Below are 72,089 nucleotides of genomic sequence, written 5' to 3'. Positions count from 1 at the left end.
TGGTCAAATACAATTTTTGAAATGATGAGAAAATGCCACTCAGCTCATTCTAGACACACCACAAGCATAGTATTGGTTGGCTTCCAACCGAACTTCTCATTTCAAGGTGATGTCTGTTCTAGGAAGGCATGGACTGCATGGGACTAGAAATTAGCCTGGGCATTTACAACTCACTGGATCATTTTCTTTCCCTTTTTTTCCCATCGTAAGAAAAATCATGATAATTCTGTGATAAAACCCCAATTTAGACTGGCTCACTGGCCAATGGATCCGTCTGGCATTTGCCAGAATTGACCTATGGCCAGTCCGTTTCTGATTCTAGAGGTTCCATTTCTAGACTGACTCACCATTCGTTGTCCCGGGGAGCAGCAGTTGACCACCTTGCAGCAGTAGGCAGCCAGCGTGACAGAGATGGCGATGAGAGCAGTATGTATCAGGACCAACTCGGCAAAGTAATGTGTAGTAGAATCCTGTTGAAAAGAATTGGAGCGTTGTGCACTTTGTGTCATGTTTTTTCCTATTGTATGACATATTTGCCTCTTTACACATTTGATAAGAAATATTTGTTTGTAACATTTGTTAGGACATTCTCAGTCTCAGCCCACTTTAACATCTAATATGATCATCCCAGTTTGAACATCCTCTTTCTCCATATACATTGAAATATTTCCAACACATACTGACATATTGTCTGTACATACTCACAGTGATTGAATAGCAAGAATCATTGTGTTCAGTGCTGTTGATTTCAACATAATTCCAGCAGCTATAACCAAGTCTGTGTCCAGCCATGTCTGACACAGAGACGATCAAGTTGATCACTGATGCTACACAGGCCACTACCTGCATCCCCAGACAGGCTTTCAGCTGAGACAGGAGGAGAGGAGAGCAACTGAGAGCAGAATAAATGCCACTGATACAGTATATCTCACTTGTTTTGTCAAAGACCATCTACGCCAACAAATTACATAACTTACAGTGGGAAGATGGAGATTCTGTGCAGCTATGGCCAAACTACCAGCTATGATCACCTGAAGAGAGTACAACAGTAAATGTCACATCAAACTCATAGTCTCAACACTCAATTCTTTCATTTGCTTGTCTTTTAATATCAATCAAGTGAGTGCAGGGGGCACATGTATGGTGGCCACTCACAAACACTGATCCAATGACATGTGCTAAATCTTCAACCAACATGCTCATGCTGTTGGTGAACATGACAATGACAGAACTTATATAGAATACACTGAGAGCAATCTGAGCCACCTGAAGAGAGGAACAGAGAGAGGTAAAGTAAAATGAGCTACAGATTAAATAACATTTCATAGATCATAATACATTATAGTGATATTTAAATGGATTGCCAAACTACACAGACAACACTTCATTTATTTGCTCAGGATGATTTACCCCCAATGCTTTGGGTTGAGACTCCAGGTACTTCTGTTTTTTGTGAGGAGTTCTCTGAAAAGTCACTGTGACAAGGGGACCCTCTGCACCGGGCACGGCCTCTTCATCTGAAAAGAACATTTGAGTAAACAGTCTTGCAATAGACTGTTGAACCTACTGTACTGTCTTTGGGAAGAGCGTATTGCACAGATTGCTGTTGACATGCAAAAGTTCCTAACTGTTAGATTTCCTCAATGCAGGACAATAATATTACTGGCAAATTGTTGTGTCCAAAATGACACCCTAAGATGTGTCAGAGGAAGGCCCAAAAAAGATTGCGTTTGTTTTTAAAGCAAACATGCAGATCAGAGTCCAGATTGTCTTGTTTTTACTAACCATGCAATGCAATGATATTTGTTTTACCTGCCATAACTGTTGGATGTTATTAAGATCTCTGGAACCTTCGATACTCTTTAAAATAGTATATTTTTTACTTCCTTGACGAAATTCATAACAAAACCACCAACGCCCCTAAACTCTTTGTGTGCCCCGTTATTTTTTATCCAATCCCGCCCCCTTGTTGTCAGAGGAATTTGACCCCTCTCTAGGCCCACACACTCCTCCCCCTTAACTGTTAGAGTTCCTCAGTGCAGGACAGAATATCCTAGCTGATGGTTTTGACTGGAAAATTGTTGAAGACTATGTTCGTGTTCAAAATGACACCCTAAGTAGTGCACTTTATGGGGAAAAGGTTGCCATTTAGGGGCCATATAGATCCCCTGTGGGACAAATTCGGCCCGTGTGCCACCAGGGGTAGGATGCCATTTCAGACTGTTAGCTATAGTGAGCTACAATTGGTAAATTGCACTGCGATATCGCAGAGTATTTGCATAATGTTCTCATGTCATGTTCGCATTCGACTGTAATGCTTTTCATAAGTTGAATCATGGTCATATGATCTAACTGTTCTTTATTTGATGGAAAGATATGCATATGTTCATTCAAAAGACTGGACTACAGTTTGTAGTTTGATTTAAAGCTTGCTTCTTTTATTTCAAAATGTGTGACTTCCACCCACATAGGTCAGCAGTGAAGACCTTTTCAGTATGCCACTGGGTTGTTGTGGAGGGGCACGCTCCTTAATGAGTGCTTTATAAATGCAAATAAATTAAACATTAACACAAATCATGCCATCAGCTACCACAGCAAGTGAAATCACTGCAACACTTAACAAATAGCTGCAGTCAGTTTCAGAATGGGTGGCAAGAAATAAGTTAGTCCTTAATGATTAGAAAACTAAAAGCATTGAATTTGTGGCAAATCATTCACTAAACTCTAAACCTCAACTTAACCTACAAATACCCCAATGGTTATAATTATTGTAATCGGATACATTTTGTACTCTTATAAGGCTATAGACATCCCCCTAATATTGCCACATTGATACGAAATTGATCAGATAAACTAGTCTTCATTATTATGCCTCTGTCAGAAACAGGTTTACTGTTTGTTTTACTGTTAACTGAGAGCTGTGGCAATTTTAGCATGTAAATCTTGGTAGGCCAAAAAATAACAAAAAGTGGGATACATGCCAGCAAAGCCACTACACAACACAACAATAAACAAGACATGAAGTGCACTATAACGGTGACAAACGGTGCCCACAAACTGTTAGGGCCTACATAAAGCTGTCTCAACATCTTATCACTTCTACACCTGGCTATCAGCGGAGCCTGGTCTCGCAGCAAAACAGTTCATTCAGCCTCATTTAGTGCCTTTCAAAAAAAAAGTGCTAATATGGCTGACTTGCTTAAACGAACGTGGTTTCTAATGACAATGGCGATGTACAAACTATGGCATGAGGGGATTAAGACATTCATGAGCGAGCTAGGTTGGACGTAGTCAATATAACTATTTGTTTAGCACATTTGAAATGTACAGCAACATAATTCAGAACATGGGCCGTTCTTACAGTGTTCTCCCTGTACACCAAGTCAGAACTGTAGGATAAATAAAGGGGGCATATAAGCTGACAATGAAAGCTCTTACAATATTCAATGATTACATTTCTCCAAAACAGGTTATAGGCTACATGTGTACTACCAAGTCAGAACAGTAGGCACAATTAAGAGAGGGAAATATACCAAATTATTAGGGTGAGGCATATGGCCTACTAACATGTTACTACACAACATACACTTACAGTGCCTTGCGAAAGTATTCGGCCCTCTTGAACTTTGCGACCTTTTGCCACATTTCAGGCTTCAAACATAAAGATATAAAACTGTATTTTTTTGTGAAGAATCAACAACAAGTGGGACACAATCATGAAGTGGAATGACATTTATTGGATATTTCAAACTTTTTTAAACAAATCAAAAACTGAAAAATTGGGCGTGCAAAATTATTCAGCCCCCTTAAGTTAATACTTTGTAGCGCCACCTTTTGCTGCAATTACAGCTGTAAGTCGCTTGGGGTATGTCTCTATCAGTTTAGCACATCGAGAGACTGAATTTTTTCCCCATTCCTCCTTGCAAAACAGCTCGAGCTCAGTGAGGTTGGATGGAGAGCATTTGTGAACAGCAGTTTTCAGTTCTTTCCACAGATTCTCGATTGGATTCAGGTCTGGACTTTGACTTGGCCATTCTAACACCTGGATATGTTTTTTTTTGAACCATTCCATTGTAGATTTTGCTTGATGTTTTGGATCATTGTCTTGTTGGAAGACAAATCTCCGTCCCAGTCTGAGGTCTTTTGCAGACTCCATCAGGTTCTTCCAGAATGGTCCTGTATTTGGCTCCATCCATCTTCCCATCAATTTTAACCATCTTCCCTGTCCTTGCTGAAGAAAAGCAGGCCCAAACCATGATGCTGCCACCACCATGTTTGACAGTGGGTATGGTGTGTTCAGGGTGATGAGCTGTGTTGCTTTTACGCCAAACATAACGTTTTGCATTGTTGCCATAAAGTTCAATTTTGGTTTCATCTGACCAGAGCACCTTCTTCCACATGTTTGGTCTGTCTCCCAGGTGGCTTGTGGCAAACTTTAAACAACACTTTTTATGGATATCTTTAAGAAATGGCTTTCTTCTTGCCACTCTTCCATAAAGGCCAGATTTGTGCAATATACGACTGATTGTTGTCCTATGGACAGTCTCCCACCTCAGCTGTAGAACTCTGCAGTTCATCCAGAGTGATCATGGGCCTCTTGGCTGCATCTCTGATCAGTCTTCTCCTTGTATGAGCTGAAAGTTTAGAGGGACGGCCAGGTCTTGGTAGATTTGCAGTGGTCTGATACTCCTTCCATTTCAATATTATCGCTTGCACAGTGCTCCTTGGGATGTTTAAAGCTTGGGAAATCTTTTTGTATCCAAATCCGGCTTTAAACTTCTTCACAACAGTATCTCGGACCTGCCTGGTGTGTTCCTTGTTCTTCATGATGCTCTCTGCGCTTTTAACGGACCTCTGAGACTATCACAGTGCAGGTGCATTTATACGGAGACTTGATTACACACAGGTGGATTGTATTTATCATCATTAGTCATTTAGGTCAACATTGGATCATTCAGAGATCCTCACTGAACTTCTGGAGAGAGTTTGCTGCACTGAAAGTAAAGGGGCTGAATAATTTTGCACGCCCAATTTTTCAGTTTTTGATTTGTTAAAAAAGTTTGAAATATCCAATAAATGTCGTTCCACTTCATGATTGTGTCCCACTTGTTGTTGATTCTTCACAAAAAAATACAGTTTTATATCTTTATGTTTGAAGCCTGAAATGTAGCAAAAGGTCGCAAAGCTCAAGGGGGCCGAATACTTTCGCAAGGCACTGTAACTCTACACCTTGATAGCAAACCAAAAAATACTATATGGAGACTTAATACAAGCAGACTGAATGATCCAGCATTCAAGAAATCAATAAAGACAGAATTGAACATCTATCTGGAGAATAATGATAATGGGGAAGTATCTCCTGCTATATTGTGGGATGCAGCTAAGGCAGTTATTAGAGGGAAGATCATAGCCACATCATCTCTCAAGAAAAAGATTAAAGCACAAAAACTGCTGAAATTACAGGAAACCCTAAGAAACTTAGAACGATCTCATAGTCAATACAAAGACCCTCTTATATTACGAGAGGTAAAACAGGAAATTGACCAGATTTATAGAGAAGAAGTAGAGAAAAAGCTTAGGTTCCTGAAACAATGATATTATGAAGCAGACTCAAAGGCAACCAAATTACTAGCATGGAGACTCAGGAAACAACAAGCACAGAATACCATTTTCAAAATAAAAGACCCAAAAACAAAAAAGATCACATGCAAATTCTTAACACAGATTATAAACTATATGCATCAATAATAGCCAAAAGAATGGAGAACATAATCCCAGAATTGATTGACGGAGATCAAACTGGTTTCATACAAAATAGGCAGACACAGGACAATATAAGGAGAACACTACATGTCATGGACCACATTACTCAGAATAAGATAATTGCAATATTAATCAGCCTAGATGCAGAAAAAGCATTTGATTCAGTGGGATGGGATTACCTATTCCAAATTATGGAAAGATTTGGTTTCAACAAAGAAGTGATACAGTGCATAAAAACACTGTATTCATGTCCGACCGCTAGAATAAAGATAAATGGACATTTGACACGAACGATAAAATTAGAGCGATGGGCAAGACAAGGCTGTAATCTTTCACCCACGCTCTTCTCCTTGTACCTCGAACCATTAGTACAGGCAATAAGACAGGACCCAACCTTAGAGGGAATAACAATAAGAGGCAGTGAACATAAGCTATGCATGTATGCTGATGACGTTCTGTTATTCCTTAAAGACCCAGGCTCAAGTGTACCTAGATTGATGGATGTTTTACAAACATTTGGAACATATTCAGGGTATGTGCTTAACGTACACAAGACCCAAGCCCTAGTATATAATCATACCCCACAGGAAGAGCTGAAGAGTAGGTATAACTTCACCTGGACCTCTTCATTCATTAAATATCTGGGAGTAAATTTACCAAAAGATACACCCAAACTTTATTGCATGAATTACGATCACATTAACAAGAAAATATATGATGATCTAGACAAGTGGAATACACTTCCCTTAGATCTTAGTAGTAGAATTGAAACAATCAAAATGAACATCCTGCCGAGGTTACTGTATTTGTTCCAATCACTGCCCATAGAAATCCCGCCTAAACAGTTTAGGGAATGGGGTAAACGGATATCAAGGATTATCTGGAACAGTAAGAGACCAAGAATAAGATATACAACATTACAGTTACCAAAAAACCAAACCTAAAAGATGATTATATGTCAGCCCAATTGAGACCTCAGAGTGTATTGGTGCAATTCAGAATATGAATCCAAATGGAAAGACATCGAGACTACTTTGACAGAGATTCCCATACAGTCAGTTTTGGGAAATAAGGACATGGTAAAATAAATATACAATAGACAAAATCAGTGGATTAATATCTCTCTGATGACATGGTTTAGGGTAGTTAAGCAAAATAATTTAGACAGAGAGATCAAACTGCTGAGTTGGCCCGCATACAGCCCCAGCTTCATCCCTGCAACTCAGGACAGCAGGTTTAAACAATGGACGCAGAAAGGCATCACATCATTCAGTACAATTATAAGGAATGGGAACCTAGATAACTTCCAGGACCTAAGTAAAAAACATGGCTTGGAGAAACAAGATTTTTACAGATACCTACAAGTTCGACACTATATCTTAAGGGAGATAAAAGTGACTGACCCTCGAGCACCTCCAAAATTGAAGTATTCACTAACACATACAACTTGGGGAGTAACAAAAAAACTATTTCAAATCTCTACTTGGGTATTCAATCCTCAAAGAAACATTCTACAAACTATATTAAAAAGAAATGGGAGGAGGAACTTAACATTGAAATAACTGATGAAACATGGTTGAACATATTAGAGAATAGAGGTTGACCGATTAATCGGATTGGCCGATTAATTAGGGACGATTTCAGGTTTTCATAACAATCGGAAATTGGTATTTTTGGGCGCCGATTTGCCGATTTCTTTTTTTTATATATTCCTTTATTTAACTAGGCAAGTCAGTTAAGAACACATTATTTTCAATGATGGCCTAGGAACAGTGGGTTAACTGCCTCGTTCAGATTTACAGATTTTCACCTTGTCAGCTCGGGGGATCTAATCTTGCAACCTTACAGTTAACTAGTCCAACGCAATAATGACCTGCCTCTCTCTCATTGCACTCCACAAGGAGACTGCCTGTTACGCGAATACAGTAAGCCAAGGTAAGTTGCTAGCTAGCATTAAACTTATCTTATAAAAAACAATCAATCATAATCACTAGTTAACTACACATGGTTGATGATATTACTAGATATTATCTAGCGTGTCCTACGTTGCATACTTGCATACAAGTATCTAAGTATCTGACTGAGCGGTGGTAGGCAGAAACAGGCGCATAAACATTCATTCAAACAGCACTTTCTTGCGTTTTGCAAGCAGCTCTTTGTTGTGCGTTAAGCATTGCGCTGTTTATGACACAGAGCACCGTAGCACCATTAGATGTCAAAACTTGAACTGCAAAGATATTTTCTGTGCGTGCCCTAGAACGTGAGCTACAGGCAAAACCAAGATGAGACGGCATCCAGGAAATGAGCAGGATTTTTGAGGCTCTGTTTTCCATTGTCTCCTTATATGGCTGTGAATGCGAGAGGAGTAAGTCTGCCCTTTCTGTCGTTTCCCCAAGGTGTCTGCAGCATTGTGACGTATTTGTAGGCATATCATTGGAAGATTGACCATAAGAGACCACATTTACCAGGTGTCCGCCCGGTGTCCTGCGCCGAAATTGGTGCGCAAAAGTCAGCTGCAAGTATTTTTCCACAGAATTCAGAGAAGAATGCAGGCTTCCACGAACGATATATCAATGAAGAGATATGTGAAAAAACACCTTGAGGATTGATTCCAAACAACGTTTGCCATGTTTCGGTCGATATTATGGAGTTAATTCGGAAAAAGTTTGACGTTGTAGGTGACTGAATTTTCGGTTCGTTTCGGTAGCCAAATGTGATGTACAAAACGGAGCGATTTCTCCTACACACAGACGCTTTCAGGAAAAACTGCGCATTTGCTATGTAACAGAGTCTCCTCATTGAAAACATCCGAAGCTCTTCAAAGGTAAATGATTTTATTTATTTGGTTATCTGGTTTTTGTGAAAATGTTGCGTGCTAAATGCTACTCAAAATGCTAAGCTAGCTTAGCATACTCTTACACAAATTAGTCAATTGCTATGGTTCAAAAGCATATTGTCAGGACCCGGTTACGAACCTGGGTCTCCGGAGTGAGAAACAGTCACTTAACCAACTGAGCCACGAATAGTCAGCAGAACCCAGAAGATGAGGCAGACACAGCAGTACTTAAGACGGTGTATTTAATAAAGTAAATGGAGAAGTCCTTCAATACAAAAATGGCGCAACCAAAAGGTGGTAGGAATAGCACAAAAAAGCCTCAAGAGATACTCAAAAACAAAAACAGAATTCCACAAGAGCATCCACCGGAATCGACAAGAATACACAGAACACTAGGGCTGGGTGCTAACATACAAACACAGAGCACAGAACTGAGGGAAACTAAGGGTTTAAATACAATCAGGGGAAACGATGCACAGGTGCAAATAATAATGGGGAACAAGGGAAAAAACATAAGGTCAAAAAGCACAATGGGGGCATCTAGTGACCAAAACCCGGAACAACCCTGGCCAAATCCTGACACATATTTTGAAAATCTGAGATGACAGTGTTGTTAAGAAAAGGCTAAGCTTGAGAGTAGGCGCATTATTTTCATTTTATTTGCGATTTTCAGAAATCGTTAACGTTGCGTTATGCTAATGAGCCTGAGGCTTTAGTCACGATCCCGGATCCGGGATGGGGAGTTTCAAGATTAACCAATGATATTAGGCCACTCCTGGCCATGATTACAGACACCTGTGTCCTTTGACACTATATAAACAAGTCATCCCGCAGTGTTTGTGATTACACCCTGATGAAGACAGCTTGGCTGTCGAAACGTTGGTATTAAATTTTTGCATCTGAGCTCCAAGAGTGTGCGACTCTCTTTTATTTTCAAGTTTCTACTCCGCTCGCCAGCACCTCGTCTTAATAGGTGTGCTTTTCTTTTTCTTCTAGATACGTTTCTTCATAACACCTAAACTGAAATCAAAACAGACTGGCTCACTACACCCTTGTTGGAGAGAATACGGCCTATTGAGGGCGGACCACTCATCTTTTGGACTTGCCCTGCAATTGAAACTTACTGGGGAGAAATAAGATCTAACATTGGAGAAATTATGGGATTTGACATAGAACAAACATTAATTTCTGTGTACATGGGTGAAATACCTGATAATTTACACAATAGAGAAAAGTACCTCTTGAAGGTCCTACTGGCAGCCAGTAAAAAGGCTATCACTAGGAAATGGCTTCAAAAAGACCCTCCCGCAGTGACACAATGGATAGACATTGTAGAAGAAATACACCACATGGAGCGTATGGCCTTTGCTTTAAGAACTCAACAGGAGAGAGGTCAAGAATACTAGGAAAAATGGGTTTCGTACGTGGAAAAGGTCTAATTCAAAGATGTCAATGTAACTAATATGATGATATGATGATGAAGGTATGAAGTGCACTGTAACTGCCAGATCTTTTTTTGTTCTTTTATTTGACTTTATTTGTACTTTCTTTGTGTTCCTACAATAAAAACAAAGTATAACAACAACAAAAAAGAAGTGTGGGGTGACCGAGGAAGATATCTGCATGGGGTTCCTCGTCCGTAGTAAAGACCTCTCCTCTTCCACTAACTGCAACCAATTCGAGTTCCTGCACATTACCATGCAGTGCTTCTTTGCTGCTCTCTACATTGTCCTGAACAATAACTCGGACCGCTTCACCATCCCCAAGCTCTTTCAGCCCCAGGACAGGCAGCAAGCCTGGCTTTCACAGAGCGTGTCTGGGGCACTGCTTGACCCAACAAGAATGGGCCTTGAAGGAGGCCAATACGGCAGCAGAGACCCCAAAGCTCCAAATAACAGCTACTTTTGTGTCTGGGCTCTTGTCTCAGCACCACCATAGCCTGCTGCTCCTCTCCTGCCCTGGGCCCACTCTGGACAGGAAGTCCAAGCAGGTGGTGACTATCCAAAGTCATGCAGAAGCACTTTAAATCCATCACTCGGCCCGTGGAGGGGGAGAAGAAGAGCATGCACGCCATGCCGAGCTTCGTGTGGCTCATTAAGTGCATCCATGAGATGCTGGATAGCAGGATCGTCAGAGACACTATGGCTAAGCTAGAGGTGGAACACCTGAAGCTGACCTATTGTTATATAGGCCCTGTGGAGTGTACTGCACTGGCCTACTTGCTCCAGCACCTTAGAAACCCTGTGGGGCTTCAGCTAGACTACAACTATGTAGGAGACGTTGGGGTGGAGCAGCTGCTGCCTTGCCTGCATGTCTGCCACTCTGTATAGTAAGTGTATTTATCATGGAAATCACTATGGGATTATTTTAGCATTACCTTGTGCCAGTAACATAATACACAGGACACTAAACTAAGGCCTAATAATACGATTATTTTTTATTTCACTCCCTCAGCCTGAGACACAATAACATATCAGATGAGGGAATCTGCAAATTGATTGAAAAAGGCATCCAGTGTGAGAGCTTTCAGAAGATTGCATGAGTATGGCCAAATCTATTTTCCACTGTCAGGAGACCTATAGCTAGGCTATGGTGGCTGTAAATGTTCTAAGTCAAATATGCATATGTAAAACCTGATGAATAACCTTTATTGATCTTGATTAATATCTCTGAAAGGCTATTCAACAACAAGCTAACTGATGCCTGCACAGAGTGCTTCGCTCCTGAATTTTCTCTCTCTAAAGTGAGGATATTTTTAAACTCTCAACATATAAGATATTGTACAATGTTACCTCACATAGCAATAGCTAATACAGATATATTATTACAGCATCGTGATAGGCATAAAAACAACTTTGTCATTCTCAGAGAGATAGGGTAGTCTGCTTCCTACCCCAAGAACTGTAGTGACCGATTGAACCTCAGGTCTCTCCGCCAGTAATATGTCCAGACATCCCTGTTATCATTAAAGTACTTCAACATAGGAATAAATCTTACTATCAGATGTATGTTTCATGGATGCCTGGTAGACAATGGTGTTGGCAGTGCAGGAGCATGTGCTCTTGCCCCACTCATCAAGAACAGTACGCTAGAGGAGCTGTGGTGAGTATATTGATAGCACATCCTGAATACTGAAAAAGACTTTGCAGCTACTCACATTCCGCTTTGCCTCAACTGACATTTTGATAGTTGTGGTTGTGCAGTAGATTTGTGGGTGTTACAAAACACATCTTTCACCCTGCTCTCTCATGCCCTCCACAGGTTAACCAAAAACTGCATCACAAGAACAGGTGTGGAGTGTCTAATACTGGCTCTTGAAAGCAACACTCGTGTGAAGGCAGTGTGCTATATTAACATTATGCTTTGATCATTTAGACAGCTACATACTGGCTGAGAAATGTAATTTACAAAGTCTCATGTCCTATACATACAGTATAGTATGCTGTGGTCTCCTATGCCTCCCCCATACCTCCCCATACATGTGAAGATTGGATCTCAAATCATTTAAGAAGGTCTCTAATCCAAAGACTGTAAATTAGAGTTAAGTGAATAATTGTTTTCTTTCTAGGTTGAGAGGTAATGAGCTCAGCCCAGAAGAGGTGGAGGAGATGACACAGCGGGAACCCAGGCTTACATTCTGATGATGCCCAGTCCAGGTCAACTATACTGGAGTATTATTGTTTACAGCCATGAGTATGTCTGGTTGTAATTTATGTAACCTCTTCAGTAGCATTTCCCTTAACATGGTAGTTGTGTTATTTATAGGCTATTATATGTTCTTACGTACATTATGGATCATGTTGGATGTGATGTTCTCTATGATGTAAACAGTGTGGGCAAGCTTGTTTTATCCATTCACAATAAGTAGCAACTTCTGACCTGCTCTGCTACTACAGGCAGTTTGTTTTATCCATTCACAATAAGTAGCAACTTCTGACCTGCTCTGCTACTACAGGCAGCTTGTTTTATCCATTCACAATAAGTAGCAACTTCTGACCTGCTCTGCTACTACAGGCAGCTTGTTTTATCCATTCACAATAAGTAGCAACTTCTGACCTGCTCTGCTACTACAGGCAGTTTGTTTTATCCATTCACAATAAGTAGCAACTTCTGACCTGCTCTGCTACTACAGGCAGCTTGTTTTATCCATTCACAATAAGTAGCAACTTCTGACCTGCTCTGCTACTACAGGCAGCTTGTTTTATCCATTCACAATAAGTAGCAACTTCTGACCTGCTCTGCTACTACAGGCAGCTTGTTTTATCCATTCACAATAAGCAGCAACTTCTGACCTGCTCTGCTACTACAGGCAGCTTGTTTTATCCATTCACAATAAGTAGCAACTTCTGACCTGCTCTGCTACTACAGGCAGCTTGTTTTATCCATTCACAATAAGTAGCAACCTCTGACCTGCTCTGCTACTACATGTAGCTTGTTTGGTAGCATTCTTTTCATATTAGTCATTGTGATAAGTGACACCATGCTGTATGCTAAAGAACTGGTCTTACACTTGTTTTATGTAAGCACCATTGGGTGTGACCCTATTTTTTCTGGCTAATTATCAAATAACAGTCAGGTATTTGAACTGGTACATCAGTATTCTTATGTACCCTACCCTATTGTACACTGACTGACTGGAAGTGCCAGTATGTTTGATAACATGGGTTGATTCAGTGGTAACATGACTGTTTTTATCAGTGAATCACTAACAGTGATTACATTAGTCCTATTGTGTCAGTGCTCTATGGTGGGGATAGAACGGCTTGTTACATTATGTCACCTTGCCTACAGAGAAATGTTAATGTAGGCTATTACATTTTAAAGATGCACTATGCAGATATCTCTCTGCCATTTGCTGGTTGCTATAATTCTAATAGTTTGCTTAATTTCAGTTTGTGGCAACAAGCAAGTGTAATGTAAAGAATCCCAAAAAGTTACATATTGCAGCTTTAATTTGAAGTAAAACAGCAATTCAGTGTACAATTAATTAAATATAATTTCTCCAAAATATAATATGAAGAATTCACATGCTGCTTTTATCAATATTTGCACATCCTTCTGCATTCATAACAAGAAATTTGCATGTCAACACACACACATGCCTGGTTTGAATGACATTACTCTGTGTACACTGTACAAGTCACAATATAGTGGATCCCAGACCTGTCAACAGCACTGTTAATGTGGGAGGCAATCAATTATGAACATAAAAACCCTGGACTGCTGATGGTTTGTATTGGCCATTGTATTGGCTTTGAAGCCACTGGTCGGCCATATTGGCACTCCCCAGTAGGAGCAGTCCGCCATAGGAATATGGAATTCTACAGTATTTCAATTAAACTTTGCATATATTTAAGTATTTTGTTGTTGTAGTGGTGACAGTATTATTAGTAATCTCTAAGGTGATACTTTAAAGAAAATGTTTTCATATTTTTATTTATTTTTGTGTTTAGCTCACAATATAATTTAAACCTATGTATGAAGGTGATTGTAATAGAATAAATTTGGCAAAAATGGATGTAGATCCCAATTGCGGGGGAGTACCAAGATTAGGCCAAGATTTTTTTATTATTATTTTTTTGCTTGCAGATAAACCAGTATACATACAAGAAGTATACAAACAGACAATGATAACATATGCTCGGGGGTACAACAAATGACAGATTATACAAAGACCTTAAAAGATGCACACATATTGATTGTTTTAACAGCTTTTTTATTAGAAGAGTGTAGAATGGTCTTAATGTACTGCTCGAATACCTTATAGAAAACATGGAAGAGGGTTTTTTTATTAGTGAATTTACATTTATGAAAATGACATTTTGCCATTAGCACAATTAGATTTATGAGATAAAATTGTTTTTCATTATCCTTATTATAGTTAATGAAACTGAGCAGCATATTCTCCCATAAAAAACAACATCATCAAGACTATTAACAGTTATAAAACTATGAATAACTTTCCATCATTTCTTTACATATAGACAATGCCAAAATAAATGCAAAAATGTTTCTGGATGCTCAACACAAAAAGTACAGTTAATGTTAATAATGTCGTTTTTTGAGTTTCTTCAGGTAATGATTCGCAGGGTAATACTTATGGATTATTCTGAAAGAGACCTCTTTGACCTTGTTAACAAGCAGGTATTTGTGTGGTAATAACCAGACTTTTTTCCAACAGATATTATTGACAAATGTATTCCAGTAAATTGTGACAAGGAATGGATACAATATCCCTTTGAAATAAAGCACGTATAGATCTGTTGTTCCGAGGGAGTAAGCAGAAACAAATGTTTCCTATTGGAGAGTCAACTGGATTAAGTGAGGGTAGGTCAAGAAGGTAAGGTCTGGTTACACCTCTAAACAACATGATAGTTCCAGATGGAATAGCATCAAAGACTATGGTGAACTCTAGGTGTAACATGGATATTGTAACAAGATAAAAATTGAGTAACAATCCTGCATCAAAAAGTTGACTCACCAGCAGGATATGATTATTAAACCAGTTCTAAAAGAATGAAGACTTGTTTCTATACGAAATATCCTTATCGTTCCAAATGGAATACCTATGAGGAGAAGACGTGTTAATATAATAACGACCACGCTAAGAATACTTGTCTATGAAAAGCAGATAATTTTGTAGGAATCTTATCAATGTTCTACTTACAAGGTAACTTAAAATTGAGGCCACCAAAACGGGAAAAGTTATAATGAGAGATGAAATTTCAAATTGAAATTGGATTCTTTAAGAAATGTTTAGCACAATGTATCTTACAATGTCTTACAATGTATCTCACAATGTATCTTAATGTTACTTTTTTCTTGACTGGAATATTGCATATAGAGGATATCACTTTAAGATCAGGCCAAGATGGAGGCACAGTGGCTTCAACACAGCGCCCCCTATCAGTAATCTAGTGTACAGGGTCTGCCAGGGCTATCACTAGTTCCCACAGCCACAACGTCAAATGGGCAATTTCGTAAAAATTCACGAAAACAAAAATGTGCCTTTTGGTTTTCATTTTCGGTTAGGCATACGGTTAGGGTTATGGCTAGATTAATATTCACTTTTTAAGAAGATACATTGTAGAAATATGTGGGCTTTAAGACTTTGTGGCTGTGGTAACTAGGGAAGACCGTCTGCCAGAGAGACGAGCACGGGTTTGAAAATGCTAGTAGAGAACCCCTCATTCGCAGATTCTTCAATACCCGTCAACCAAACTCGTGGGAAAACCCCGGGGGGTGGGACTTAATGACTAACCTGAAGCCCAGCCAATTGGCACTTGTGATGGATGCAGATTGACCAATGGGTTTTTTAAATTGACATAATCTCAGGCGACAAACATTTCGGTGTCTATTGGTTCTGTAAATAATATTTATTCCTCTCGCTATAAGGCCTGATTTCGTTTGTCTGACAGTATTTAATAGTATAGTCAAAGAGTCGTTCAGAAAAATAGTTATCTACATTAAATGCCGTAGATAACAGGCTCTGTGTTGCATGGGGGCAGCTAGCTAGCCATACTAGCTATTTTGGCTAGCTAATTTCGAGGCTGTCATATCAGTTTTCAGCTGGTTTGCTATCAACAAACTAGCCAGTTAATTGTACAAATGTATCACAACCTCAGCTACGAAAGGACAGCATTGGAATGAGCAGGTGACATGACACTCCAGCACCGAACTGACGTTTGAATAAGGTAAGAAAACGAGCTAGCTAACGACGTTATGTCATAATGATAGCAATATTTCGTCTTTGCTACCCTAGTCATACGTCAGATTATGATATGGATGCACCTGATCAAATATCGCATGGTTTGCTATACTGGCTAGCTAGCCCTACAGCAAACATGTCCTAGTATATGTGCAGTTTTACACTAATTGACATGTTCCATGGGTGTTTTCTCAATGAGTGTCCTTCCTCAGCCATGATTTTGCAAGGCCTGGCAGTGACACATTCTTCCTTCTTCTCTCACGCGTCATCATCACTCGCTGCTGCTGACTGGCTTTATTCAGTGATGTCACTGATGGAACTGGCAATAACAACTGCAATAATTATACAATTACTCTGCTGTTAATAATATTGTATTTAATCTGTTGGGGCTTTTGAATGCTGTGATTGAAAATGGAAGCATGGTGGTGTGTTTAGATAATCAGTGTTGCATCCCAGTAATTTTATATTCAGGATGTCAGCACCATCAGTACGTGGCTACATTGTACCTCACACATTCACACTGTTAATTTAAAAGGCAAAGCCAACGGGACCAGGGGCTACTTTCAGAAGTAGTTGTCATGTCAGATAATGCCCAAGTAAGCAGTGCTTCTTACTTGGGCATTATCTGACATGCAGGATGGTTGGTATAATTTGTGGAACGTTCCAACAGGAATCTCTTCCAATAACGTTGTTAAGTACAAGGTTGTCAACAAACAAAGCATACAAAGTAGCATGATCAATTCACGTAGATGGCTAACTGGCTGCCGAATAGACATCAACTCACGACGTAGCTTATTCTTAATGTTTGTCCATAAACTACCAGAGTGAGGAAAGATTTTTTCGGAATAAACGTGGTGAGTGAAAAACCTTATGAAATAGCCCACTTCCTATCCGGTATCTTATTCTGCAGCTATACAACTTTATATGCGTTGTTTGTTGGCAACCTTGATATTTACGACGTTTTTGGAACAGATTCCAGTTGGAGCGTTCCAGAAATTATACCCACCCCACTCCTTCCTTATGGTAGACTGCTAGAATAATCACAACATAGTAAATGTCTGTCATGTTCTTTTGCTCACCCCATGCTCCCTCCTTAAGCTCAAATAGGGGCATGGTCAACATTGCATGATAAACAACAAGTCCTCTATGTGAAATTTGAACTGTGATAATTGATGTTAAGCACAGATGCACAGCCTAAGAGGAGTTGCAATGCAAACCAAGGCTAACCACACGGCACCCTGTCATTGATTAAAAAAAAAAACGTTTTATTTAACCTTTATTTAACTAGGCAAGTCAGTTAAGAACTAATTCTTATTTACAATGACGGCCTACCCCAGCCAAACTTTAACCTGGACGACACTGGGCCAATTGTGCGCAGCCCTATGGGACTCCCGATCATGGCTGGTTGTGATACAGCCTGCAATCGAACCAGGGTCTGTAGTGAAGCCTCTAGATCTGAGATGCAGTGCCTTAGACCTCTGCGCCGCTCGAGAGCCTCAAGTTGCTTGATTGATGCACAGACATGAGGTGTGAATAGCCTAGATGTGAGAGTGGCCAGAGAACCATAAAGAGGAGTCATGTCAGAGGTGCTTGGATCCCCCCTTCATATTGGGTTGGTCAAACAGGTTGACCCTGTATTACAGTGGCGGTGACTCTTGACTATTGTTTGTCAGGAAGAGGCGTTTGACTGCTTTAGTCTGTGAATTCCCCCTCACAGCTCCCTTAACACACAGCTAGGGGAAATCCAAAATGGGTTTTGAGTAATATGTTTAGAACAGTGTGTGACTAACGCTTGGCTTAGAATCCATTTGTGTTAATATTGACAGTAGGACCAAGGCCTGTGCGGCATCACCCATTTCTCATTTTAAGAGGAGAGTATCAACAGGTTTTGAGCATATTGTCTGCATGCTTCCAATTTGCCTTCAGGGTAAAGCCATTTGAATTCAATCAGTTTTTGGACAGCATCCCTGTCAACTTTCTATGCATGTTTTCCCATGGAAGAAGTGTTAAGAAAGTAACTTTTTGTACCTGAATGCCAAAACATTCAGGAGATTAAAGTGCTCAAAGTTGACCCATTTCGCATACCCCACCACACCATGAGACATCCGTGTCTTCATCACTGGAAAAGATAAGTGGTTCAGCTTGATATAATTTAAAAGCTTGTCAAACTATTTTATTATTTCTTGAATAGAAGCGTAATATAATTACCATTTTCTTTATTCAGAAACGATTAAATAGTTTGACAACCCTGTTTGTAAGCTTTTAAATTATAACAATCCTAAACTCTTTATCTTTTCCAGTGATGAAGACATTGATGTTTCATGGTATGGTGGGGTATGCAAAATAAGTCAACTTGAACCTTTATCTCCTGAATGTTTTGGCATTCAGCTACAAAGTCACTTCCTGAGCACTTCTACAATGGGCAAATATGTATGGAAGGTTTCGTTCAAATCAAAAGGGAGCTGTCAAAAAGTGATTGAATTCAAATCGATTTTACCCTTATGTCAAATAGGTTTGTCAGGAATCAGAATACAAGTAGTATGTTTTTTTGTGTTTTTTTTATGCCTATTTGGTTGCAAGATACCGGTAGTGCACTAGGTTAGGCCTAATCATGTTTGTGCTCAACTGGTTTTCACCGTCAGTTTTATGAGGTACAGTAGCAGCCTGTAGCTAATGGTGCAATCAGGCTTCACTCCGATAATAGGACAACATTCTAATGAGACTACATCCTGTTTGTTTAGATACCAATTTTAATCTTTGAATGCCATTTATTCAGAGCTTATCCCAGATTTGTATTGCCTTAATGTTTTGTTGTTTTCCCAAAAAGGCCAATTTCTAGCAAATCTTTAAAAAACAACTCCATGCTTATTTGGGTTAATATAGCCTAGCCATAGGCCAATTTTTTGGGGGGAGAGAAATTGCTCTGGGATTTATGATAAGTCAGTGATTTAATAGAATTAACCTGGAGGCATTCCATGACCTTTTAACAACAGTGTCATAATAACACCATGCCTTTCTATTCGTACACAGGTCCTACGACGTACATTGGGGCATGCAGGCTGATAGTTGAGACCGTTATGAGGGAACCCCAGGCCAGCAGGAGCCTGTGAGCGACCATAACACCCTCTCTGTCTACTCTCTAACCAGACAACCTTCCCTTCAGGTGGTAGGCCTAGCTTCTCTCTCACCCTTGCTATGCCCCTGTCACTGCTTTGGGGATAGAGGAACGTCCATAAAGGGAAGAGAGAGGGGCTTGATCTTGGGTTAGTTAGACAGGCGGACCCTGTATTTCCCCCTGCTATGCCCCTGTCACTGCTTTGGGGATAGAGGAACGTCCATAAAGGGAAGAGAGAGGGGCTTGATCTTGGGTTAGTTAGACAGGCGGACCCTGTATTTCCCCCTGCTATGCCCCAGCTGCCCCAGCCCCTAAAGCCATGAGCTCTGCCCTGTGGAGCCAAGAGAAGCCCAGTGGCGGCTTCAGGGAGGACTGGCGCTTCTACATGGTGGTCAAGGTAAATATACATATGTTTAAAGAGCCACTGAACATTTCGACTATCACGTGTTTTTCTGTTGCTCATTAGAAAAAAACAGATTTCAGTCTTGTAATGTGGTAGCTCCACTAAAAGTTTTGAGATTATCCTTCGTTACTTAGAGTTAATTTGTGTTTAAGTACGGTATCCTGCATCACAACTTCATTGCTCCAGACCAGCGCAAGGGGAGGTTAGAGCATTGATTATGTTTTGGGTCCTACTGTGTCTCTAACTGACAATGAATGGGCGACATAAACCTAAATAGAAATTGATAATTGTGCACGACTTCAGTATTACTTACTAAAACTGTTATTACACAAAGGTTTTCATAATTAAATTTTATTAGGATTATTTTTCTCTTACTGTAGTAGTATATCCCACTCCTGACCGGGCACATTGCACAGCGTCTGAGTGGCGCAACGGTCTAAAGCAGTGCAAGCTGTGTTGCTACAGGTGCTGGTTCAATACCCGGCCAGCCTCGACTGGGAGACCCATGAGATGACTGTAGGTTTTTGGTTTCTCTCACTCTAATAACAGAAAAAATTATTCTAATTAACAAACTGTCTTTATTTAGAAATTAGTAACAATGTCTCATCCCATGTTCAACAATGGCCTTTTTCACGCTCATTTTACGTTATTTGAAAACAAAATCATCTCCAAAATATATCTTTTTTAAACAAAGCGATTTTATTATTAATTTAGAATTATATACATTTTTTGGGGGATATTCTCACCAATACAGTGAGGGGAAAAAAGTATTTGATTCCCTGATGATTTTGTACGTTTGCCCACTGACAAAGAAATGATCAGTCTATAATTTTAATGGTAGGTTTATTTGAACAGTGAGAGACAGAGGGAAATAAGTATTTGACCCCCTCTCTATCAGAAAGATTTCTGACTCCCAGGTGTCTTTTATACAGGTAACGAGCTGAGATTAGGAGCACATTCTTGAAGGGAGTGCTCATAATCTCAGCTTGTTACCTGTATAAAAGACACCTGTCCACAGAAGCAATCAATCAATCAGATTCCCAACTCTCCACTATGGCCAAGACTAAATAGCTCTCCAAGGATGTCAGGGACAAGATTGTAGACCTACACAAGGCTGGAATGGGCTACAAGACCATCGCCAAGCAGCTTGGTGGGAAGGTGACAACAGTTGGTGCGATTATTCACAAATGGAAGAAACACAAAAGAACTGTCAATCTCCCTCGGCCTGGGGCTCTATGCAAGATCTCACCTCGTGGAGTTGCAATGATCATGAGAACGGTGAGGAATCAGCCCAGAACTACACGGGAGGATCTTGTCAATGATCTCAAGGCAGCTGGGATCATAGTTACCAAGAAAACAATTGGTAACACACTACGCCGTGAAGGACTGAAATCCTGCAGCGCCCGCAAGGTCCCCCTGCTCAAGAAAGCACATACAGTGGGGCAAAAAAGTATTTAGTCAGCCACCAATTGTGCAAGTTTTCCCACTTAAAAAGATGAGAGGCCTGTAATTTTAATCATAGGTACACTTCAACTATGACAGACAAAATGAGAAAAAAAATCCAGAAAATCACATTGTAGGATTTTTTATGAATTTATTTGCAAATTATGGTGGAAAATAAACTTTTATTATTGACCAAATACTTATCTCAATACTTTGTTATATACCCTTTGTTGGCAATGACAGAGGTCAAACATTTTCTGTAAGTCTTCACAAGGTTTTCACACACTGTTGCTGGTATTTTGGCCCATTCCTCCATGCAGATCTCTAGAGCAGTGATATTTTGGGGCTGTTGCTGGGCAACACAGACTTTTAACTCCCTCCAAAGATTTTCTATGGGGTTGAGATCTGGAGACTGGCTAGGCCACTCCAGGACCTCGAAATGCTTCTTACGAAGCCACTCCTTCAACAGTTGAGTTTTTACCAAAAAGTTCTATTTTGGTTTCATCTGACCATATGACATTCCCCCAATCTTCTTCTGGATCATCCAAATGCTCTCTAGCAAACTTCAGACGGGCCTGGACATGTACTGGCTTAAGCAGGGGGACACATCTGGCACAGCAGGATTTGAGTCCCTGGTGGCCTGGTGTGTTACTGATGGTAGGCTTTTTTACTTTGGTCCTAGCTCTCTGCAGGTCATTCACTAGGTCCCCCCGTGTGGTTCTGGGATTTTTGCTCACCGTTCTTGTGATCATTTTGACCCCGCAGGGTGAGATCTTGCGTGGAACCCCAGATCGAGGGAGATTTCTTCAATCCAAGCTGCTTACCTATTGCAGATTCAGTATTCCCAGCCTGGTGCAGGTCTACAATTTTGTTTCTGGTGTCCTTTGACAGCTCTTTGGTTTTGGCCATAGTGGAGTTTGGAGTGTGACTGTTTGAGGTTGTGGACAGGTGTCTTTTATACTGATAACAAGTTCAAACAGGTGACATTAATACAGGTAAAGAGTGGAGGACAGAGGAGCCTCTTAAAGAAGAAGTTACAGGTCTGTGAGAGCCAGAAATCTTGCTTGTTTGTAGGTTACCAAATACTTATTTTCCACCATAATTTGCAAATAAATTAATAAAAAATCTTACAATGTGATTTTCTGGATTTTTTTCCCTAATTTTGTCTGTCATAGTTGAAGTGTACCTATGATAAAAATATGAGAGGCCTGTAATTTTCAAGTGGGAGAACTTGCACAATTGGTGGCTGACTAAATACTTTTTTGCCCCACTGTATACATGCCCGTATGAAGTTTGCCAATGAACATCTGAATGATGATTCAGAGGAAAACTGGGTGAAAGTGTCGTGGTCAGATGAGACCAAAAATGGAGCTCTTTGGCATCAACTCAACTCGCCATGTTTGGAGGAGGAGGAATGCTGCCTATTACCCAAAGAACAACGTCCCCACCGTCAAACATGAAGGTGGAAACATTATGCTTTGGGGGTGTTTTTCTGATAAGGGGACAGGACAACTTCACCGCATCAAAGGCACAATGGACGGGGCCCTGTACCGTCAAATCTTGGGTGAGAACCTCCTTCCCTCAGCCAGGGCATTGAACATGGGTCGTGGGTGGGTATTCCAGCATGACAATGACCCAAAACACACAGCCAAGGCAACAAAGGAGTGGCTCAAGAAGAAGCACATTAAGGTCCTGGAGTGGCCTAGCCAGTCTCCAGACCTTAATCCCATAGGAAATCTGTGGAGGGAGCTGAAGGTTCGAGTTGCCAAATGTCAGCCTCAAAATCTTAATGACTTGGAGAAGATCTGCAAAGAGGAGTGGGACAAAATCCCTCCTGAGCTGTGTGCAAACCTGATGGCCAACTATAAGAAATGTCTGACCTCTATGATTGCCAACAAGTGTTGTGCCACCAAGTACTAAGTCATGTTTTGCAGAGGGGTCAAATACTTATTTTCCTCTTTAAAATGCAAATCAATTTAGTATTTGGCATGTGGTTGTCTGGATTTGTTTTGTTATTCTGTCTCACTGTTCAAATAAACCTACCATTAAAATGATAAACCGATAATTTCTTTGTCAGTGGGCAAACATACAAAATCAGCAGGTGATCAAATACTTTTTTCCCTCACTGTATATTATTAACCCTGTTTTTAGCAGGACAATACAGTTAAAGTCGGAAGTTTACACACACTTAGGTTGGAGTCATTAAAACTCGTTTTTCAACCGCTCCACAAATTTCTTGTTATCACACTATAGTTTTGGCAAGTCCGTTAGGACATACTTTGTGCATGACACAAGTAATTTTTGCAACAATTGTTTACAGACAGAGGTTTTCACTTATATCTTAACTGTATCACAATTCCAGTGGGTCAGAAGTTGACATACACTAAGTTGACTGCCTGTAAAAAGCTTGGAAAATTCCAGAAAATTATGTCTTGGCTTTAGAAGGCTGATTTACATCATTTGAGTCAATTGGAGGTGTACCTGTGGATATATTTCAAGGCCTACCTTCAAACTCAGTGCCTCTTTGCTTGACATCATGGGAAAATCAAAATAAATCAGCCAAGACCGCAGAAAAAAGTTGTAGACCTCCACAAGTCTGGTTCATCATTGGGAGCAAATTGCAAACACCTGAATGTACCACATTCATCTGTACAAACAATAGTACGCAAGTATAAACACCATGGGACCACGCAGCCGTCATACCGCTCAGGAAGGAGACGTATTCTGTCTCCAAGAGATGAATGTACTTTGGTACGAAAAGTGCAAATCATTCCCAGAACAACAGCAGAGGACCTTGTGAAGATGATGGAGGAAACGGGTACAAAGTATATATATATCCATAGTAAAACGAGTCCTTTATCGACATAACCTGAAAAGCCGCTCAGCAAGGAAGAAGCCACTGCTCCAAAACCACCATAAAAAAGCCAGACTAGGGTTGCAACTGCACATGGGGACAAATATCATACTTTTTGGAGAAATGTCCTCTGGTCTGATGAAACAAAAATAGAACTGTTTGGCCATAATGACCATTGTTATGTTTTGAGGAAAAAGGGGGAGGCTTGTATGTCGAAGAATATCATCCCAACCGTGAAGCACGGGGTTGGCAGCATCATGTTGTGGGGGTGCTTTGCTGCAGGAGGGACTGTTGCACTTCACAAAATATATGACATCATGAGGAAGGAAAATTGTGTGGATATATTGAAGCAACATCTCAAGACATCAATCAGGAAGTTAAAGCTTGGTTGCAAATGGGTCTTCCAAATGGACAATGACCCCAAGAATACTTCCAAAGTTGTGGCAAAATGTCTTAAGGACAGCAAAGTCAAGGTATTGGAGTGGCCAACACAAAGCCCTGACCTCACATTTGTGGGTAGAACTGCAAAAGCATCTGCGAGCAAGGAGGCCTACAAACCTGACTCAGTTACATCAGCTCTGTGAGGAGAAAGGGGCCAAAATTCACCCAACTTATTGTGGGAAGCTTGTGGAAGGCTACCCAAAATGTTTGACCCAAGTTAAACAATTTAAAGGCAAAGCTACCAAATACTAATTAAGTGTAAGTAAACTTCTGACCCACTGGGAATGAGAGAAATCATTCGCTCTATTAAAATAAGAGTGGTGATCCTAACTGACCGAAGACAGGGAATTTTTTACTATGATTAAATGTCGGGAATTGTGAAAACTGAGTCTAAATGTACTTGGCTAAGGTGTATGTAAACTTCCGACATCAACTGTATACACTGGTCATGTCCCCAGAGTGGTGCACAATGGGATTGCCTTGCAGTTCTCCATCTGTATCCACTGAAAGCGTGTGCGGTTCAAGGCACGAGGGCAGGAGGCATGGGTTTGGGGCTGCAGAGCCTCGCACAGAAGAAAGACCTAGCCCATGGGGAAGGGAGGAGGAGGAGGAAGGGTGGTGTTCCCCCAACCCGCCACACTGGGTAGCACTGAACAACACTTTAAGGGGCATTGCACTAATAATGTCGCTGACTAGGGAAACGTTCCCGTTGTTCTTAGTGCAAGTCTGCACGTTCAAACTAAAACAATGTAACTAATAATGGCATCTTTATGCTTTTGTAAATAAAATAATGGTAAAAATACTCTTTCAAAATGCCGATGTATGTTTATTTAGTTATGGATCCATAACAAATTACTATGGGGATAAATATCACTGAATTACAGAAATATTGGAACAAAGTTGTCTAATAAAGTTAAACTGTTGCTTACTGGAAAATACTCTTTCAAACACACGGTCACATTGTACAGCGTCATTATGGCTATTAGCAGGTAGCTTATTTAAACAGTCTCACTGTCAATGCTATGGGATAGAGAGTAATCACCACAGCTCTTCACCCCATGTTTAGTGGACTAATGGACATCATCAAATCAAAACCCTATCTTAATTTACCCATTGACGCACAGATGTTCCAAACTCTTGTTTTAAACTGACTTTATGAGCAAAATGATCCTATTTACACTTTGTAGTCTGACACTAGAATAACTTTTTCTGGCTCATATGATGCCACATAGGCCATTTTAAAAAGGGATTCGTTGCTTTTTTAAAGCAGTTGCTCTTTAAGAAATTCCTGACTTTTTGCTAGGGATTATTCAAGATTTTGTTAATGTTTGTTTGTTTATTTATCAAGGCCTGTGTATCGAAAAGGGTTTATTTTTTGTGTTTCATATTTGTTGTTTCAGCTATTGTGTGTTTGAGAATCAACTCAGGAAGATAAGTCCTGATGTACTAATGGGTGTCTTTTGATTATGTTGGAATTGGCTCTTTATTCCCTATATAATGCACTACATCAGCCCAATGGGACCTGGTCAAAACCAGTGTGCTAAATAGGGAATAGGGTGCCATTTCTAACACAGCCTGAGTCCCTTAATAAGTCAACACAATTCTACTAAGGAGTGTACAGTGGAGAAGCCCCCCCAGAAGACCCTGAGGATCCCCCGGGGCAGCCTGGGACAGGCCTGCCAGGAGAGGAACAGCCTGGGGCGCACGCTGCCCCCCAGCAAGGGCAAGAGGAGCATACGCATCCTGGACCAGACCAACGTGGTGCTGAGCCTGGATGAGCGGTTGGTCTAATTAGTGGATAGTGACACTATCATGCTATATTGCAAATTTTAAAAAGACAAGACAAAGTTCGAAAAACAACAATCACATTTGACATACAGTCCTGACCAAACATTTTGAGAATGACACAAATATACATTTTTACAAAGCCTGCTGCCTCAGTTTGTATGATGGAAATTTGCATATACTCCAGAATGTTATGAAGAGTGATCAGATGAATTGCAATTAATTGCAAAGTCCTTCTTTGACATGCAAATGAACTGAATCCCCCCAAAACATTTCCACTGCATTTCAGCCCTGCCACAAAAGGACCAGCTGACATCATGTCAGTGTTTCTTTCGTTAACACGGGTGTGAGTATTGACGAGGACAAGGCTGGAGATCACTCTGTTATGCTGATTGTATTTGAATAACAGACTGGAAGCTTCAAAATGAGGGTGGTGCTTGGAATCATTGTTCTTCCATGGTTACCTACAAGGAAACACATGCAGTCATCATTGCTTTGGACAAAAAGGGCTTCACAGACAAGGATATTGCTGCCAGTAAGATTGCACCTAAATCAACCATTTATTGGATCATCAAGAACTTCAAGGAGAGAGGTTCAATTGTTGTGAAGAAGGCTTCAGGACGCCCAAGAAAGTCCTGCAAGCGCCAGGACTGTCTCCTAACGTTTATTCAGCTGCGGGATTGGGGCACCACCAGTACAGAGCTTGCTCAGGAATGGCAGCAGGCAGGTGTGAGTGCATCTGCATGCACAGTGAGGCGAAGACTTTTGGAGGATGGCCTGGAGTCAAGAAGGGCAGCAAAGAAGCCTCTTCTCTCCAGGAAAAGCATCAGGGACAGACTGATATTCTGCAAAAGGTACAGGATTTGGACTGCTGAGGACTGGGGTAAAGTCATTTTCTCTGATGAATCCCCTTTCTGATTGTTTAGGGCATCCTGAAAAAACTTGTCCAACGAAGACAAGGTGAGTGCTACCATCAGTCCTGTGTCATGCCAACAGTAAAGCATCCTGAGACCATTCATGTGTGGGGTTGCTTCTCAGCCAAGGGAGTGGGCTCACTCACAATTTTGCCTAAGAACACAGCCATGACTAAAGAATGGTACCAACACATCCTCCAAGAGCAACTTCTCCCAACCATCCAGGAACAATGCTTTTTCCAGCATGATGGAGCACCTTGCCATAAGGCAAAAGTGGTAACTAAGTGGCTCAGGGAACCAAACATCGATATTTTGGGTCCATGGCCAGGAAACTCCCCAGACCTTAATCCCATTGAGAACTTGTGGTCAATCCTCAAGAGGCGGGTGGACAAACAAAAACCCACAAATTCTGACAAACTCCAAGCATTGATTATACAAGAATGGGCTGCCATCAGTTAGGATGTGGCACAGAAGTTAATTTACAGCATGCCAGGGTGGATTGCAGAGGTCTTGAAAAAGAAGGATCAAATGCACTGCAAATATTGACTCTTTGCATCAACTTCATGTAATTGTCAATAAAAGCCTTTGACACTTAAGAAATGCTTGTTATTATACTTCAGTATTCCATAGTAACATCTGACAAAAAGACACTGAAGAAGCAACGTTTGTGGAAATTAATATTTGTGTCATTCTCAAAACTTTTGGCCACGACTGTACACTACATGACTAAAAGTATGTGGACACCTGCTCATCAAACATCTCATTCTAAAATCATGGGCATTAATATGGAGTTGTACCCCCCCCCCTCTTGCTTCTATAAAAGCCTCCACTCTTTTGGGAAGAATTCCCACTTGATGTTGGAACATTGCTGGGGGGACTTGCTTCCATTCAGGCACAAAAGCATAAGTGAGGTCGGGCACCGATGTTGGCCAATTAGGCCTGGCTCGCAGTCGGTGTTCCAAATCATCCCAAAGGTGTTTGATGGCGTTGAAGTCAGGACTCTGTACAGGCCAGTCAAGATCTTCCACTCCGAGCTTGACAATCCATTTCTGTAAGGACCTCGCTTTGTGCACTGGGACATTGTCATGTTGAAACAGGAAAGGGCCTTCCCCAAACTGTTGCCACAAAGTTGGAAGCACAGAATCATCTAAAATGTAATTGTATGCTGTCGCGTTAAGATTTCCCTTCACTGGGACAAAGAGGCATAGCCCGAACCATGAAAAACAGCCCCAGACCGTTATTCCTCCTCCACCAAACTTTACAGTTGGCACTATGCATTGGGGCAGGTAGCGTTCTCCTGGCATCTGCCTAACCCAGATTTGTCTGTCGGACTGCCAGATGGTGAAGCGTGATTCATCACTCCAGAGAACACGTTTCCACTGCTCCAGAATCCAATGGCAGTGAGCTTTACACCACTCAAGCCAACCGTTGGCATTGCGCATGGTAATCTTAGGCTTGTGTGCGGCTGCTCAGCCGTGGAAACCAATTTCATGACACTCCCGACGAACAGTTCCTGTGTTGACGTTGCTTCCAGAGGCAGTTTGGAACTTGGTAGTGAGTGTTGCAACCGAGAACAGACCATTTTTACACCCTTCAGTACTCGTGGTCCCATTCTGTGAGCTTGTGGCCTACCACTTCGCAGCTGAGCTGTTGTTGCTCCTAGACATTTCCACTTTACAATAACAGCACTTACAGTTGATTGGGGCAGGTCTGAAATTTGATGAATTGATATGTTGGAAACGTCAAGTCACTGAGCTCTTCAGTAAGGCCATTCTACTGCCAATGTTTGTCTATGAGAAGTATATGGCTCTGTGCTTGATTTTATACACCTGTCAGCAACCGGTTTAGCTGAAATAGCTGCATCCACTAATTTGAAGGGGTGTCCACATACTCTTCTACCTATAGTGTATGATATTGACATGTTTTTGAAACTTTCATATTTTCTGGTGTTTTCCTCTGGGATTCAAATCTTTTTGTTTGATTTGCAACCAAATCAGGGACGTCCTGGAGCTGGATGAGAAGCTAGCCGAGCTGCTGTTCCCCATCACCAACTGTGAGGAGCGCTATGCCCTGCTGTGCAACAAGCCCAGGCTGGAGCGGGCCAGAGACATCGACTGTGGCTCCAAGGTGCGCGTGCAGCTGCGTTCGGGGGATGAACCTTTGCCCGGGGTAGTCCGATTTAAAGGATCTCTCCTCCCAGACAGGGCTCTCTCCGGGGTCTGGTTTGGAGTGGAGCTGCTGGTGAGAAATCTCATCTTTACTATTTTTTAAAAATGTGCTTTGTAAGCAATTGACCGTTACGTATATAGAATAACTTTATTTGTCCCAGAGGGAACTTCAGTTATGTGTGATATCGTCTGTAATTTGGTCTTTGTGAAATGTTCCCTGAGGATTTCATAACAGTTAAGCTAGTAAATGGATTCTCTCTTATGCCGTAGCCTACGTTCTGTAAAGATGCAGTAAAATAGTGGGCTACAAAGGCTTGTTTATTGGAGCACAATGTTGTGTGGGTGGGTGAAGGAGCCGGACGAGAGGCTGACCCTTTGCTCACTATAAAAGGTTTAGCACATTATTGGGTTTCAGATCAGTGTCTTGATTGAATGCCAGACTTGTATCACGATTGAGAATACTTACCACACATTTACAGACAACAATGTTTACTTCTTATCTTAATCATACAAACATAAATTGAACGATGAAATGCTGAAAAGCCCTACATGGCACTCAAGAAGAAGTGCAGTGTATAGGATCATGTAACTACACCCTCTAACTGTCCATTATCCCTGTGTAAGAGCAAAGATTATTCAGTTCGGTGCCTGCCGGCTACTTTCTGCAATGAAACATTTTGAGTATGCTGTTATGCCCTCCGCACTATCGATCTGAAACCCTCATCATCCCAGATGTATGATGTTCACTTCCCTGTTCCCTCCCCTGCAGAATGCTGAATAGGCAGGTTACTGTAGCTGAGCTCACCTCACTGTAATGACAGCTCATGCATCTTGTATCAGCTCAGCCCAGTGCTAGGCTTTTCCGGTGATGGTAAGGGTTAGGGAAGAGGTTATGGGTCAGGGAAATTCTTTGGCATTACTGTGTGAAGGATGAGGGGAAGGGTTAGCGTGTCTGAGTAAGCCACATGCAACTGGCACTCACAGGTTATCCCACATTTAACATACTGTATGTAACCTATGCCTCTACATAGGAGGAGGGCAGAGGCCAGGGTTTCACAGAGGGCTCCTACCAAGGCCGACAGCTGTTCCGCTGTGAGGATGAGTGCGGGGTGTTCGTGGCCCTGGACAAGCTGGAGCTGTGGGATGACGAGGAAGAGGAGCTGGGAGAGCTAGAGGTGGATCACGTCACCCTGGTGGAGGAGGAGATGGATTTCCATCAGCTGGAGATCAACTCCAGGGTCCTGGTCCAGACCAGAGAGGGGCCGGAGAGAGGAACCATCATCTTCTGTGACCTGCTGCCTGGGAACGAGAGCCTGGGGTACTATGTGGGAGTAGACATGGTAAGGCTTGAGACGCTGGTCCCATACTGGGGCCTTACTGAGTGGGACCTCTACAACCTTCTCCTGTCTGCTGTAGAATGGCAGACTGGCAATGTAAATACTGTCAGAGTGGAGGTTACCTTCTCCTCTGCTGTTAACACTAGGTAAAGGTGAAATGTCCTCCCAACATGTATAATAATGCTGTATTTATAGAACATGGCTAACAATTTGTAAATGACATCTCAAGTTAGGTAAAAGGCTAGTTCAAGTAGCCCCTGTAATGTTGTTTGTATGATTTGATTGTCTATCCAGAAAAGCAAAAATAATTAATAATGTTTATTTAGCCAGCTGCTGGTGTCGATGTTGCCAATGTAATCAGATGGCATAGCAGTTAAGGAAAGGGAACATGCATAATGACAGAGGCATTTGACTGCCGGTTGTTAGTAGTAGCAGCAGCAGTGAGCCCACTCAGTCTACTCTGGCCTGGGACACACACAAAGGGCAGTAGTCATGCGGGGAGCTGGGGAGTGAGGTAAAGTTGCAGCATGCGTCCCCAATGGCACCCTATTCCCTATGTAGTGAACTACTTTTGACTAGAGCCCAATAGGCCCAAATGTAGTGCACTAAATAGGCAATAGAGTGCCATTGGGGACGCAGATACAGCACTGGGCTGTATGACCAGTAGCATGGCACATGGCCAGCGGGTTGGCCGGGCAGCCGAGGAAAGGAGAGGAGAGTCCACTGCTCCGTTCACTCTGCTCCAGCCTCGCCCAGCATACAGGGAACATCAACAACCCTCTGACACACCATATACACAACAGCTTAGTGTTAGGCTATATTTGTATAACGTTTTTGTTTATTTGGATCTATTTTTGCCAACAATGGGTCCAACCTTCCAGTAGTACATAGATTAGTGTGGTGGAGTGGAGCAACCAGTACTGGAGAACTTTGACCCTGCTTCCTGGGAATTGGAATAAGCACCGCTCTGTTTTGAGACGCGGGGAGGTACATTTGAGAAACGTAGAGAGGGAAGGTTAAGAGGGGAGTTCAAGTGCAGACAGAAGACCATTACTGGGTAGAGGAGGTAGTTGACTGGAGAGAGAAGAGCAGACAGAAGACCATTACTGGGTAGAGGAGGTAGTTGACTGGAGAGAGAAGAGCAGACAGAAGACCATTACTGGGTAGAGGAGGTAGTTGACTGGAGAGAGAAGAGCAGACAGAAGACCATTACTGGGTAGAGGAGGTAGTTGACTGGAGAGCGAAGAGCAGACAGAAGACCATTACTGGGTAGAGGAGGTAGTTGACTGGAGAGAGAAGAGCAGACAGAAGACCATTACTGGGTAGAGGAGGTAGTTGACTGGAGAGAGAAGAGCAGACAGAAGACCATTACTGGGTAGAGGAGGTAGTTGACTGGAGAGAGAAGAGCAGACAGAAGACCATTACTGGGTAGAGGAGGTAGTTGACTGGAGAGAGAAGAGCAGACAGAAGACCATTACTGGGTAGATGGGGTAGTTGACTGGAGAGAGAAGAGCAGACAGAAGACCATTACTGGGTAGAGGGGGTAGTTGACTGGAGAGAGAAGCGCAGACAGAAGACCATTACTGGGTAGAGGGGGTAGTTGACTGGAGAGAGAAGCGCTGTCGTAGTGATGACAGGACTGCTGCTGAGACTGGGACTGTAAGTACAGGTTTTAGGAGATGAGGAACGCCCGCAGCAGTAATCGGTTGCTGTCTCCGGCTCTTCCAGGACAATCCTATTGGGGACTGGGATGGTGTTATCGATGGGAAGCTGCTGTGTAATTTCGCCAGTCTGGAACACACCCGTCTAGTCCCCATCTGTGACGTAATGCCAGGTGAGTCCAGTGGTCCGGTAGTCTATTCTCTCCTTTTTTCTCTCACATCAAATGTATATAGTTATTTCAATTTATTACAATTTCATCAAGTTCATATCTATATATTTTTTAAATATTCTCTCCCTTATTTGGATCCTCTAAATGACAACTGAAGAAGCTTCAGGTATTGCCTATTAGCCATATAGTCAGTCAGGCAGTTATGAGTGTAGTATTTGTGGCGGGTGTGAGTGAACACTGGAGTGTTGTGTGCTAGTGTTTTACTGGCAGCAGTAACAGCAGCACTAAGTGGAGTGTTGTATGTTTTACTGGCAGCAGTAACAGCAGCAGCAACAGAGCCTCTTTTGTTTGATGGTTCTGCTTGTTTTTGAAAGTCAAGTGAGATGCTGCTCCTCTCAGCCTCTTTTTCTAGCCATTGCTTTTATTGATTTGTTTGTATGTGTTGTCTGACTCTGAACCCCAACAATGTTTCAGATGCTTTGACGTTCTTGGTCTTCTTGGACATACTTGAAGCTTGTGCGTGTGTTGTGGGGGGAAGGGGGCGTATGTTTCGTTATTGCATTTTCTTTTTGAAAAGCTTTTTGCTCTCTGAAACCTAAGACTGATTATGTTCACTTGTACTTAAAGTCTATGGCGTTGAGTGAAAGTATGCTTTTCACTTTGCATCAGTCTTTGTGATTAACTGAGTAAATATCGGTATTTTGCACAATTATAAAGCCCTTCCCACTGCTTTACCAGGCTCCACAGCCACCAATCATTATTAGGACTATACTTTGTAATGGTGTTATGATGGGAGATATATATACATACATACATACATACATACATACATACATACATACATACATACATACATACATACATACATACATACAGTGGGGCAAAAAAAGTATTTAGTCAGCCACCAATTGTGCAAGTTCTCCCACTTAAAAAGATGAGAGGCCTGTAATTTTCATCATAGGTACACTTCAACTATGACAGACAAAATGAGAAAGAAAATCCAGAAAATCACATTGTAGGATTTTTAATTAATTAATTTGCAAATTATGGTGGAAAATAAGTATTTGGTCACCTACAAACAAGCAAGATTTCTGGCTCTCACAGACCTGTAACTTCTTCTTTAAGAGGCTCCTCTGTCCTCCACTCGTTACCTGTATTAATGGCACCTGTTTGAACTTGTTATCAGTATAAAAGACACCTGACCACAACCTCAAACAGTCACACTCCAAACTCCACTATGAGCTGTCAAAGGACACCAGAAACAAAATTGTAAACCTGCACCAGGCTGGGAAGACTGAATCTGCAATAGGTAAGCAGCTTGGTTTGAAGAAATCAACTGTGGGAGCAATTATTAGGAAATGGAAGACATACAAGACCACTGATAATCTCCCTCGATCTGGGGCTCCACGCAAGATCTCACCCCGTGGGGTCAAAATTATCACAAGAACGGTGAGCAAAAATCCCAGAACCACTGGGGGGACCTAGTGAATGACCTGCAGAGAGCTGGGACCAAAGTAACAAAGCATACCACCAGTAACACACTACGCCGCCAGGGACTCAAACCCTGCTTAAGCCAGTACATGTCCAGGCCCGTCTGAAGTTTGCAAGAGAGCATTTGGATGATTCAGAAGAAGATTGGGAGAATGAGAACTTTTTGGTAAAAACTCAACTCGTCGTGTTTGGAGGACAAAGAATTCTGAGTTGCATCCAAAGAACACCATACCTACTGTGAAGCATGGGGGTGTAAACATCATTCTTTGGGGCTGTTTTTCTGCAAAGGGACCAGGACGATTGATCCGTGTAAAGGAAAGAATGAATGGGGCCATGTATCGTGAGATTTTGAGTGAAAACCTCCTTCCATCAGCAAGGGCATTGAAGATGAAACGTGGCTGGGTCTTTCAGCATGACAATGATCCCAAACACACGACCAAGGCAACAAAGGAGTGGCTCAAGAAGAAGCACATTAAGGTCCTGGAGTGGCCTAGCCAGTCTCCAGATCTCAACCCCATAGAAAATCTTTGGAGGGAGTTGAAAGTCCGTGTTGCCCAGCAACAGCCCCAAAACATCACTGCTCTAGAGGAGATCTGCATGGAGGAATTGGCCAAAATACCAGCAACAGTGTGTGAGGACTTACAGAAAACGTTTGACCTCTGTCATTGCCAACAAAGGGTATATAACAAAGTATTGAGAAACTTTTGTTATTGACCAAATACTTATTTTCCACCATAATTTGCAAATAAATGTATTAAAAATCCTACAATGTGATTTTCTGGATTTTTTTTTCTTCTCATTTTGTCTGTCATAGTTGAAGTGTACCTATGATGAAAATTACAGGCCTCTCTCGTCTTTTTAAGTGACAATTGGTGGCTGTTGGTGCACAATCGGTGGCTGACCAAATACATTTTTGTGCCCCACTGTGTGTGTAATATATATATATATACATACATACAGTGGAGAAAAAAAAGTATTTGATCCCCTGCTGATTTTGTATGCTTGCCCACTGACAAAGATATGATCAATCTATAATTTTAATGGTAGGTTTATTTGAACAGTGAGAGACAGAATAGCAACAAAAACATCTAGAAACACATGTCAAAAATGTTATAAATTGATTTGTATTTTAATGAGGGAAATAAGTATTTTACCCCTCTGCAAAACATGACTTAGTACTTGGTGGCAAAACCCTTGTTGGCAATCGGAGGTCAGACGTTTCTTGTAGTTGGCCACCATGTTTGCACACATCTCAGGAGGGATTTTGTCCCACTCCTCTTTGTAGAGCTTCTCTAAATCATTAATGTTTCGAGGCTGACTTTTGGCAACTCGAACCTTCAGCTCCCTCCACAGATTTTCTATGGGATTAAGGTCTGGAGACTGGCTAGGCCACTCCAGGACCTTAATGTGCTTCTTCTTGAGCCACTCCTTTGTTGCCTTGGCCGTGTGTTTTGGGTCATTGGCATGCTGGAATACCCACCCACGACCCATTTTCAATGCCCTGGCTGAGGGAAGGAGGTTCTCACCCCAGATTTGACGGTACAGGGCCCCGTCCATCGTCCCTTTGATGCGGTGAAGTTGTCCAGTCCCCAGAAAAACACCCCCAAAGCATAATGTTTCCACCTCCATATTTGACGGTGGGGACAGTGTTCTTGGGGTCATAGGCAGCATTCCTCCTCCTCCAAACACGGCGAGTTGAGTTGATGCCAAAGAGCTCCATTTTGGTCTCCTCTGACCACAACACTTTCACCCAGTTGTCCTCTGAATCATTCAGATGTTCATTGGCAAACTTCATACGGGCATGTATATGTGCTTTCTTGAGCAGGGGGACCTTGCAGGCGCTGCAGGATTTCAGTCCTTCACGGCGTAGTGTGTTACCAATTGTTTTCTTGGTGACTATGATCCCAGCTGCCTTGAGATCATTGACGAGATCCTCCCGTGTAGTTCTGGGCTGATTCCTCATGATCATTGCAACTCCACGAGGTGAGATCTTGCATGGAGCCCCAGGCTGAGGGAGATTGACAGTTATTTTGTGTTTCTTCCATTTGTGAATAATCGCACCAACTGTTGTCACCTTCTCACCAAGCTGCTTGGCGATGGTCTTGTAGCCCACTCCAGCCTTGTGTCGGTCTACAATCTTGTCCCTGACATCCTTGGAGAGCTATTTGGTCTTGGCAATAGTGGAGAGTTTGGAATCTGATTGATTGATTGCGTCTGTGGACAGGTGTCTTTTATACAGGTAACAAGCTGAGATTATGAGCACTCCCTTTAAGAGTGTGCTCCTAATCTCAGCTCGTTATCTGTATAAAAGACACCTGGTAGCCAGAAATCTTTCTGATTGAGAGGAGGTCTAATACTTATTTCCCTCATTAAAATGCAAATCAATTTATAACATATTTCATGTTTCTTTCTGGATTTTTGTTTGTTATAGACTGATAATTTCTTTGTCAGTGGGCAAACATACAAAATCAGCAGGGGATCAAATACTTTTTTCCCCTCACTGTATATATATATATATATATCTGCCAGCACCTGCAACAAGACACACGGCTGTGCACTGTAGGGTTTTAGCACGGGGGGATGGGTATGGCTCAGTCGGTAGAGCATGGCGCTTGCAACGCCAAGCGTCGTGGGTTCGATTCCCGCTAGGACCACCCATATGTAAAAGTAGTGGCCCCAGCCGACTTGTAAGTCGCTTTGGACAAAAGCGTCTGCTAAATGGGATATATTTATTTTTATATTATATCAGTGTTGTTCCACACTGTTGTTATACTGAACTGTTTGTTTGCAGAGTACTCCATGCAGGACCAGAGGCTGCAGAAGCACAGTTTTACCCCCAGAAGCAGCAGCAGTGACAAGTCCTCCTCTGGCCAAAGCAAACCAAAGAGCAAAGGTACTGCTGTTGGCTTCAAGTGCATGTACTAGCTAACACTATAACACTTTACATGGGGTTAGTGTGCTGATGTGATATTGGTTGAGGTTTCTGTCATTGGAATGTTGTGAGGGAAATCATATCAATGAGGCATGATGACTCAATTTTGGAAAATTGAAGTTTTGCCAGATTTGCGTGAATGGTCCATTTGGATTCCAGAGCTGATGTGAATGGTCCATTTGGATTCCAGAGCTGATGTGAATGGTCCATTTGGATTCCAGAGCTGATGTGAATGGTCCATTTGGATTCCAGAGCTGATGTGAATGGTCCATTTGGATTCAAGAGCTGATGTGAATGGTGTGGAGTAGTGAGAGTTACTGAACCATTGTTCCTTGCATGGCCATAGACATGCTTAGTGTGCTGACGATCTGCCTCCCGTTCCCTCTCTCTATGCCTTTCACTCTCCCTCCTCTCCCCACCTATCCTGCTGTCATTAAAGAACGCCTCATAAGAATGGCTGCAATGGAGCAAATGGAATGGTATGAAAAACCTGGTTTTCTAGGGTTGATACCATTCCATTTACTCCATTCCAGCTGCTATTATGAGCCATTCTCCCCCCAGCAGGCTCCACTGCAGCAAACACACACCTGCTTTCTGTTTCTCTGTTGACTTGTGTTATCTCCAGGCTTAGGTCTTCAGTGTGGGAGTAGAAGCAAGTCAGAGTTGTATTATACTTTAAATGGCAGCTCTGTTGACCACCCAGTCCAGGCCAAATCCAAAAGCACATGGTACATTGATGAAGGTAAAGCCCCAGCAAGATACAGTAGTGAAACTCCCATCTGTCTTGATAGCAGGGTCTTGTTTATGCATGGTTGTTCTACAGTATTCATTTACCAATCAGTGAACAAATAAAGAATGTGTTTGATCTTTAACTTGATTAAAAAAGCTTGCTATCAAGACTAGGGCTGTGACGATACCAGTATCTAGATATTTTTTCCATGGCAAAAATAAAAACATGAAGCAGATCTAACTCTTTTGGTCCTTTTTAAAATACCTGCTGTATGTAAAATAGTGTGTTCTATAGCTGGGAAAATAAATACATGTGACTGAATGACAAAATAATGATTATTGTTTTTCTAAAGAAGTTAAATCCGCTTTGTGTTTTGTTTCCTTGCCACAATACTAACTAGTATCGTGATACTGGTATTGTCCCGGCCCTGATCAACACCTTTCACTGAGAGTCCTCTATCTACTCATTCCCATTAACTGTGCGGTCCAACTGCATGGTGTAATTGTTGTGGCATGGTCTTTATCAAATCACAAAAAGGCTTTTAATAATGTCTTGCATTTTTTTTCTCCCTCAGAATAATTAAATTAGGTAAAGTACTGTACTTTATTCCTGATAGTTTCCTGTAAGCCTTCAGTACTTGGTTTAAGTGAGGTCATGTGGATATGTTTCATTGGCGATAGTGTGGGGTAGTTTAGGTAGGTAGTTTACATGGGGTCAAAGATCATGTTCCTTACACCGTGGTGGTGATGAATGGATAATTACACAAGTGAAACCAAGGGATTGAAAATGATTGAGTGATGTAAAGCCTGTGTGTAAAGTTATGGAGCTATCAGTGGACTCTAGGGTGAGGAAGACCCAGTGGAGATGACTCCTCTATGTCGCAGGAATGAGAGAAGTCCTGTCACAGCTGTTTCCTCTGTTTTGTTTTTCATCACTGCCTTCTTACCCATATGTTCAGGTCCATCATATTCATATTTGATGGTGTTTTGTACTTTCCTTTGGTGACGTGATATTTTCCATTGGTGACGTGATCTTATGTCTCTTATGACTCATCTCTTCTGGATTATTCTGTGGCTGTCTCCATCTGGAGGCATTTAGATTTTCTCGACACATTCTCACAGTGACACAAATATTTACATTTTTCAACTCCCATGGGAGGTAAATAAAGTCCTTGTCACACAAGGTACATTTTGTGGTTGTGTTTACAGTGAATGTAAAAATGTGTACCACTTTACAGTGAAAGTGTTTATAAGCCAAGGTTCCATTTGGTTTGCTAATGCTGATATGAAGCTGTGACCCCACCTGCACACTCCCTATTCACAACGTTGGCAAAAAAGTCAAATTAATATCTGATGAGTCGACAATTCTAGATGCTCTCTGTCAGTGTAATGTCTGCTGCAGTGAAAATTGATTGTTGTTTTCCTCTGCAGTCGGGGAGGACCCTGCCAAATCCCTCACAGACACGCCCCCTGACTTCAATGAAGCCACACCTCCTACCAGGGCCCCGCCCTCTGCTTCCTTGTCCAATGACAACAAGTTCCATTCCCTGCCCTTCAGCCTAAGCCGTAAGACGGGGCCCAATGGCAGCATGAGCCATGGACCCCTCTCCCTCTCCGTGCAGTCAGTGATGGGAGAGCAGATGCAGATGCCAGAGCCCCCGTCCCCTACCCCTCCCTCTCCGCAGCCCCCCTCACCTCCCAGCTCTCGCGGGGGTGGGGGTGTGCCTGGTCTGGAGGTGGGGTCCCTGGTGGAGGTGAAGGAGAACCCGCCCCTGTGTGGGGTCATCCGCTGGGTGGGCCTGCCCCCGGGACTACCAGAGCCACTGGCTGGCCTGGAGCTGGTGAGCGATCATTACACTGACTGGAAGGATTGTCTCTGTCGCCTCTGAGACCTGGCTGTTTTGTCTTATGTTTTTCCCAATAACATTGTCACAACAAGTGAACTAAGAATTTAAGGAAAACTTCAGAGAAACCAACATTTGGTAAATTGAATGGTAGAATCATCCAAATCCACTATCATTACTAGCTATATGTTTGGTGTAATAGCATACAGGTAACTGCACTCAACATCATGATGGCCTTGTCTGGTTCTGCTCTCTCAGGAGGAAGAGTGTGTTGGCTGTACAGATGGCACCTTTCAAGGTACCCGCTACTTCAGCTGCGCGCCCAAGAAGGCCCTGTTTGTGAAGCTGAAATGCTGCCGGCCTGACTCCCGTTTCCCCTCCCTACACCACTCCTCCAACCCCATCGAGAGATGCAACTCTATCGGTGAGTCACTGGTGTCACCAGTCAGTCCTGCGCTGAATTACAAATTGACCCCTAGGTACTCCCTAGGACTGGACGGGTAAAGGCTATACAGGGACATTTCCACCCAGCTAAGCAGTCCGGCCCAGGATTGTCAACTTAAACTTCACTGTTTGTGTCTGTCCAGCTTTCGGGGGTTATCTGAGTGAGGTGGTGCATGAGAACACTCCTCCACGCACTGAGAATGACGGTCTAGACATCATGGTGGGCAAGAAGAAAGGTATCCAGGGACACTACAACTCCTGCTACCTGGACTCCACACTCTTCTGGTGAGGACATAGAAAAGAGATCTGAGTTTTCACTTCTTCCTTGCGTGTATTATTATAGAGTTCTTAACCTCCTCTTTCATATGTCACTGTAGTTAAAGGCCCAGTGTAGTCAAATGTGAAACATGAGAGCTTTTTAGTCTCAACAGGGAAAATAAATGTATATTTTTGGCATCATGTTTTTTTTCCTCTTTCCCTCCTTTCCCCTCTTTAGCCTCTTTTCCTTCAGCTCAGTCCTGGACACAGTTCTGCTGAGGCCGAGGTCCAAGACTGACGTCGAGTATTACCGAGAGACACAGGAGCTGCTACGCACAGAGATAGTTAACCCCCTGCGCATGTCAGTAGGAAACTGCTCTTCGTGTTTTGTTCAGACACATTCATTCAGTGTAATGTCATGTGGCAAACCAATGCTTAACATGTCATCTATAAGCACTTTAATTAGTTTTCTAGACCCAGCCAATTATCATAACTGAGATTTGTCTTGTCTATTTTATTTGTCTTGGTAGACATGGCTATGTGTGTGCCACTAAAGTGATGAAGCTCAGAAGGATACTGGAGAAGGTAGAAGCTGCCTCAGGGTTCACGTCTGAAGAAAAAGGTGTCTAATGCCTTTTATCAAAATATTCAAGTGTTGGGGTTTTGTTATACATATCATGAACTTGTTCGAAGTGTTATTAACTCAATGTTCACCTAACAGATCCTGAGGAGTTCCTCAATATTCTGTTCCATCACATATTGAGGGTGGACCCCTTACTCAAGCTGAGGTCAGTCTACATTAAACATACTCCTCAACATATCTTCTTGATATTGCTTTTCTGAACTCTTTCTGCTAATAGTATATACATTTAAGAATATTTAGACATACATCTAATCTGAGCTCAAATGAGTATGATTTCTAATGTATTACACATGATATCCTGTTTGTGTCTAGGTCGGCAGGTCAGAAGGTTCAGGACTGCTACTTCTACCAGATCTTCATGGATAAGAAGGACAAAGTGGGCGTGCCAACCAGCCAGCAGCTCTTAGAGTGGTCCTTCATCAACAGTGACCTCAAGTTTGCTGAGGTGACTTGTCTGTCTGTATGTCTTTCTGGCCGGCTGACTGTCTGTCAGTGGTTGTGTTGCTCAGGGGTGAATCATTTGCTGATTGCAATCAAGAAGCAATTCATTCTAGGAGCATGAAGGGAGAGTCAACTTGACTATCAATTCTAATGATTAGCTGAGTTAATCAATGAAAGGCTGAGCTACTATGGGAAATTGGCAGGATTAGTAGCTTGTAGAAAACACACAGTTCTCTTTTGTGGAATTTAAGTTGGATGTTGTTTGCTCTACTGTCACCAATCAAGTGCTTTATATCCCGGATTTGTTTGTTATGTAACGGCTGTTCCTCAGTAAGGTAAGATGGTGCTGACAGATATGACAGCTCTGCTCCTAGCTCCAAAGCAACTTTGCAGTATTTTGTTTTTTTTGTCTGTTATTTATTATGTTATTAGCCCAGAATTTTTGGAGGTGTTATTACATACAGCCATAAATACTTTTGGATATCGGAACGGTGGTAACTCGCCAGCATTATGGCCAGGAATACGACTTTCCCAAATTGGATCTTTTGTTCGTACCCCCCAGGGCAATTTAACTTATTCCAGAGCCTGTTCCAAATCACCACCGGCGGAGAAGAGGTATTCAGAGTGGAATTCTCGTCCGACTCAGGAGGCGTGCACACCATCCACTGCTTATATTACTCGCTAATGTTCAGTCTCTGGATAATAAAGTAGATGAGCTCAGGGCAAAAATGAAAGCGCAAACCACCGCATTTAACCAGGGTAAAGTGACTTGGAATATGGCCGAATACAAACAGTGTAGTTATTCCCTCCATAAGGCAATCAAACAGGCAAAATGTCAGTACAGAGACAGTGGCGTCGCAATTCAACGGCTCGGACACGAGATGTATGTGGCAGGGTCTACAGACAATAACAGACTACACTGTGTTGCTTCCGGACAGGCTAAACACCATCTTCGCCTGCTTTGAGGATAACACAGTGCCACCGACATGGCCCCGCTACCAAGGACTGTGGGCTCTTGTTCTTCGTGGCCGACATGAATAAGACATTTAAGCGTGTTAACCCTCGCAAGGCTGCCCAGACGGCATCCCAAGCCGCGTCCTCAGAGCATGCGCAGACCAGTTTGCTGGAGTGTTTACGGACATTCAATCTCTACCCCTCCCAGTCTGCTGTCCCCACATGCTTGAAGATGTCCACCAATGTTCCTGTACCCAAGAAAGCAAATGTAACTGAACTAAATGCCTGTCATCATGAAGTGCTTGGAGAGACTAGTCAAGGATCATATCACCTCTACCTTACCTGTCACCCTGGACCCACTCCCATTTGCTTACTGCCCCAATAGGTCCACAGACGATGCAATCGCACAACACTGCACACTGCCCTATCACATCGAGACAAGAGGAATACCTATGTAAGAATGCTGTTCATTGACTATAGCTCAGCATTCAAAACCATAGTACCATCCAAGCTCATCATTTCGCTCGGGCCCTGGGTCTGAACCCCACCCTGTGCAAATGGGTCCTGGACTTCCTGACGCACTGCCCCAGGTGGTGAAGGTAGGAAACAACACCTTCACTTCGCTGATCCTCAACACAGAGGCCCCAAAGGGTGCATGCTAAGCCCCTTCCTTTACTCCCTGTACACCTACTCTTCCTACTCAATCATCAAGTTTTCAGACCACACAACAGTAGGCCTGATTACCAACAATGTCGAGACGGCTTACAGGGAGGAGGTGAGGGCCAGAAAAATAGCCTCACCTCAAAAAAAAAAGAGCTGATTGTGGACTTCAGGAAACAGCAGAGGGCGCACGCTCCTATCCACATCGTCGGGACCGCAGTGGAGAAGGTGGAAATCTTCAAGTTGCTCGGCGGCAGGGCGGCAGGATGGCAGGATAGCGGTTAGAGCGTTGGACTAGTAACCGGAAGGTTGCAAGTTCAAATCCCTGAGCTGACAAGGTACAAATCTGTCGTTCTGCCCCTGAACAGGCAGTTAACCCACTATTCCTAGGCCGTCATTGAAAATAAGAATTTGTTCTTAACTGACGTGCCTAGTAAAAAAAAAAAGTACACATCACCGACGATCGGAAATATTTTTTTATTTTACCTTTATTTAACCAGGCAAGTCAGTTAAGAACAAATTCTTATTTTCAATGACGGCCTAGGAACAGTGGGTTAACTGCCTGTTCAGGGGCAGAACGAATGGTCCTCCCATAGACAGTGTTAAGAAGGCGCAACAGCTCCTCTTCAACCTCAGGAGGCTAAAGAAATTTGGCTTGGCCCCTAAAACCCTCACAAAATCATCGCCTGGCACTGCAACTGCACTGCCCACAACCGCAAGGCTCTCCAAAGGGTGGTGCGGTCTGCCCAACTACTCACCGGGGGGCAAACTACCTGCCCCCCAGGACACCTACAGCACCCGATATCACAGGAAGACCAAAAATATCATCAAGGACATCAACCACCTGTTCACACGGCTATCATCCGGAAGGCGAGGTCAGTACAGGTGCATCAATGCTGGGACCGAGAGACTGAAAAACAACTTCTATCTCAAGGCCATCAGTCTTACACCTGGTTACTCAACCCTGCACCGTAGACTGCTGTGCCACTTAGGAGCCTCTAAGGCATCTCAGTGCTAGAAGTTTCCCTTTGATCCTGGTTCGATTCCAGGCTGTATCACAACCGGCCGTGATTGGGAGTCCCATAGGGCGGCGCACAATTAGCCCAACGCCGTTAGGGTTTTCCCGGGGTAGGCCGTCATTGTAAATAAGAATTTCTTCTTAACTGACTTGCCTAGTTAAATAAATACAAATAAAAGAGGCTGCTACCCTATATACTGTACATATACTTTGAATCACTGGCCACTTCAATAATGGAACACTAGCCAATTTAATAATGTTTACATACTGCTTTACTCATCTCATATGCAAATACTGTATTCTATTCTACTGTATTTTAGTCAATGCCACTCCGACAAGGCTCTATCTGATATTTCTTAATTCCATTCTTTTACTTTTAGATTGTTGTGAATTGTTAGATACTGCCGCACTGTTGGAGCGCACAAGCATTTTGCTACACCCGCAATAACATCTGCTAAATATATGTGACCAATAACATTTGATTTGGTGACTTCATGCGTCTTATCTCTGTTCAGGCTCCTTCCTGCCTTATCATCCAGATGCCTCGCTTTGGGAAGGACTTCAAGATGTTCAACAAGATCTTCCCCTCACTGGAGTTAGACATCACAGACTTACTTGAAGACAGTGAGTAAAACGTTATTTTATTTGAATATGGTTGTAGTTGGATTATCATTATTGAATAACTGTTTTCCATATCTGAAATCTACTGTTCTCCATCAACATATGGTTGTGTGTGGGTGTGTATAGTCAACCCTCAACCCTGTGCTTCTCTCTCAGCTCCCAGGGAGTGTCGAATCTGCGGGGGTCTGGCTCTGTATGAATGCAGGGAGTGCTACGAGGACGGTGACATCACTGCCGGGAAGATAAAACAGTTCTGTGAAAAGTGCAATACACAGGTAACAGACAGAGGGTGCCATTTCACCAACATAGAAACTAAGGGATCTCATCAGGGACTTGCAGTAGCTGTAAAGCAGTGTAGTTCCAGTACAATCCACTTGGGGGAGACAAGTCCTAAGGAATGACTGAGTTTCATGTAAGGAATGACTGAGTTAATAAATTGTATTATATACTGGGTGGTTTGAGCCCTGAATGCTGATTGGCTGACAGCCGTGGTATATCAGACCGTATACCACGAGTATGACAAAACATTTATTTTTGATGCTCTAATTACGTTGGTAATCAGTTTATAATAGCAATAAGGCACCTCGTGGTTTGTGATATATGACCAAAATACCATGGGCTGTATCTAGCCACTCCGCGTTGCGTCGTGCATATGGTGGTATATAGGCCATATACAACACCCTCTCATACCTTATTTGCTTAAATAACTCATAGATGAAGACAAAATATTTACCTTGAACTTTGAGGCACATTTGTGAATATTTTTGCCAAACTCTCAGTGAATTATGTGTAATTGATTTTTTTAAACAAATTAATTGTGAAACTTGTCATTCTCCAGTTTATTCTTTACTCTGTAGTTGCCATCGATCTGTGAGAACTGTTATTAGACCGATTTTTATAACTAGTGCTTAGAAATACTGACCAAATCTCCAAGAAATAGGTAAATACTTATTTCCAACCATTATATGTCATACATGTATGTGTTCCCTCAGGTTCACCTCCACCCGAGGAGGAAGGCCCATCGCCACGGCAAGTTGTCCGTCCCCAAGGAACTGCAGGAGGGTGTGTGGCGGCAGGGTAGCTACCCTTGTCAGCGGATGGAGCTGTTCGCCGTGCTCTGTATAGAGACCAGTCACTACGTGGCCTTCGTCAAGTACGGCCACCAAGACTCCGCATGGCTCTTCTTCGACAGTATGGCCGACCGCGACGGTATGGAGAGAAAAAGTTATTGGATATTTTTTTGTTGTTGTTGGGGAAGCAATATTTTTGAATCATTTACAAAGTTATTATTATGAAATTGGCCGTTTGTCTCATTGTTCATAATTATGAATAGATATTCAGCTCCATAGTAAATATTTTGGATTAATTCACACACAGAAATTATATTACATAGAAATATAACTAGAACACTTGTCAATGCTTTAATACCACAGATCTGAGTGCTCTGTCTGTGTTTGTTGTTCCACAGGAGGGCAGAATGGCTTCAACATCCCCCAGGTGTCTCCATGTCCGGAGGTGGGGGCCTATCTGAAGATGACCCCTGAGGAGCTGCATGCCCTGGACCCCAAGAGCATCCAGGGCCAGGCCCGCCGTCTGCTGTGTGACGCCTACATGTGCATGTACCAGAGCCCCACCATGAGCCTGTACAAGTAGAGCCCCTGGGGCAGGAGACTCCCAGACAGACAGACGGGAGAGCTGCAGTCCAGGGCTCTCTCCCTCTGTCCCCACCACCTCCTCAATGCCTGCCCCTGTCTCCTCAGTCTACTCTGCCCAAAGTGAAGAGAATATAAAAGAGAAAAGAAAAAAGCTTATTTGCACTGTGCATTTGTTGAAGTGTTGTTGTTCTTGTTTTCCCTCTGTGGTGAACAACAAAACAAGCTGATCTTGACGTCAGTAGCTTCCCTGTGCCTCGTAGCTGAGTGGTGGGGGACTGCGGTCGATGGAGACACGAGAAGTCCACTGAATATTATTCTCTTCCTGTGGAGAGGAAGAGGAAGAGGAGAGGGAGAGAGAGAGGGACGGCATGCTCGCCTCGGCTGACCAAACATGCGAAACAAAAACAAGCCATGTTAATGGAAGGACAGAGGCCACCTCATTTACCTAAAGCAGGGGGAGTCCTGCTTTTCTTAATCAGTGTAAGAGATGGGAGCGCTCCATAATTCAACTCATAGTGGAAATAATGCCATGTTCAAAACCCTCAACCAACTATGTATACGGTTTAAACAGCTTGTCTTAAGACCTCCTTAGTACCAGATGTGTACCACCACCAACAGCATATTTGTGTCAACCGAATATAGCATTAGGCTCAACCAGAATACTTTGGGTGGCATATTTCCCTATTATACCTTGTAGATTTCATGAAAGTGTGTGTGTTCCAAATGGATATATGGTAAAGGTGGCTGTATGACAGTTCTCCATGCAGACAGAGGACAGGTCAGGTACTCTAAAGCCTGGCAGGTGTTTTTGAATTAACAGTTTGTGGAAAAAAATTCTGTTTTGTAAGTCTCAAGGCGTTGTGTGTCAGAAAACAACATTATTTCATGTCTAAACTTTTAACTGCACTCAAGACATAGCAAACCCCTGCTTGGCATTTGTCATTCTCAATACTTATCTATCTGATGAGACAAACAGTATATGCCTTTTGTGTCTTTTTCATACATTTGTGACAGTCAACTCTCCAACCGTGGCTCAAAATCAAGTAACTTTAAAATACAGTATATTCCTAATTATATTTTAATCTGAATATATTTACATTCTCGTATTTAAATTTTTTGAAGAAAATTAAAAAATATATATTAAATATAAGCTATCTGGAACTCCTCCTCCCATCTCTCACCAGATATTGAAGTGAGTTCTTGTGATTCATGCCGTCCCATTAATACTACTGAATGTTACCACCAGTGGCATGCTGGGTAGTGTAGTTTAATGTCATGATGTAGGCCTGATTGGGAGGTTCAATGCTGGTTTCCAGATGATTACAACCTCCACAAAGCCTCATTGTGATTGTTTTCCCAGGGACCCTCAAAGGGGACATTATTACTGTGTGTGCTTGTTTCTGCACTGCTGAAGTTTAATGCTCGTCACAGACAGACAGGAGGACTTTGTTTACTCCACTGGAGCCTGTGAGTCTCTGATATGGATATCTATGAATATTGACTTGTGCATCTATCTGTAAAGTATAAAACGTATATAACGGATGGAAATTAATGTCAGTGCTGTTCTCGTAAATGTTAACTAAATTAAAACCCCTGTTTTGAAAAGTATGAAAAGTGTTTATTTGTGTGTTGGAGATGTTTGCCATGTGCCTGGCAGTTTGCTTTGTTTTGTGCATCTTAGTGTGAGTGCATTGGGGTACGCTTGTCGTGTAGCTTAATGACGACTGGTGTGTGTCCGTGTCCTCACCTGTCACAGAGGTGCAGGTCTCATTAGCATGGTGTCTCTCTGCAGGGGCTCAGCACAGTGGGGATTCTGCTCTGGTCGATGCGTTTGTCAGAGAGACGGGGTGCAGATGGGACTAACCTCCCCGTGGGCAGAGACACAGCAGCTGGACACTGATCCGACAGGGAGCTCGAGGCCCAGACAGCACATTAACACAAGGTTCTATTTTCTTCTCTTTATCACCTCAAACTACAGTCTACTGGAAAAGGCAGAAATACTTTACATGTTTTAAACATATCTCTGATCAATCATTGTTAAAATGGGGAAAAGGGTATGCTTTTTGAGTTAGTCATAACTCACTGGGCACAGACATCAATTCAATGTTTATTCCACGTGGTCAAATGGTATTTTATTGAAAGGGTGTGGAAACAACGTTGATTCAACCAGTGTGTGCCCAGCGGGTGCATGGCTACAATTCCAGCTTAGTGAGTGACTTGCAGTGCCTGTCTGTGAGGGCTGCAGCATTTCAAGCTCTTGAGAAAAGTCTCTCATTGGTGTTTGAGCAGTTGACAATGTGTGAGCAAGTGGGTTTATGCCTTTAGTCATAGGATTATTACAATATGGGCCCCAGTCTAGGCCTCTTCAAAACCACAGTCAATCATCTGCTGTCCAGGAAATAAATACAAATTCGGTGCAATATTCTTAACAATAAAGAATGACAGATCAGTTTTAAGATGGCAGTTTGTTTGACCAATTGTGTGACTAGCTTTTTATTGTTATTATCCCTGTGGCCTGTATGTTGGGATTAAGTTCCATATACCCTATGACCCAATTCCCCAGACACTTCGCAACAAAGAGAAATCCGCCTGTATTATACATGCATTTCCCCCACAGGAACCCTCTTACACACCTTACACCCATTTAGTTTTTAGTCAAACTTGAAACCAGCTTAGCAAGCTGACTTCAGAAGTGCCAGATAAGTATTTGTCAACACAACAGCTGGCGCCACAATGCCCTCTTGTATCTTAATGCCACAGCATATGCCAGCCGCTCGTAGCGTGTGATAATTTAGCCGGGACTGGTACTTCAGGAGCAGATGGGCTCAAGTATTGTTATTCTCACTCCAGCTCAGAGGCCCTGGGGGAGAATGCTAAATAAAATCAAAGCAGATGGACCTTGCTGGGCTGTTTATGATAAACAGCCAATGGCCCTCCAACACCGCTGGGTTGGGGCTGCTGGGAAAGGGGCAGGGTCTACCTCCTAGAGTCTCCACTGGACAGCAGCAAATATTACACTGGTGGATTGGGCCTCTGGAAAGACCTGGAACTTACTTAGCCTGGAAAACACACAATATGGCTTTTACTACTGTCCTGTTTTATTGAAGTGAAACAAAGCAATATTCATTGCGTATCCAAGGCTATATTCTTCTCCAACCCCTGTCTATTTATGGTACGGTCACACACAACAGAATTCCAGATAGACACTCTCGGGATCACTTTCTCACTTTTATTTTGGTGTTGTGTTTGAAGTATTTTTTTTTTATGGCTGAATTTCCTGTTCTTTCTCACTCATAATAGTCAGTCCCGAGTTAAAATATCGGACTATTTTGTTATTTAATTTTTTTATACTTTCCAAAGACTGCCTGATGTTGTTCTTGGTATTCTCACATCTACTCCATGCACGGGACCTTGAAAAAGACATGGGCGGTATGGTTTTTATTGTAAACAGCCTCCCATCACATCAGGTAGTGATTCTGCTGCCTGTCTACTATACATAGGAATGCAGAATGGTTGGTTCACACTCAGCATTGCACTTGAAATCCAGTCTCATTCCCATGGGAAAGACAGCCGGTAAACAAAGAAATCCTATCAGAGCCTGGAGAGAGAAGGTAAATGTAAAAGCCCATTCAGACAACAGGAAAACAGTGATTTCCGACACTAAAGATGAAAAGGGAGCTGAGAGAGAACAATTTCAAGCCAATCAGTCCTAACTCAATATACCACTTAGGTGCTGTTTTAACTCTATTGTGATAAGGGGTTTTATTTAGTGGCTTTAAAGGTCACAGTCTGATGAAGTCAAAGCAGTGCAATCAAACTAATGTTTAGAACTGAAACTATTAACTCTGCAGTTCTTCAATCACTTTGAGACATTTTAAATATGTGTTGTAAGGTAATTTCCATTCATTCGCAATCCTGTTCAAATGGGCAGCTGCAGAAGCAGTTATTTTTCATACTTAAATTAAATTACATGTTTTTGTCACAGAGAAACTACTCCAACTCTAATCTGATTCAAATACTATTCCCTGCCAAAATGAGTTTGTAATCATACCTCAAAGTTTTGATGTAGGAATGACGCATGCATCTTGTAACGGAAAACATTGTTCTATTTGATGCAACATGAGGGTCAAGTACTACACCTCCCTTCTGCTCTCCACATATGAACTCGCTTACGTATGTATCTCTTCACATACCTGTGTTGCTTACACAACATCTCCCCCCTCTGAAATGATGTTCAGTAGGAGGATGCTAGTGACGGATGAAGAATTAATTGCCTCTAAAGCAACCGTTGCCAGATGTTGTTCCTCCTAACAGCCAGGTGTGGGCAAATTGCATATGCAGGATGTACGTAAAATATTTAAAGTCGTATCTTTCGCTTAAGGTGTGAAGTGTTTTTATTGCCCATCACTGCTCTGTAGTGTGTGTGTGTGTGTGTGTGTGTGTACGGGGGGCTGGCTGGGCCCCCCACCGGGGTCTGTGTGGCGCTGGGCCGGTGGCCCCCACTGGGGGTCTGTATGGGGCCTGTAATGATAAGAGGGCTGGGAGTGACGGCAAGGTGTGGCAGCGATGGCAGTGGGATGGGACTGGTGGTGCGTGTGCGTGCGTGTAGGCCCACACACCTGTGTACTGCCTATTCCCCTCCTGCTGCTACCTTTAACACTGCATGGTTTACAGGCAAGCTGCTTTCCAGATTAAATATGAGTGAGTGTTTCAAGTGTTAATGTCACATGCACAAGTACAGTGAAAGGCCTTTCTTCCAGGCTCTGACCCCAACAATGCAGTAATGAATAACAATGTAATAGTAAAAATAACAAGGTAGAACAAAAACACACAAGATAAGAAATAAGAAGAACACGATAAAGTAAGTAAGCATACTATATACAGGGTCGGTTCCAGTAGCATATTTACAATGTGAAGGGATACTGGATAATTAGGGGTAGATATGTATATGGGTAAGGTGACTAGGCATCAGGATATAGAGTCAGTGTAAAGGTATACATATGATGGGAGTGAGTGTTTTGTGTGTTGGGAGTATCAGTGTGCATAGAGTGTAGGGCCCTGTGAGTGCACAGAGACGGTGCAAAAAATAAGAATAAAATACAAAGGTCAGCTCCGATAGTCCTTATAGCCACACCATTATGTGTGTGTGTTTTAGCCCTCAGCCACCCACTTTCTCAATCTTGTCTTACTGTTCCTGGAAGACGTTTGCACCAATACCATCTGTCTGCTGTATGGGGTATAATGCATGTTGGATAGGAGAAACTCAGAGTTTCTATACCATTTCTAATATAGCACAGGTGCCCTGAACAGTGCCTCCTCATGTCAAATTCACTTTCCATTCCAAATAACATTGGTCATGATCAATCATTATAAACTGGGTGGTTGGAGCGCCGAATGCTGATTGGCTGAAAGCCGTGGTATTATTGACTTGTTTATTGTTTACTCCATGTGTAACTCTGTGTTGTCTGTTCACACTGCTATGCTTTATCTTGGCCAGGTCGCAGTTGTAAATGAGAACTTGTTCTCAACTAGCCTACCTGGTTAAATAAAGGTGAAAAAAAAATAAAAATAAAATCAGACCGTATACCATGGGTATGAAAAAAAACATTTACTGCTCTAATTATGTTGGTAACCAGTTTATAATAGCAATTTGGCATCTCGGGGGTTTGTGATATATGGCCAATATACCACGGCTAAGGGCTGTGTCCGAGCACTCAGTATTGTGTTGTGCATAACAACAGGTCTTAGCCGTGGTATACTGGCCAAATACCACACCTGCTTGGGCCTTATTGCTTAAATATACTGAGGGTCATGCAAAGGTTAATGATTAAAAACCAAACAATGATCAGATTGTTCATTCCAGAACTAGTTTCAATGGTATCAATAACATTAGAGCTCTGATTGAAACCTGATTGGATTTTTTTATTTGTTTATTTTTTTTTATTTTTTTTTACAGAGCTTTTAAATGTGCTATTTACAGTTGACCCTCTGCAAATACCAAGAGCCAAGACATCCGACATCACAACATCAGCAAAGCACATGCTGAGTGATTGGCCTTTGGTCTTAACTGAAGCAATATGGACACAAAATACCTGTTGTTTGGGTTGTATGGTGGCCTCTGACTATACACATTCCAGGATGATACTTCTAAGAAGTACATGTCATATGGGGGGTGCAGAGGAGGGCAGGTTAGAACTACTCTGTTTAAAACAGATCTGTGAGAGAGTATCTGCCTGTCTGGATGTTTACCAATAACAGTCTCTGAGAACCCAGGAGAACTTGGCCCTGCTCTCAGAGAGGTGTAAAGAAGAGAAATGAGTGTGATCATTTCAGAAAAGAGAAAAGCCCTTTTTTCAGTATTAAGATCATGTCCCCTCCGCGGGACGGTGGAGCTAACATGCACTAATGTGATTAGCATGATGTTGTAAGTAACAAGAACATTTCCCAGGACATAGACATGTCTTAAATGGGCAGAAAGCTTAAATTCTTGGTAATCTAACTGCACTGTCCAATTTACAGTAGATATTACAGTGAAAGAATACCATGCTATTGTTTGAGGAGAGTGCACAGTTATGTACTTGAAAATGTATCAATAAACCAATTAAGCACATTTGGGCAGACTTGATACAACATTTTGAACAGTAATGCAATAGTTCAGTCTAAAACGTTGCTCATATACTGCTGTCATCTCTTGGCCAAAATAAAAATTGTGCCTAGACTCCTAAATCATATAATGGCATTTCTCTTGCATTTCAAAGATGATGGGACAAAAAAATAGAAAACACATGTTTTTTTCTTTGTATTATCTTTTGTCAGATCTGATGTGTTATATTCTCATACATGAATTTCACATTTCCACAAACTTCAAAGTGTTTCCTATGCATATCCTTGCTTCAGGTCCTGAGCTACAGGCAGTTAGATGTGGGTATGTCATTTTAGGTGAACAATTTTTAAAAAATGGGTCCGATCCTTAATTAATGAAGGGGGATGGGGACAGACAAAGTATGCAATGTTGTCTCAGGGCAATTCATATTATTCTGTACATAAATCTATGGTGACCTTTCATATGATATGTTACGTTACGTTATGAATGGAATAGCGGTTGTACAAAATATAATACGAATTAGAGAACGTATAGTATCATACGAAATATTGGGTGCACTTAGTATTGCACGTCTTTATCTGAAACTAGGTTGTTTGTTGTGTGATAACAACAAAGCAGAATTATGGGGAGAATTTACGTTGCAGGTTAGGGGAACAAACTACAAAGGTTAGATGAACTAAAAAAAAAACTAAAGTTAGGGGAATTGGCTTAAGGGCAGTGGCAACATTAGGCCTGGGGTTCTGGGCTTCAACCCCGGATGTTTATGGTCTTGCCCCGAACCTTTTGATGGTAAAAAAATGGTATTTTATATTTTTTTTTACATTTTCAGTTTGAGTTTCCAAAACCACACATCATGCTAGCGCTAGAGTTCAGCATCCTTAATCTATTGGGTGTCAGTCAGTTATTTAACAGTATATTCAGTGAATGGGCAAGCAAAGGAGAGTTGATATAAGTAAACAAGTGAGGAAAAGTGTTTATTTCCAGCGAGTGTATTCAATGGGTTTTGTTTCAGTAGCTAGATTCTACAACTTGATTGGAGTCCTCCTGTGGTAAATTCAATTGATTGGACATTTATTTGAAAAGGCACACACCTGTCTAGGTAAGGTCCCACAGTTGAAAGTGCTTGTCAGTGGAAAACCCAAGCCATGAGGTCAAAGAAATTGTTCGTAGAACTCCGAGACAGGATTGTTTCGAGGCACAGATTTGGGGAGGGTACCAAAAAATGTATGCAGCATTGAAGGTCCCCAAGAACACAGTGGCCTCCGTCATTATTCAATGTAAGAAGTTTGGAACCACCAAGACTCTTCCTAAAGCTGTCCGCCTCGCCACACTGAGAAATTGGGGGAATAGGGACATGGTCAGGGAGGTAACTAAGAACCCGATGGTCACTCTGACAGAACTCTAGAGTTCTTCTGTGGAAATGGGAGAAATTTCCAGAAGGACAACCATCTATGCAGCACTCCACCAACAGGCCTTTATGGTAGAGTGGCCAGTCCTCAGTAAAAGGCGCATGACAGCCCGCTTGGAATTGGCCAAAAGGCACCTAAAGACTCTCAGACCATGAGAAACAAGATTCTCTGGTCTAATGAAACCAAGATTGAACTTTTTGGCCTGAATGCCAAGCCTCACGTCTGGAGGAAACCTGGCACCATCTCTACGGTGAAGCATGGTAGTGGCAGCATCATGCTGTGGGGATGTTTTTCAGCGGCAGGGACTGGCAGGGACTGGCAGGGACTGGGATCAATCTGCAAAGTATAGAAAGATCTTTGACGAAAACCTGCTCCAGAGCACTCAGGACCTCAGACTGGGGTGACGGTTCACCTTCCAATAGGACAACGACCCCAAGCACACAGCCAAGACAACACAGGAGTGGCTTCAGGACAAGTCTCTGAATGTCCTTGAGTGGCCCAGCCAGAGCCCGGACTTGAACCTGATCAAACATCTCTGGAGAGACCTGAAAATAGCTGTGCAGTGACACTCCCCATACAACCATCCAGCTTTGTCATTATAGGGTATTGTGTGTAGATTGATGAGGGGGAAAATCTATTTAATAGATTTTAAAATAAGGCTTTAACATATCAAAATGTAGAAAAAATCAAGTGGTCTGAATACTTTCCGAAGGCACTGCATCTTCTGACAGTCCCCCCCTATGGACTGAAGCTGAACTTTACTACAACATTATAGTTAACCCTGTTTAAATTAGCAATGTTGAGGTGGTAGAACTGACAAAAGGAAACTAATCATAGAGGTCTTATAACCTGTCCATTCTACCGGTAAACATTCTTGTATCATGTATCTTATGCTCCCGAGTGGCGCAGCGGTCTAAGGCACTGCATCTCAGTCACTAAAAACCCTGGTTTGATCCCGTGCTGTATCACAACCGACCGGGATCGGGAGTCCCACATGGTGGGACACAATTGGCCCAGCATCATCCGGGTAGGGGAGGATGTGGCCGGGGTTTGCCGTCATTTTAAAATAAGAATTTGTTTTTATCTGACTTGCCTAGTTAAATAAAAATAAATAAATGTCTTATTTCCATGTTGGCTATGTAACTATTTATAAAAATGTATTAAATTGGTGAAATTATTATATTTTATTTTTATAACTCTTTCTATTCACTTAGCTATTTACTTTTTCTATTGTTGCATTAATGCGAGGTTAACCTGCAAGTAAGCATTTCATTGCATGGCTCAGTTGGTAGAGCATGGGGCTTGCAACGCCAGGATTGTGGATTCAATCCCAATGTAAAATGGATGCATCTATGACTGTAAATCTCTTTCGATAAAAGCATCTGCGAAATGGCATAAATTCTAGACTAAAAAAATATATAAACGCAACAATTTCAACAGTTTTACTGAGTAACAGTTCGTACAAGAAAATCAGTCAATTTAATTAAATTCATTAGGCCCTAATCTATGGGTTTCACATGACTGGGCAAGGGGCACAGCCATGGGCCTTAATCTACGGATTTCACATGACTGAGCAGGGCCGTAGTCTGTCTCGTCCAATACTGAGTTTTGTAAGAGTTGTGGTTGTGACTGCATCACAACTTAAATTAAGGTTGGGTTTGTTTCAGTCCTGTCCACAGCTGGCAGCACACAAGTAATCATCAACTAGGAGTGCAGCTGCACAGGACACGATCATAATGCCTGTAATATATTTGGGTTGACTTTGGATATCCCTATGGGGCTAATTAGGGACCATAGGTAAATTACACAATGTACATGGGACAATATGTTAAGATTCCAATAGCTCCAAATTTCAATGACTGAAAAACCTAAAACTAACTATAAATTGTAGACAATAATATACAAATATTAAAAGCTTTTAGTGATTAAACTAAAAGGTGTGCAACATGAAAATATTGTTTCATTTAATTGTGTAATTTATTGACGGCCCCTAACTAGCCCTTGGATAGCTAGGCTATCCCAAGTCAAGAGACACACCAGACAAGAAGAGTAGGTGAGGGAGAGAGACACTAGACAAGATACAGAGAACACAATAGAAGTGTAGGATATGATGGAGAGAGACTCCAGACAAGACAGAGAGACAGCAACAGAAGAGTAGGATATGATGGAGAGAGACACCAGAAGAACAGAACAGGCCATAACAGAAGAAGATGGACAAAGGAGATGGTAACAAACAAGAACCTGAGACAGCAACAGACAAGACACAGACAAAGTGACAGAAGAGGGCAGATGGAGAGAGAACAGAGGTGGTTTGAGCACACAGTAGACTGTTTCACTTCAAGCTTCTCTATAGAGAACAGAGGTGGGTGGAGCACACAGACTGTATCACTTCAAGCTGCTCTATAGATTGTAATTAGTCGTATTTATTTGCACAAATTATAACAGGTGAAATACAGACAGTGAAGAAGTAAAACATGGTTTACAAAGAATTGCAATTGAGGTGAAAAAGCCTGTGAAATTACTATTAAAACAAATGTTTCCTTTTAAACTTTTTACAACCAAGACGAGTGAGGGTAGACAAGAGACAGCAACATCGAATACTAAGAGACAGCAACAGACAACACAGAGAACGCGATTGAGAGATGCAGACAGTAGACTGTCTCTCTCTAGCAGCTTAAGAGAGAGAGAGAGTGTGAGTTTGGGAATCTTTAATCAGTTTGGCTCATTGGACAGGTCAGAGTCAAAACTATGAAATAACACATATGGAATCATGTAGTGACCAAAAAAAGTGTTAAGCAAACCAAAATATATATTATACAAAGTAGCAGTTCCTTTGCCTTGATGACAGTGTTGCACACTCTTGGCATTCTCTCAACCAGCTTCACCTGGAATGCTTTTCCAACAGTCTTGAAGGAGTTCCCACATATGCGGAGCACTTGTTGGCTGCTTTTCCTTCATTCTGCGGTCCAACTCATTCCAAACCATCTCAATTGGGTTGAGGTTGGGTGATTGTGGAGGACAGGTCATCTGATGCAGCACTCCATCACTCTCCTCCTTGGTCAAATAGCCCTTACACAGTCTGGAGGTGTGTTGAGTCATTGCCCTCTTGAAAGACAAATGATAGTCCCACTAAGCACAAAACAGATGGGATGGCATATCGCTGCAGAATGCTGTTAAGTGTGCCTGGAATTCTCAATAAATCACAGACAGTGTCACCAACAAAGCACCATCACACCTCCTCCTCCATGCTTCACGGTGGGAACCACACATGCGTAGATCATCCGTTCCCCTCCTCTGAGTCTCACGAAGACACTGCGGTTCGAACCAAAAATCTCAAATTTGGATTAATCAGAACAAAGGACAGATTTCCACTGGTCTAATGTCCATTTCTTGGCCCAAACAAGTCTCTTCTTATTGGTGTCCTTTAGTAGTGGTTTTATTGCAGCAATTTGACCACGATGGCCTGATTCACGCAGTCTCCTCTGAACAGTTGATGTTGAGATGTGTCTTTAACTTGAACTCTGTGAAACATTTATTTGGGCTGCAATTTCTGAGGCTGGTAACTCGAATGAATTTATCCTCTGCAGCAGAGGAAACTCTGGGTTTTCCTTTCCTGTGGCGGTCCTCATGAGAGGTAGTTTCATCATAGCGATTGATGGTTTTTGCGAGAGCACTTGAAGAAACATTCAAAGGTCTTGAAATTTTCGGAATTGACTGACCTCCATGTCTTAAAGTAACGATGGACTGTCGTTTCTCTCTGCTTATTTGAGCTGTTCTTGCCATAATATGGACTTGGTGTTTTACCAAATAGGGCTGTCTTCTGTATACCACCCCTACCTTGTTACAACACAACTGATTGGCTCAAACGCATTCATTTCACAAATTCACTTTTTACAAGGCACAAGTGTTATTGGAAATGTATTCCTTGTTGAGAGAATGCCACGAGTGTGCAAAGCTGTCATCAAAGGGTGGCTACTTTGAAGAATCTCAAATAAACAAATCAAAATGTATTTTATAACACTTTATTTCATAGTTTTGATGCCTTCACTATTTTTCTACAATGTAGAAAATAGTAAAAAATAAAGAAAAACCCTGGAATGAGTAGGTGTTTCCAAACTTTTGACTGGTACTGTATGTGTTCCAGAGTAGAGAGTACCCACAGTAGCCACTGGAATTGAGTAGTGGAGTGTCTGCTGTGGCAGGTGGTAAAGTGAAGTTACCTGAAAAAGATCTAATCTCTCAATATTCTTTTCTCTCAATGTTCATCTCAAAGTGCACTAAATTCATGCATTTAGATGTTTAAATAATTATATATTTTTTGAGTAAAGCTGAAGCATTACAGATTCTGCGATTTAAAAGTGTAAAGGTAATTTCCGATTGATTAATGCAGCGTTTACCTTGAATGCAGTCTCCTTTAAAGCGGGAACATTGCTTTTAAATTTCAATCACGCTTAATTCTGCAATGAGGATTGAATAGAGAGAAATGGTAATGGTGTCTTTTTGTGGGCACTAACTCCACCATGGTTCGTTGGACAAAGCCCATGAGGAAAACTTATAAGCTAACATCTCTTTTTGTGAATTTTGAAGAATTTATGTAGTAATAAAAAACATAAATCACACAATGGTCATGTTAACTGACTGCTATTATCTCATAGAACAAAACGTATATAAATCTCCTAAGCCTCGGACCTTATTTTCAGCGTTAATTTCAAACCCTATACTTTCCCCATTCAGTCCCATATGTATGGCTGAACGAACAAGAGGTAACTTATTTCAGGGTTCTAGGCTACAAGCTGTCAAGCTCTATAGAGCCTTAACTTTGGAATAAGAGTTGGGGAAGGGTTAGCTTTGACACCTTTGGATTGCTAGACTGTCACGAATTACGCCAACCCTTCCTGCCTGACTAACCTACCTACTTTTGTTTCTGTCTGATGTAACTAGATCATTAGTAGGTATCATACATCTTGGAGGTGCTCAGAAATACGTGAAGTATATTTCGTAAGGCTCTGAAGCCAGGCTGAAGGTCTACACCACCCAAACGCACAGCCAATGCATATGCACTGCTTGTACCCACACAAAAGCATCAAGCAGGCATTTCATCAGGCCTTTGTGTGATATGGCAGGCCGGCTACTGTGAATGTATTTATTAGTTTGCGATACATCCCTTTTCCTGTTGTTCCCGGGTCAGTGGATAATGCTGGTTTTGTTCGACGCCCAGTATGTGCAGCGCTCCGCCTGCCAGCTGTCAGAGCTGATACCGTCTCATTTGGATTCCCAGCGCTGCCTGTCTGAATGGTTAATTACGTTGCCATTTCCAATCCGCTGATTGCCATACATAATAGGACAAAGGAGCTGACAGCGTGTAGCGTTCAACTATAACTGTAACAATTAATAATGGTATTAATTAACATGTGTCTTTGGCACCATTGATTATGACATTACCTGCCTAACGGATGACCTGCCCATGCCATTTCATTAAGGAGCACAGATATAGATTGATATTAATAAACTGCTTTGTCCCGGTCGAAACAGGGTTATTAATTACACAAATTAGCGGGTGCAAAGGGGTAATCAAGTTAAACCTGTTCAGTTTGCAATAATTGATCAAATTTCTACTGACCATTCCTGTTGGGTCTTGTCTGATGCACTTCCAGGAAGAGAAATCACCTCATTAGCTGAAAGTTTAATCCTAATCATAGTTCTTAGATCGCCTCGTTTTAAGGTCATATCTGAATGTCAGAACCATTTCAAATTGATTGGTGTTAAATTGAATCAATGTAATGTTTAGGGAAAACAATAACATTAATGGATGAGGTTGAGCCAGACCCAAAACAAACATGTTTATTGAGGGGTGTGAGGGAGGAGGATGAGTGGGGGACGACGACGACTGCTCAGTCACTTTCATAATTCATTATGTCCATAATAAGAGACATGTCAGTGTCTGGTCTGGGCAATTAGCTGCAGCAGGGACCTGTTGGCTCAAGGGCCCAGGGGAGAGCTGGGTGCCAGATAGACAGAGAGGCAGGGCAAATGCTGGGAGCAGAGCAGAGCAGAGAGAGAGGCAGGGCAGGGATAGAGCTGTGTACCATAGAGACCAAGAGAGGCAGGGCAGCAGAGCAGAGACAGACAGAAAGAACGAAAGAAAGAAAGAAAGACAGACAGAGGCAGGGCAGGGGAAGGCGGGGCAGGGGGAGAGCTGTGTGCCAGAGAGACAAAGAGAGGCAGGGCAGGGGAAGGCAGGGCAGGGGGAGAGCTGTGTGCCAGAGAGACCAAGAGAGGCAGGGCAGCATCCAGCAACATACCACCCTGCATCCCACGGCTGGCTTGCTTCTGAAGCTGAGCAGGGTTGCTCCTGTTTGGTCCCTAGATGGGAGACCAGATGCTGCTGGAAGTGGTGTTGGAGGTCCAGTAGGTGGCATGTCTTTCAGATGGGATGTTAAACAGGGGTCCTGACTTTCTGTGTACACTAAAGATCTCATAGCACTTATCGTAAGAGTAGGGGTGTTAATTTGGCCCTCATACCATCACTGTCACTTAATCATCCCCAGCTTACAATTGGCTCATTCAACCCCCTCCTCCCCCCTGTAACTATTTCCCAGGTTGTTGCTATAAATGAGAACTTACCTGGTAAAATAAGGGTTAAATAGAAAGAAATAAAAAACCTAGCAGAGACTGAAAGAAAGACAGAGGCAGGGACGAGAGCTGTGTGCCAGAGAGACAGAGAAAGAAAGAGAGAGATAGGTAGGGTGGGGACAACAGAACAGACAACTCCAACAGGGTTAGGGTTGTGGCTGAGGGTTAGGGTTGTGGCTGAGGGTTAGGGTTGTGGCTGAGGGTTAGGGTTAGGGTTGTGGCTGAGGGTTAGGGTTGTGGCTGAGGGTTAGGGTTGTGGCTTAGGGTTAGGGTTGTGGCTAAGGGTTAGGGTTAGGGTTGTGGCTGAGGGTTAGGGTTGTGGCTGAGGGTTAGGGTTGTGGCTGAGGGTTAGGGTTGTGGCTGAGGGCCAGGGTTAGGGTTGTGGTTGAGGGTTAGGGTTAGGGTTGTGGTTGAGGGTTAGGGTTGTAGTTGAGGGCCAGGGTTAGGGTTGTGGTTGAGGGTTAGGGTTGTGGTTGAGGGCCAGGGTTAGGGTTGTGGCTGAGGGTTAGAGTTGAACCAGGATGTGGACATGAAGCTAGGGTTAGAGTTGAACCAGGATGTAGACATGAAGCTAGGGTTAGAGTTGAACCAGGATGTAGACATGAAGCTAGGGTTGGGGTTAGTTTTACACTTTCACACCTTCTTCAAGTGACTACAAGGAACTGTCTTTTAGTGGGATTTGTATTGGTTAGGGGACAGTTTAAGAGCATTTCTGAAATCCAAAGGTCCCTTTCCCTCCCATTTTCTCCTTTGTCTCAGGTGACTGGAAGGTTGCCAGCGGAAACAAATCCTCTTGATCCTTACAAATCTGTGAAACACAGAGAAAAAGGCTAGTCTTTATTATTCTGATGACCCACTGTGGAGCCTACTCAATGAATGTGCATCTGGAGGGGCTCTTCTCTCTCTCTCGCTCTCTCTCCCTCCCCCTATAAAGTAGACTATAGAACACACTGCATTTCCTCTCTCTAAACCTGTGTACATACAGTACATGCGTTAGATTTCCACCGCTCCATCTAAGCCCACCTGGAAAAACAGCAGCCATTTTCATCCGGTCTAGGGAGTGTGTGAAATTTCACACTTGTTTTTCACAACACATTTTTTTAATATGCACTGTGCCTTTTTCTTCCTCCCCCCTTCATTCCTGTCTGCCAACAACCAAACACACCAAACACACTGCCAATCATCCCAGAGTGACGGCAGTTACAATTTTCCGTAGAACAATTTGCTCCCTTAAGAGGAAAATTGCTTTCGATATAACCTCTCTTCTGAAAGACAACAACAATAATAATAAAAAAGAGCTACACCTGTAGTCATACCATTTCCTCTGTCAGCACTTAGCCAGCACAGGCGTATATACTAGGAGAAATGTGTGACTGTGAGATCAAGTGTTTTTTTAACAAAGTCTCTCCTCTGTAATATCAACACCTGTGAGAGAATGAGACAGGCCCGGCAAATGAACCCCACTCTGAACATAACAGGCTGGCATTGTGTTGAAAATGACTGCTATGAGCAGTAGGTGTCAGATATGCTCTGGCCATTGTGATGGTGAATTGTCATTTATTATATGTTGTGCCTTCATCTGTCAAGGTGTTGTTGACTGTGTGTGTATTGATTTGCGAAGAGTGGAGAACAGGGACAAAGGTCACTTTGATCAACTCTCTGCGACACGAGGGGGGGGGGGGGGACGACCAGCAGATAGTTGACATTTCATTACTAGAGAAAACAGGCCTCAAAATAAAGTGGAATATGTTAAGGGACAGCAGACTTCAATAGGGCGATATGACTATAATTAACAGAAGAGACGACTGGCTGCTGATGTTGAACAGAATGGATTCTTTCTGCCTTTCTTCTCCAAGGGACTATTGTTCACCTGATGTTCCCCTGATATTATTATTTCTTCTCCAAGGGACTATTGTTCACCTGATGTTCCCCTGATATTATTATTTCTTCTCCAAGGGACTATTGTTCACCTGATGTTCCCCTGATATTATTCTTTCTGCTCCAAGGGACTATTGTTCACCTGATGTTCCCCTGATATTATTATTTCTGCTCCAAGGGACTATTGTTCACCTGATGTTCCCCTGATATTATTCTTTCTGCTCCAAGGGACTATTGTTCACCTGATGTTCCCCTGATATTATTCTTTCTTCTCCAAGGGACTATTGTTCACCTGATGTTCCCCTGATATTATTCTTTCTGCTCCAAGGGACTATTGTTCACCTGATGTTCCCCTGATATTATTCTTTCTGCTCCAAGGGACTATTGTTCACCTGATGTTCCCCTGATATTATTCTTTCTGCTCCAAGGGACTATTGTTCACCTGATGTAACCCTGATATTATTCTTTCTGCTCCTGTAGCACGCACTCTAGCAGGACTATTTCACAAATTCCTCGTTTGGCCGCCTTTCCTTCCAGTTTTCTGCTGCCAATGACTGGAACAAACTGCAAAAAATCATTGAAGCTGGGGACTCATATTTCTCTCACTAACTTTAAGCACCAGCTGTCAGAGCAGCTCACAGATCATTTCACCTGTACATAGCCCATCTGTAAATAGCCCATCCAACTTCCTCATCCCCTTACTGTTATTTCTTTCTTTCTTTTTCTCCTTTGCACCCCAGTATCTCTACTTGCACATTCATCATCTGCACATGTATCACTCCAGTATTTAATTGCTATATTGTAATTACTTCGCCACTATGGCCTATTTATTGCCTTACCTCCCTTATCTTACCTCATTTGCACAAAATGTATACAGACTTTTTTCTATTGTATTATTGACTGTTTGTTTATTCCATGTGTAACTTCTTAGTTGTTGTTTGTGTTGCACTGCTTTGCTTTATCTTGGCCAGGTTGCAGTTGTAAATGAGAACATGTTCTCAGCTGGTCTACCTGGTTAAATAAAGGTGAAAAAAAAAACAGTATTTCTGCTCCAGGTGACTTTTGTTCCCCTGATATTATTATGTCTGCCCTTCTGCTCCAGGGGACTATTGTTCCCCTGATATTACATGCTTGATCTTTTTGCTTTCCCACTCTCCTTGCTTGTCACATTTTCACCACTTCTTAAAAAATCTAATACTGTCCTTTCCAGTGCTTAAAAGTTCAAGTTACATAGCAAAATATATTTATATTTTTAAGGTGAACATGTTCATTGATGATACGTCTTAATATTAATGTATGTTATAGATTTAGAGCATTTTAAAGTATGTTGAAATTCTGTTTGTGATTTCTGAAGAGTGTCACCACTCTTTTGTGAAACATGAGCTTATTGATAAAAAAACAAGTGTCTGCTGGTAATTGCGAGCATTACCAGAGGTGGTGTTTGCTTTGATCATGCTGTCACAGTGAAAACCACAGTGTGTGTTATTGCATGGGCCGGCTCGGCGCTGTCTGTCATGCCTGTCAAAGTCATGAGAGGATCACTTTATCATCATTTGTCTGTGGATGACACTTTAGTGACACTTTGTAGTGTGGGGGTGACTTCTGTATTTGCTGTGTATGTACCTCTTTTAATTGAGTGTTTTCATCAGGATTCAGCCTCCATGTAGTTTGTCAATTGTTCTGTGAGCAAAAAATGTTGTTTTGTCACACTCCTCAGAAACGGGTGCCTGGCCTGATGTGGTATGACGCTCTGCAATGTATTCAGTGTGACTAATACAAGTGGGCTCTGTGTGGACGATTGCCATGCCTGAGAGAGTGTGATATCCCAGGAGGCTGAGACACAGATGGACACACGGATGGAATCCATCTCACCACTTATAACAAACCTTAATGAGGCCATGGCCTGTCTGAGTCATTCTGCGTACCACTGCATGGTGTGTATGTGTTTCAGTAACTCTGCTAGCAAACATGGCACAATGTTTAAGCTCATTAGTATTCTCTTATAATGCCGTGTTATACAGTAAACGGCATTAAGGCATAAGCATGATTCAGATAAAGGAAATCTCCTTACACATAGCAGTATAGTAGTATTTTATTCAGCTATGAAATGTATGAATAGGCAATTTCCTGTAACTTAATAATGATGTTGCAGTCCAGTGGACAAGTAGTGACTGGTGTTAGCAAACTATCAGAATAACGAAATCTGTTGAAACAGTCTGCCAACTGGGCAGAAACTGGTTGAATCAACGTTGTTTCCACGTCATTTCAACAAAAATATTCAATGTGATGACGTTGAATCAACGTGGAAAACTGATTGGTTTTGCAAAAAGTCATCAACGTAAGAGATTTTTGTATTTTTTTCATCCAACTTTTAACCTAAATCCAATCACTTGGTAATGTTTTGTTGTTGATTTCACGTTGAATTCACGTTAGTTGATAACTCAACCAAGTGTAAATCAAAACTAAACGTTGAACTGACGTCTGTGCCCAGTGGGTGGTATGACTCAGTTTGTATTACTGTACAGTCTTAAATACTGTATGACTCGAACAGGTCTGAAAAGGCATTGACTGAAATTCTATAACGAGTCACTGAGTAAACACACACTGCCAGTACACTACCAACATGCCAGCTGGCTTTTCAACTCATCCTTGAAGTCATAATCCCAGTTGCTATGATGAATTTATTTTATGATTATTACTCTACAATATCTCCATAATGATCAATAGGACTGAGTGAGTCTACTTCCTATGACTGATCATAGGATAAGAGAGAGAAGCATGAAGCCCTAGCTGTTAGCCCCAGATCAGAGCAGGACAACTGTGCTCTCACGTGATAAGGAGGCTTACGCCTTCGTCTGCTCCTGATGAATGTTCATCCACTCCTTAATTATCTTTATAAGTTTGAACAGAGAAGTACGTGAAGATCCATCCAGACAGAGAAACAGCCACACTATCGCCCATTACGCACAGCTTGGGGGCAATTCACGACACAAAATTGATTAATATTTGCTTTCAAAATGACACAGCATGATGCATGGGCACTCTCCAGATGCAAATGAACACTTAAAAAGAGATGAATGGCCTCAACTGAAAGATTGTAAAGTTCAAGCAGGGAGATTTGCATATATTACAAGTTACTGATAATAAGCAAGGCAGCGAGGAGTAAATGCAATCCGTTTGTCAATGTAAGCCTCCTACATTACAAAAGTATACCTTATTAACTTCTGTGAACTGATATGTTCAATTATTTGCCACAATAGCAGCTTTGAAGATGTATTGTGCTGCATTTTGACTGTAAAGCACAAGAGAGAACGAGGAGAAGATATGGTTCAATTGATGATACACCTAGAAGGATACAAGAGCTGTATTATGAAGGGAAATACCTCAGGCAAAACACTCCATTATTTCAGCCTGACAATGTCGTTAAAGGAAATAGGCATTGGTGGAATGTTCAAACAATAAAGACCATAGAAAATGACAGCTTTCTATCAGAAGCATACAATTGTCATTATACCTTCATTTTTTTTTACATTTGAGATTTATGCAATTTATGCTTTACTAAACCATTATTGTATACCAGTGTTGCCTAACTTGGCACAAGTTCCCTCTCTCTGACATCACTATGTTTTGTGAGGGATGTCGTCGACTCTACCCATACTGAACTTCCTGGTCCTGAGGAGGGGTTTAAAGGCTGACCACTGTTGAGTGGAAACCACAGTCATGCTGAAGCAGACCCATGAGGACAGGAAAGGAAATGGGACCAGTATTAGTATCCTATCCAAACGAGACATTGCAGCATTATGTCTCTGGAGGAGAATGTTGTCATTTCCCCTTTCTCTTTCACTTCACTTCGTTGGCTCAGAGCTCTCTGTATTCTTCAACACTGCTGTTGTCCCTTGTCACAGCTTTACACAACTGCAGCAAACAGCGGAGTGCAGCAATGCACAAAAGGCCTTACTTTGTTTGAGCAAACACAGTAATAGCAGAGTACTCATTGTAAGAGGCAGAAAACAGTTAAGTTAAGATCAGTGCTTTTTCCAAGCCTTCTCTAAAATACTTCAAGGCTATACTACACTATAATGCATGCTATCAAATTTCTCACAAGTTTACCACCATACGTGATATGAGAAATTGGAAAACATATGTGGCATGCACTCTGTGATAAAGATGATACACAAAACAATCTTATGCCACATGAGTAATGCTTAGACCACATGTTATACAAGGTATAGGTCCTCTTCTCAATTGCTTAAATTTACAAATAAAGCAGGTATCAAAACAAACATATGACTGAGAGCCCGTTGAATTACTGGTTATAGCTTAACTGCACAATAACCCTAACCAGGGCCTCTTCTAAATGGCCCATTTTTGTGTTCGCCGACACTCAATATCTCTTTTTTTTAATCAGGTGAATTGCCCCTATTGAGCCCCCTTTAACAATTCATTATGCTGCAGCACTCAGAGACAGCCCAGCCAGGACTCCAGGTGTTAAAACGCATTTGGCAGCAGGGGACCAGGACCAGGCCAGCCAGCCAACCCTCCCCTCCCTCCCTAGCCCGCCCATCTCCTCCTTGGGCCTATGTGAAAGACGAGATGGTCTAGGTCTACCCCCCACCATCAACACTATATCAACCAGCTCACTGCCTCACAGCAAAATCTGAATATGTGTCACCCTCTGGGAGTGGGGGACCAAAAACTTGTTGAAAGGGTTTGCTAAAGAACAACATTCCATTTTGTGAGGGTATAAATTGTGGTCTGTGCTCAATACGCGTCACACTATTCTGTGATAATTATCATATTTTTTTGCTAGTGATCTAACAATTAATGGAACAGTAAGCTCTCATAGATGATAGACAGTTTGATTTACTGTAGTTTAACATCTGTGAAAACAAGGGTTACATGAAAACATGGATAGTTTATTTAGGAAGCTGAAGAACTAAGGAGACACGCGACGAGACTCAGGCCTTGTGGTTTCTCAGTCATAAATCTAGATCACTTTAACAAGAAGAGACAGGAACCAATTTGTGGGATTAATGTTTCTTCTCTGAAATATGAATGAAGAACAGACATATCTGTGCTACAGTGATGATAACACTAAATCTAATCAAAGAGTGGAAAATTGATTTTTAAAGGGCTTGTCTACAATTGAAAGCTTCTAAGAAGCTATTTCTGCTGGCCACGTTAATTTAATTCTCCATAGACATGATCCCTGGAGACCACAGAGAGAAACTCTAACTTCTGAAACATAAAGAGGTCCTTTTAAGGGCTATGGCATTTTAACATCCTATGTTTGACAAGGAGAATTATATACTGTGAGGGTATAATAAACAATGATTCAATTGCATTATGGTTATCCAGAGTAATTGGATTATAGAAAAAATGCAGGCCACATCATAATAACACATACAGAAATGGATTGAGAGCGGGATGCTGGTCATTGACTGGGGACAGGAAGAGCTGTGTTGAAAAGTGGTTCAACTCTCTGGCTGTCCCACTCTCTCCGCGCTGCCTCACACACAATGGTGGTCTCACGCTTAAGAAAGCTCATGCACACAGAAATGTACACAAACACACAGAAGTACACACAGAGAGAAGCACACACACACATGGACACACACATACATGGACACGATGCATGCCCTCAAATGAAGTGCATCACAAAAAGACCTTCTACAAACACAGACATGCACACAAATAAACTGTGCATGCTGAAACTAAGCTACCCTCACATTTTCTGGGTCAAGATAAAAGCGTAGAACAAAATGTGGTTAGCATAATCCACAGAATATTCTGATTCTTTGATGGCGGTGTCTGAAAATGGTATTACAGATGAAAGAGAAGGCTGTGAACTTTGAGGAGGATGAACATGTATCCCTCATGTAGAAGAGAAGAAGAAACAACACAGAGACATGGGGGGAAGGGGAACTGGTGGCCAAATTCAATCTCATTCAATTAATTATGGGGAAATTAAACAATATCTTATCTTGAGTGAACAACAGCGGAGGCTGCTGAGTGGAACGGCTCATAATAGTGGCCAGAACGGTACAAATGGAATGGCACCAGACACATAGAAACCATGTCGTTGATGTATTTGATAACATTCCACTGATTCTGCTCCAGCCATTACCACGAGCCCATCCTCCCCAATTAAGGTGCCACCATTGCAGTGTGAATGTATTGAGCTGGCTCTAAATATGAACTGCGATGTGAATGCATTGAGCTGGCTCTAAATATGAACTGCAATGTGAATGCATTGAGCTGGCTCTAAATATGAACTGCAGTGTGAATGCATTGAGCTGGCTCTAAATATGAACTGCAATGTGAATGCATTGAGCTGGCTCTAAATATGAACTGCAGTGTGAATGCATTGAGCTGGCTCTAAATATGAACTGCAGTGTGAATGCATTGAGCTGGCTCTAAATATCAACTGCAGTGTGAATGCATTGAGCTGGCTCTAAATATGAACTGCAATGTGAATGCATAAAGCTGGCTCTAAATATGAACTGCAATGTGAATGCATTGAGCTGGCTCTAAATATGAACTGCAATGTGAATGCATAGAGCTGGCTCTAAATATGAACTACAGTGTGAATGCATTGAGCTGGCTCTAAATATGAATTGCAGTGTGAATGCATTGAGCTGGCTCTAAATATGAATTGCAGTGTGAATGCATTGAGCTGGTTCTAGATATGAACTGCAGTGTGAATGCATTGAGCTGGCTCTAAATATGAACTGCAGTGTGAATGCATTGAGCTGGCTCTAAATATAAACTGCAGTGTGAATGCATTGAGCTGGCTCTAAATATGAACTGCAGTGTGAATGCATTGAGCTGGCTCTAAATATGAACTGCAGTGTGAATGCATTGAGCTGGCTCTAAATATGAACTGCAGTGTGAATGCATTGAGCTGGCTCTAAATATGAACTGCGGTGTGAATGTATTGAGCTGGCTCTAAATATGAACTGCAGTGTGAATGCATTGAGCTGGCTCTAAATATGAACTGCAATGTGAATGCATAGAGCTGGCTCTAAATATGAACTGCAATGTGAATGCATTGAGCTGGCTCTAAATATGAACTGCAATGTGAATGCATAGAGCTGGCTCTAAATATGAACTGCAGTGTGAATGCATTGAGCTGGCTCTAAATATGAATTGCAGTGTGAATGCATTGAGCTGGCTCTAAATATGAATTGTAGTGTGAATGCATTGAGCTGGCTCTAAATATGAATTGCAGTGTGAATGCATTGAGCTGGCTCTAAATATGAACTGCAGTGTGAATGCATTGAGCTGGCTTTAAATATGAATTGCAGTGTGAATGCATTGAGCTGGCTCTAAATATGAATTGCAGTGTGAATGCATTGAGCTGGCTCTAAATATGAACTGCAGTGTGAATGCATTGAGCTGGCTTTAAATATGAACTGCAGTGTGAATGCATTGAGCTGGCTCTAAATATGAACTGCAGTGTGAATGCATAGAGCTGGCTCTAAATATGAACTGCAGTGTGAATGCATTGAGCTAGCTCTAAATATGAACTGCAGTGTGAATGCATTGAGCTGGTTCTAGATATGAACTGCAGTGTGAATGCATTGAGCTGGCTCTAAATATGAATTGCAGTGTGAATGCATTGAGCTGGCACTAAATATGAATTGCAGTGTGTATGTATTGAGCTTGCTCTAAATATTAATTGCAGTGTGTATTTATTCAGCTGGCTCTAAATATATGAATTGCAGTGTGTATGTATTGAGATGGCTCTAAATATGAATTATTGTGTGTTTGTACTGAGCTGGCTCTAAATATGAATTGCAGTGTGTTTGTACTGAGCTGGCTCTAATTATGAATTGCAGTGTGTTTGTACTGAGCTGGCTCAAAATATGAATTGCAGTGTGTTTGTACTGAGCTGGCTCTAAATATGAATTGCAGTGTGTTTGTACTGAGCTGGCTATAAATATGAATTGCAGTGTGTTTGTACTGAGCTGGCTCTAAATATGAATTGCAGTGTGTTTGTACTGAGCTGGCTCTAATTATGAATTTCAGTGTGTTTGTACTGAGCTGGCGTATGAATATGAATCGCAGTTTGCTTGTACTGAGCTGGTGTATAAATATGAATTGCAGTGTGTATGTATTGAGCTGGCTCTAAATATGAATTGCAGTGTGTTTGTACTGAGCTGGTGTATAAATATGAATTGCAGTGTGTTTGTCCTGAGCTGGCTCTAAATATGAATTGCAGTGTGTTTTTACTGAGCTGGCTCTAAATATGAATTGCAGTGTGTTTGTACTGAGCTGGCTCTAAATATGAATAGCAGTGTGTTTGTACTGAGCTGGCTCTAAATATGAATTGCAGTATGTTTGTACTGATTTGGCACTCAATATGAATTGCAGTGTGTTTGTACTGAGATGGCTCTAATTATGAATTGCATTGTGTTTGTACAGAGCTGGCGTATAAATATGAATTGCAATGTGTTTGTACTGAGCTGGCTCTAATTATGAATTGCAGTGTATTTGTACTGAGCTGGCTCTAAATATGAATTGCAGTGTGTTTGTACTGAGCTGGCTCCAATTATGAATTGCAGTGTGTTTGTACTGAGCTGGCGTATAAATATGAATTGCAGTGTGTTTGTACTGAGCTGGCGTATAAATATGAATTGCAGTGTGTATGTATTTAGCTGGCTCTAAATATGATTTGCAGTGTGTTTGTACTGAGCTGGCTCTAAATATGAATTGCAGTGTGTTTGTACTGAGCTGGTGTATAAATATGAATTGCAGTGTGTATGTATTGAGCTGGCTCTAAATATGAATTGCAGTGTGTTTGTACTGAGCTGGCTCTAAATATGAATTGCAGTGTGTTTCTACTGAGCTGGCTCTAAATATGAATAGCAGTGTGTTTGTACTGAGCTGGCTCTAAATATGAATTGCAGTATGTTTGTACTGATTTGGCTCTCAATATGAATTGCAGTGTGTTTGTACAGAGCTGGCGTATAAATATGAATTGCAATGTGTTTGTACTGAGCTGGCTCTAATTATGAATTGCAGTGTGTTTGTACTGAGCTGGCTCTAAATATGAATTGCAGTGTGTTTGTACTGAGCTGGCTCTAATTATGAATTGCAGTGTGTTTGTACTGAGCTGGCGTATAAATATGATTTGCTGTGTGTTTGTACTGATTTGGCTCTAATTATGAATTCCAGTGTGTTTGTACTGAGTTGCCTCTAATTATGAATTGCAGTGTGATTGTACTGAGCTGGCATATAAATATGAATTGCAATGTGTTAGTACTGAGCTGGC

At 42.0% G+C, this 72,089-nt stretch overlaps 2 protein-coding genes and 1 pseudogene across 4 annotated transcripts in view; 2 read left to right on the top strand and 1 right to left on the bottom strand.

Moving 5' to 3' along the window:
* LOC135557251 (uncharacterized) overlaps positions 1-1,969 on the bottom strand; it is a 2,847-nt gene extending 878 nt beyond the window's left edge. Inside the window, exons 1-6 of the mRNA XM_064990459.1 lie at positions 1,813-1,969; positions 1,411-1,517; positions 1,156-1,266; positions 978-1,031; positions 706-867; positions 348-470 (exon numbers count right to left, since the gene is read on the bottom strand). Of these exons, the coding sequence (XP_064846531.1) occupies positions 348-470; positions 706-867; positions 978-1,031; positions 1,156-1,266; positions 1,411-1,517; positions 1,813-1,819 (564 nt within the window). The 5' untranslated portion in view covers positions 1,820-1,969. The remainder of the gene's footprint in view (positions 1-347; positions 471-705; positions 868-977; positions 1,032-1,155; positions 1,267-1,410; positions 1,518-1,812) is intronic.
* An 8,076-nt stretch (positions 1,970-10,045) lies between these two features.
* LOC135552791 (nucleotide-binding oligomerization domain-containing protein 2-like) lies at positions 10,046-12,240 on the top strand (annotated as a pseudogene).
* Positions 12,241-15,891: 3,651 nt separating this feature from the next.
* LOC135557230 (ubiquitin carboxyl-terminal hydrolase CYLD-like) lies at positions 15,892-47,902 on the top strand. 3 transcript variants are annotated; one of them, XM_064990438.1, is made up of 19 exons: positions 15,892-16,293; positions 19,338-19,819; positions 26,175-26,344; positions 29,260-29,503; positions 30,462-30,770; positions 32,496-32,601; positions 36,881-36,982; positions 37,647-37,763; positions 39,182-39,591; positions 39,853-40,018; positions 40,182-40,323; positions 40,535-40,657; positions 40,827-40,918; positions 41,018-41,084; positions 41,252-41,384; positions 44,528-44,636; positions 44,790-44,908; positions 45,626-45,842; positions 46,102-47,902. In XM_064990438.1, exons 2-19 carry the CDS (start codon positions 19,742-19,744, stop codon positions 46,284-46,286), a joined length of 2,889 nt encoding a protein of 962 aa, XP_064846510.1. In that variant the 5' UTR covers positions 15,892-16,293; positions 19,338-19,741; the 3' UTR covers positions 46,287-47,902. The 3 variants fall into 3 exon arrangements, with proteins under 3 accessions (XP_064846510.1, XP_064846515.1, XP_064846520.1); XM_064990443.1 differs by lacking the exon at positions 37,647-37,763 and having other exon boundaries at positions 15,893-16,293; XM_064990448.1 differs by lacking the exons at positions 36,881-36,982; positions 37,647-37,763 and having other exon boundaries at positions 15,893-16,293.
* Positions 47,903-72,089: the final 24,187 nt, after the last annotated feature.

Source organism: Oncorhynchus masou, chromosome 2 (genome assembly GCF_036934945.1).
Source record: "Oncorhynchus masou masou isolate Uvic2021 chromosome 2, UVic_Omas_1.1, whole genome shotgun sequence".
NCBI classification, from domain to species: Eukaryota; Metazoa; Chordata; class Actinopteri; order Salmoniformes; family Salmonidae; genus Oncorhynchus; species Oncorhynchus masou.
Note: the sequence above shows the minus strand (reverse complement) of the source record. Positions and strands in the feature narration are given on the sequence as shown.

Bases quoted from the DNA above. Each gene is read 5' to 3' on its own strand.
- LOC135557230 (XM_064990438.1), top strand. From the start codon at position 19,742: ATGAGCTCTGCCCTGTGGAGCCAAGAGAAGCCCAGTGGCGGCTTCAGG. The intron at 30,771-32,495 runs GTAAGGCTTGAG...CGGCTCTTCCAG, and splicing joins ACTATGTGGGAGTAGACATG to GACAATCCTATTGGGGACTG. The intron at 32,602-36,880 runs GTGAGTCCAGTG...GTTTGTTTGCAG, and splicing joins CATCTGTGACGTAATGCCAG to AGTACTCCATGCAGGACCAG.